The following is a 70499-nucleotide window of genomic DNA, read 5'->3' as shown; positions in this document are numbered from 1 at the left end:
TCCTCTTTGTTTCGCCTCAAGTTTTAGGTTTATGATAGATTAATTTCTCCAGACCTCCTTCATTAACAACGAGAGGTCCACACCGCGATTAATTTTAATTGCGATTGCGACCGGTTTATATCTCGATTAGACAATGCTGCTTAGAACTAGGTAAAATAGACCTTAGGAGATGTCTTTTTTGCATAGATACTAAGCAACCCTTTTAACTTAATTTTGGAAAAACAAGATTTTAAAGTGGTGGGTTGGTTTCTGGTTTCTGGACCAGGTCAATGGAGATTATTACACATATTCCCTGTCTGCTTGGGTAATGTCTTTGCGGAATGTCGTAAATGCCCTTCCGTCGACAAGGACACCTCCTCCCTCTGTGTTTCTAGGACAATCAGTTTTGCTGTGTGGTCTTCCGTGACGGGCTGTCCACGTGATTGACAATTTCAGAATTGCTGACAGCTGACTTCACAAATCCGATCCATTTTTCCCTATTTTTTATTTTTTGTTTTTATTTTCTGTGATGGGAAATGAAATTCATATTATATAGAAAAAGTGACGTGAGGAACTCCAAAAGCCCTTGGGGCGTTCTTAAACCAGTGTCACAAGAAACTTGGGTCGGCAAATATTTCCTTATCTTTATGATAATTTAGTTTCTTCTCCTTTTTCCTGTTTCTGGCATGTCAAATTGGCTCAATTATGCACAAGCAATACTCATAATCAAAGGGTTTTTAATATTATTAATGCCGTCCTTTGTCTACCTGATGTCCACTTGGCGCCATCTCATGGGTATGCGGCCTATCTTCAAATCTGTCTAGCCTATGATATCATCCTCCATGTCTCCATGTTTCTAAAGGACAACAACCAACCTCGTGTAGTTTTCCATCTCAATTTATTATGTAATAGTGAATTAAGACATCATGTTTCTTTCTTTCACTCTGATAATCTATTACGTTGTTAACTCCATTGTTTTTCTTTTAGTCTAAATCATCAAATATATATATTTTTTTTTCAAACTTTTAAGAGAAAGCGGCACATATAAGGTTCTTTTGAATTATTTAGTTAAAAACAAATTTATAACTGCTTTTGTTAGACTCTTCAAACCCGCATAGAGAAGGATCAAGTAATGTTGCAAACACTAACATTTATATTTATATAACAGTTAATAATTGCTGTTTTATTGTCACTACCATAATGATATGGCACGTACTTTTGTGTTTTATGGCTTTGATAAGATATTAGTTACTAATGATAATGATAATGGTTGAGTCAACTATTGCAGGCTCGTGGTTCTTGCACGTCTGACACGGCTGCAAAATTGGGCGAAATTATTAATTTGGATAAGTCGGAACTAGGAAGTAAGTAATGGGAAAAGTATTTTACATTATGAGCATGAAGTGCTAGCATCTCTGTTTTTTTCATATTCATTCCAGTCAATGTTGCAGAGGACTTAGGAAGATAGTGGGAGGTATGATCCCTCGTCTAATCTGGGCTTTGTTAATTAACAAAACCCAGATCAGGGATTATAATAGATAATGTTCTATAGCAGGTCGTTTACTTTTATTAAGAAACATAAAACACACAATGCCATGATTAGCATCTTTGACAAAATGTGTTGCAGAGTTTTTTAAATTCTTCTTCTGGATTATGAGGTACCGTTTACGTAAACTCGCAGGAATGTGCAAGAAATCATATACTTTTGGGAATTTAAGGTCATGGATCAGTTTTCAAACTTGGGTCCCTTGCCTCATTTTATTTTCAATAATCGCAGCTGTCCCTGTTAACAATCCACTGTGTTTTTTTAATTCGATCTTAGTCACCAACTGGTCTTGAAGATTCAAACTTTTAGTTAACCCTGTTTCTCCTGCACCATCATACCCATCTTTATTTGTCCTCTGGTTTCTTGTATGACACTGAAACGCTGAGGAGGAATATTGCAGTTGAGCGTTTATTGTGGAAAATTATGCTAGAATCAGAATGTCTGTTTATCAGAATAAGATTCTGTGTTCGATTTTTCAATGATGCAGATTTGAGTTGGAGTGGTCTTAGTCCGTTTGAAAACAATGTTGAGGAATTGGGTTCCTTTTGGGTGATTATCTTGCCTTTTCCACAAAGGGATTACGGAACCTCGCACGAAGGTGATGATTGATCTTTTAAGATTATATTCGATTCTTCCACAATCTGAGGATTGTTATTGGCTTCTAAATCATATGCCTTTCTATACAAGAATGTGAATAAAGTGTGCTATGAGAAATTTAGAAAACTTGGGGATTTGATTTACTCTTTACATAAACCATCTGCTAACATCCATTGCTCAATTTGTTCTTTCATAACAACCCCGACTACAAGTTAATTTTTCAACGCCGATTTCTATCTTGAATCACAGACAAGGCGGCGGTTCTAAAACTTAAGGGACCCAAGACTGACTTTACTGGATTGATTTTCTAGATGGTTATTCTGACAAATTAAGCAACAAGAAGCTAGCCCAATTACTGGTTCAGAAGGAGACTTTACTGTTTTCTTCTAAAAAAAGGAAGACTATTGCAGCTACTGCTCTCTTCGTGCTCCTCTGTCTCGGTAGAAACGACATCTGTGACTCCACTTGAACCTGAGGATGAAGAACAAGGCGCAAGGCTCAAATTGGTCCTGTCCTTGGTCATGAAATCGTAGAAAACAGGCCGAGTAATCCTTGGATTTTTCGCCACTCGGTCAACATTGCAGGCCTGCACTTGAACTAGTTCTTCCTCGTTTTTACCACTGCCTCTTTTCTTCAAAAATATGCGGCAAAGAACCCAATTGTTCACCGGAACAGGGCTCTGCAACAACAGATGAAAACAACTATTAGCAAACATTAACAACAGTGTTTGAAATGGGATTTTGCTCGAATTTGGTATGCCGTAAAATTTTGCACTCACTTGGGTGGTGGAGTTATTTTTATCTTCAGCTAAAACGAGGCGATACTCGTGCATAATCCAATCGGTCCTACTCCCATGTGGAGGTTTTCCTCTGTAAAAAACCAAAGTCTTCTTCATCCCAACAACTTGGTTACCCCTGGAAGCCACAATTTGCTTGTCCAAACCAGTTGCCTTCCAATACCCAGAACCTGTTGCTCTGTTTGATCTGTTCCCATTTGGGTACTTGGCCTCCCTAGTGCTGAAGAAGTACCTCTCTTGCTCTAAATCACCTAAACCCACAAACCCAATCTCCATTAGAACCAACTAATTCTCATGGCATTGTAGCTTTATCACAGTACATATGAAAACCCACTTCAATAAATTGAAGTTTGAGATGAGTGTGGAGATTAAACTCTAAAAAAAAAAAAAAACCAACCTGGCAAATCCCAAGGATCAGACTTGCAGACTTCAACCTCAGGGATGATGGAAGCAGGCAAAGGACACGAGTAGACCTTGCGCTTCAAGTACTGAAGAACAAGCTCTTCGTCGGTAGGATGGAACCGAAAACCAGGAGGCAATCTCAGCTCTCCATTCCTCACAAAACTGAGCTTCTCCATCTAAATCTCGAGTCGCAACAACAACTCAAGATGAAAATTTGAATTTGAAACCCCAATTTACAAAAGGCCCTTTTAGCTTAGTTCAAGGCTTAAAAGGCTTAGTCCAGTTCAACTTCAGATGCCAAATATTTTAGAGTTCCATTAGGGTCTAAAATGAAACATGATGTAACAAACAACAAGAACAAGAGGGAGGGAACAAGAACAAGGAGAAAAGGGAAAAAGTTGGAGGAGAAGGTGGAGATCAATTGTGGTGGGTATGATAGTGAGAAAGTATGGCTTCTTTTATAGTAATGGGTGTAAGAGAGAGACGACCCATTTGGCGTAAACCAGACTCAATCTCCTTTCCTTTGACGCTATTTTAACAAAACGTCCAGGGCTCTGCGAAAAGGTTAAACCTTTCCATACGAACCAAACCCCCTTGGAAATAACCGATCCCGTTAATGTGTTAACCTAAACCCAGTCTTTCATCGTTTACCTAAATTCCCCCTTTTGTCCTTGGACGCTTCGAAACGTCTCGACTCTGGCAGGAGGGTGGCATTTCGGTCCTCTCGCGGAAGAAGGTAAACTCAATCATCCCAGCCGGGAAGGGTATTGTCGTCTTTTCGCGACAGTCTGGGTAGTTAGCAAAGGGTGGTACGCCTTTACGGAGATCCGTAATGGATGAAGTAAGCTTATGTCACGCTGACAGCTGTAGATCATCCAGCAAAAGCCCCTTAAAGGCGTTGTGGGGCGAAATTACGGTTGCGGCCCTCACGGGGTTCCCGTCAGCAAATAGTACTGTGCGCTCCTGGCTGGCAAGCAAAACTGTTGGGTGCTCACCAACGTGAAAGTACGGACTACTACGGAAAAAATTATTAATTTTTCGTCCAAATTTTATTTTTGTCCGGAGAAGAGGAAATTAAATTTGATTTTTTCATTTTCTTTCGAGTGAAGCTCTCTTTCTTTCTAAGTCATTTCTATCCGTACGACAAAAACAAGAAGACAGTAACTCTTTTCTTTGCGTGGACAAGTTCAGTTTGTTAACAATTTATTGGACTTATTATGTGAGGAGAGACTATTAGATACAAACTAGGGGATTTGACAACTCAAAGAGTCAAGATTCCTTCCTAATATGTCTTTGCATCATAAACTAAACCTACGCAAACTGATGTCAACTTCTTGCTAACAGTAAGAACAAAAATCCTGCCTATTTTGTAATTTTAAAATGGAGATTTCAATGGGAAAAAATAAATTTTATAGTTGGTATGTTGGAAGTATTAGTTACATCAGTAACTCGAGTTTTGATTCTATCGAACTTTGTTATAGTGTGTAATATTCTCTCAAACAAAAACAAAGATAATGTAGATCAATCGGAATGCAGAACCAACATCACAAGGAAACGCTTGTGTCTAAAACTTCTAATGAATAATCCAAATTCAATAAAAAAAAGAATACAAAAGAACACAATGCAACTCATTTTATTTGTTGACCTAACAAGTTAAAAATAGACATAACAATAGAAAATCATTAATTAAGTATCACATAATCAATGAAATGTTCTCATACTTAAAAAATATACTCACCTCCTAAATTAGCTCTCAATTATTCAATTACTAGCCTACGATAGCTTTTCCCAATATGAAATCAAATTGTAGTAATGATAGTGGCAAAAAAATGTTTGAAACCATCCCACACACATCACTGATCCACAGAAAAAAGAAATCAGAGCTTGATGAGGTCATAATAGGACATGCCAACCAAATATCACAACATTGACACTTCCCTATAGTTATTTTGAGCTACATTTAATTTTGAAATTGCAAAATGCAGTGAATCGATGGTGTAACAAGAGAACTAGCAAAATAAAACTTTCAGAGCGATCCATAATTCATTGAGGTCATAGTTCAACCTGATTACAAGCATCCTTTCAAAAGTGATACTAGAACAATCGTGATATCGATCTTAAGACCTAACTATCTAATCGAGTTCATAAGAAAATGAACCATTTTGTCCTAAACTTCACATAAGAACTCACCACGACGTCCGTGACCATTGCTAGTGAAGAATGAGAGGAAATATGTATAGGCAATTAAAATGAATATATAAGACATTTTCTCGTTTACTCCAAATAATTGGAGGCTCATAACAAAAGATCGGCGAGAAAACTAGTTGTCACAAAGTGTTCTATAAGGATCAAATAATCTGACGGCTAGAAATGTTGATAAAAAACTCGTCGTATGTAATCTTAGGAAAAAAAATAAAAAATAAAACTCTCTTTTAAAGTTTATTTATTTTTTTCATTAAAAGTTTTTTTTTTTTATGACCCATTAATTATTTTTTATTTTTTATAACTTTTTAGTCACGAAGGGAACCAAAACTTGTGTTTGATGCACCAAATTTTGGTCTCAAATTTAATGAGATGGACCTTATATATGGGGTACACGCATAGGGATGCGTGTTGAACTATGTTGAATATTTCGTATCAAACATATCATGCAGAAGAAAGAAAGATACTGCTTGCGTTGCGTTTCGTATCATCACCATTGCCCATTGGTCCATTGGCATCTTTTTTTCTCTTCTGTTTTTTTTTTCACAATTTTTTTCTTGGTTGGAAATTTAAAAGAAAAATCCGTTGGAAATTAGAGAAGGGCATTTTGGTAATTGGGGGGAGTAATGGCTCGTGGGGGTGGGTGAGGGAATAAAGGTCAGGGACCTACATGCCTCCAAAATGACGGGCACCCACGTCGGATTTAGGCTAAGTGACAAAGATGCCACCTTCAGGCGATACCCCATTTCAAGATTTCCTCAATCTTCTTGTCTCACTATTTCGGATCAGATGCAAATTTTAGAAGAGAACGTCTCACGAATCTCCTTTCCCCGAAATGACGCTCCTGCCCTTTTTACACTAACCAAATTTTAACCAACACAATTACCACCTTTTTTTTTTTTTTTTTTTCATGGTAACAAAAAGACATACGTACCGCCCCGTTCACAATTATCATTGAGAAAATTGTATTTTAGTATCTCTGTGTTTTGGTGAGAATGTAATTTTTGCCGTGATATTCTACTTTAGCCTATTGCGATCCTTGCAACATGGGTATGTTTTTCTACTATTGGGGTTCAAAATCAAACGTGTTCCCCTTACATTCTAGTTAGATTTTTCGAATCTAATTATCTAAAGGTGGACTAGACGTTGGAGTTATGAAAATAATCACGTAATCAACTATTTACTCACACAAGTGTGATATCAAAACGGAAGATGACAAAAAAATTAAGATTGTCAAACACAGAGAATAAAAATTGTAACATTTAAACACATTAGTACAATTACAATCTAAATAAAACACAGAGAATAACATAGTCAATTTATCACACACACAGTAAAATCAGAGAAACTCTTCAAAGTTCTCCCACAATTATGATTTTGATTGTTTTATCTATCAGTCCGGTCATTGTTCTTCATAGTACGCCATGCTATCAAATATCAATGTTGTACAAAATAAATACCAGAGTCATTCACCCTGCCAAGCAACAAAAGTACTATAAAAAAAAAATTTAAGAGCTTGGAGCACTCATCCAACATAAGCAAGAACCATTATTAGAGTGACTGCTGCACTGAATGCACTTAAAAAAGAAACCACCGAGATATTTTCAGTTGAAAATTAATTAACTACATTAATTAAAGGCAGGCGGCCGGCCGGAATGGCAGTGGCAGTCGTCGTAGTACATCTGACCCAGCAGGGGTAGTTGGGGCATAATGAAAAAGTCGAAGTGGACGTAACGTGGGACGGTTGAGAGGTCTCGTTAAACCGGAGCCTCAAACATTGACAAATCCAGAAAAGCTTGACTACGTATGGAGGTGGGCAACCCTTTTTCATTTTTTCTCCTCATATAAATTCAAATTTGATTATTAAAACTCTATCGAGATCAAATTAGTTTGTGAAATTTCTCACCATAATTGTGAATGAATAATTGTTTGAGTTTTCTGAAACGTAATTATAAATGAAGAATCGTTTGAGTTATCTCTTTCTAAACACATAATTATGAATGAAAAACAGTTTAAATTATTTCTCTCTAAAAACGTAATTGTAAAAAAAAAAAACAGTTCAAATTCTCTCTACCTAGAAACCCAAAAACAAGTATTAGAGATCCGCACAAGCAACGTGGGAAAAAGCCAACTTGAGTAAATAAGTGAAAGAAAAGGAAGGAAGAATAGTTTGAGTTGGGGTTTCGTAAGCAAATTGCGGCTGTGATTTTTTTGTTTTTGGCTTGAGGGTTTTGTTTGGTTTTGGTTTTTGGGGTTTTCTTATTGAAATGAAGAAGATGGAGGGGTCAAAGGAGGTTGCGTGTGGGTGTTGAAGAGGGTTTTAAGTAGTAAGAAAGAAACGTCAAAGGCTGCAATTATTGTGTTTCGAGTAAAATATGTTGCTCACTGGAAAACCCTTTTCTGCTTCCTCCTCCTCCTCTAAACCTAGCTACCTATACTCTCATTCTTTTCTGTGCTTATAAATCAGAAAAGAAAAACCTTTTATGTTTTTAAAAAATTTTGGGGTTGTGGGGTTGGCTTGGGTTTACTTCTTCTTCTTCCTCTTCTTCCTGGGTCTTTTTACTTTTGTGGGAATTCATCTCTTTAGGGTTTTCTTTCGTTGCAAGCATCCTAATGTGTACACCAATGCCGTTTTGACTAATGAATTGGCCATAAAGCTTACAAGTTCACATGAATGGAGAAGAGAAAGTTTGAAACTTGGTTTTGGAGAACCCAATAAAAAGGGATTACTTTGAAGGAAACGCAAAGCATTAGAAGAATTTAGGGTTTTTCCTTTGTTGGGTTCATAATAGATTGATCAGTTTATTTAAATCCAAGTTGCTGCAAGTTTTACTTGTCCTAAACAACTTCACCCGTTGGGTCACTAGGTCAGATACCATTCATTGCTTTTTTATGTTTATTTCCACCCTCTGGATCAGTTTCGTGACCTACAAACTGATCCAGAGTGATCCAGGTCAGTTTGGAAACTGTGCCAGTAACCCAGAGAGTGGAAATAAATATAAAAAAGTAGTGAATAGTAACTAATCCAAAAGTTGCTAATAAGCGCCGTGAGTATGCAAGAATAATCTTCTTAATTTTACCGTCTTCAATGTGCCACTTAAGTGTTAAAATAAAGCAAAGCATTGGAAGTAGTTTTTGTACTTAATTACTAGCCGGAAAGAGTAGTTCAAAAGGGAAATTTGATGTGGAAGAAGAAAATAATGCTTGCTCCTCCCCTTTATGTCAATCATTTTAGTATTATGTGTGCTCTTTTCTTTATAGGCCATCATTTCCCATTTTCTAATTAGTGCTGTCTCAGTACAGCGACAGAGTGAATTTTTATATACATGAAAAGTGCCCCTATTATATATGCAAGATTAGGGTTTCATGTTGTCCAATGAGGAGCACGATATTAAAAAAAAAAACTCAATTTCTCCCAGAAGAAAAATAGATGAGTGATCTCATTTCACGATACTAAAAAAATACGCAGCAAGCAATCGCTTGTAATATAGGCAAGTGACATACACATATGTTTCATAAATGAATATAAACCAATATATGAATTTCTAGAACAAAGGGTGAAGACTTGAGAGTCTAATTTTCTTAATTATATTTCAAGGAGTCGCCATAGATTGATTTCAAAGTTGACCCAGCTATTGTTTAATAGTGCAAATTGGCTTACGGAGATCATTTGGTTACTTCCTTCATATGAATTCCTGCATAATATATTTTAGAGTTTGATTGAGACGGATCATTTTCCTTCATTTTAAAGCTAACCCAAATTGTTAACCAGCCTGAAGCAAGTTATTTCGTATCGGCCATGAGATCAATTAGGTTTTACAATTAAGGATATATGTAAGCTGGCTGCTAGCATCAAACAGAAGAATCTATAGCTGTTTTTCTTCACTTATCAGCAAGCAATTTTAAGTGCAAGGTTTTGGGACTTGACCAACATGATTAAAACAACACCCCAAATACCTTCAAATAGATAGATTCTTAGGTTACAAGTAGCAGTCATATAATTGCTATATCTTGAATGAATATATATGACAAGCTATATCTTAATCATGTGGCTAAGCTATATATACTGATAAGTATATACTATTATAATATTTAAGGATGAAGAACAAAAGATATTTATATTGATCAGTACGGTAGAAGGTTCGATAGTATAGTGTTGTGCGTATATAAATATTCAAAAAGTTAAATAAAGTGAGTTTTTAGATATGTATGGACAAATATAATGTATGCATGTCCGATGACATGTAGTTTCGAATGTCGTGATTTCCTAATTAAAACTAGCAAATAATGGTGTTAAACTCTTTAACTCCATTGTATAACGACTTGTCCACTTGCATTCACGACAATCTTGTATGTATGTGTATATCGTACATGATAGGGGGATTGAGACGTACGTACCTTTCTTGCTTTGAGCTGCCAAGTTGGAATCGAATCGTAAAGCTTTGTGTGGAACAATGAAACTTCCTCAAAAGGCTCATCCATTGAAATGGCAGCAAAGATGGGTGTCTTTTTTGGGCATGTGAAACCAATTTGGCCCACTTGATAATATCACCCTGATCACTCCATGTAAAGATACGTACGTACGTCTATAGTCCTCATTCTACGAAACTTTCAAGGTATATATTCTCCTTCCAGAAGCAAACTCACATCGTCTTCCTGCTTTTAACTTTATTCCAGGTTTCCATGAGCTCTAGGATAACCACTTTTATTAGTTAAAACACGGAAAATTTAGTGCCAAGTTACTATTTTTAACCTCTAAAGTGATGCACTTTGGGGGCCGGGTTTGAAATGTAGACGGGCTCCCGCCTGGACAAAAGGCCCAAGCACAAACAATGAGGCCCAACCCAAGCACAAACAATAACCGAAATATGGCCTCGAGCACAAGGCAGTGAGTGGATTACGGCTCAATGCAGTTGTGCATGAGGCTTGCAGTCCAGCACACATTTGGGCCTGTGCACCGCCTAGGATAAGCACTTTTCTACTGGAACTTGAAATAGGGAAAAACTACTGCACATATTGAATGGGTGGAATTTGTGAGCTTAGTTGCTAGGAGTATGAGGCCTACTTGATTTTCCTTTGGTTTGAAGCCTACTTGGTTAGGAGAACAGATTGCATATACATTCCAAGTTCCAAGTTACTAGGTTTAACCTTCAATAGTCTGAAAACGATAATACTGCATACTCTTTTCATTTCTTAATGTGGATTGAGCATACAAAATGCTGCATTCATCAATGGTTTAGACTTGAGAATAACATCACCTCTACTCGAACAGAAATTGAAACTAGTCATTCAATTCTGAACTTCTGTAATCCATGTTGATCAATTGATCTCAGTACAGTACTCATCTTGTGCATCTCTCTATACATGCACAGGACAGGATATAGTTTCTACTTGTCAATTTGGGCTGCTTGTATGACTGTATGGCCTAATTCAATGTTGCCCTAAATCTGGTATAACCTCTAGGCTCTAGCTAGTAAAGAGAAAGTTTCGGTTCTACTGTGAGAATTCATGTACTACTCAGTCACAAACTGCCTCTGTGATCTCTTGAACAAGGTCAACAATCACTCCGTCTACACCCATCTGAAGTTGCATGTACACAGCATTTACAATATTACTGCAAGTGCACAGGCATATAATTCATTGTCAGATCAATGAGTTCTTGGGAAATTCTTGCATACAACGTGTATACAAGCACTTACTCACATCTGATGACCAACGTATAACTGGTTGTCAAGAGGCATAGTATGCACTATGCAACCATTATATGAAAAAATTATTCGGAATTATGATCACAGAAATTCAGGAAAGAAACATGAGCTTACTTTAGTTGGCCGTAAGTTAACAGGTGGAGTTTTTTCCCTTGAATCCTGGTTACAGCTTCTGGATTTCCCAAGATAGCACTCACTTCTGAAACAATGCCTTGCAAACCACCTGCCAAGCACACCTTAACTGCTTCTTCCAAAGAGTTCTTTCTAGCATCAGCATACCTTTGAGACCCTCCTTCAGTGAGAAAATATACCTGGAGATAATAAGTATATAGAATAACAAGCCAGTCACTGCGAAATCGTTCTATCTATTCAAAACACCAAGTTTGCATGAAAGGTGATCTACTTACAGGGTATCTGCTCTGCATTTTTCTTATCAAAAGAGCAGCATCAGGCTGAAAGGTTGAAAAGAAGATTGGTCTGCCCTTTGCATACTCATTTACCACCTGTTTCAAACAATTTTCAGTAAAATTAAATTACCACCTTTATGTTCAACATTGTATAACAAAGAGGTTGAAAATCCAGTTTCAATTTCAATCCATTTTAACAATTTAGTGAAATCACCTATATGTATTGAAGTATTGAACATTGCAGAAGAAAGAGGTTGAAATACCCAATTTCGATTTGTGTTCTTCCAATAAGTGAACCTTAAGACAACAACTGTTACACATATAGACTATATATAGAGTAAAAAACAAGCATTGTTACCTGCAAGATTACTTGAAGAACATGCTTAAGCTGTCTCTCTGTGTAGACTATGTGATCATCAAACTTCAATTCCATATTAAATCCCAGCGAATGCTCGACTTTCTCAAACGCCTCTTGCAATGTGCATAGGGGGGCATCCTTTTCCACCTTCCACTCAAAAAATGTTCCATCTTTCATTTTTCTGAACAGAGGCATTTTCACCTGAAAATTCATCGAATTATATTAGTCTACAGAACATCCACGGATACAAAAATAATCAATACGAAAACGAACAAATCGACATTGATGATGACCTCTCCAAGCTGTTTCTGGGGTCCATAGGAAAGAAATTCTGGTAGCTTAAGGTCTGTAACTCTCTTCTCAATGAAAACACCCTGAAACCAAATTCCACACAACATATCACATACGTTCAGATTTGATATTACACTAATGAAAATAAGCAGATTAAATCAAGAACTTATGGGTTTAGAGAGATCGACCAAGAACCAACTAACATTGTCCTCACTGACGATAAAGTTGTCATGAAAAATTACTGGACAGTCATCTTCCGTCACCTACAAAAGTAAATTCTGCTTACAGTAAAAGCAATACTACTAAGAAAAAAAACTGTGATCAAATGCATGAAGGTGCATCATGATTCTTGATTTTGTTTAGAAATTGGGGACCCAAAAGAAGTACAAAGATTATGCTTACCTGAACGTCAAACTCAACAAAATCAATTGGGAATTGAGCAGCAGTATTGAAGGAGAGGATTGAGTTCTCTCTGATTCCTCTCATTCTGATATCAGAGGACTGCAGCATGTTCATTCCATTTCCTCTGTGTCCTATCAATACCAACTTCGGCCATTTGTGTCTGCATTTTCTTTCTTCACCTTCATCATTCTCACCTATTCACAAAACCCCAAAACCCAGAATCAAAATCTTTCTTGAAAATTAGAAGAAGAATGCAGAGAGTGTAATGGATCACTAGGATTCTGACCTTCAGTCATCAATGGCGAGCAGAAGAAGGGTAATGTGGGATATTCTTGGACTTGGAGAAGCTTGGGAAACAAGCAGAGCTGAAGCGCCTTGAGAGCCATTTGTGATTTCGTATTTGTAAAAACGTAAATTGCAAGCTTTGGAATTCAAGAAATGAATTTGGCTGAGAAAACAAACTGGGACATAATTGCTTGGGCTAGGGGTAAAGGGTTTTTATAAGGCGGTTCACGGTTCACTAAACTGAAATAACGGAAATAACAAACACATCCCAGAGAATTGTTTTTTTTTTTTTCCCCCTTCTTTTTTAGAAATTTTCCCAGTCTCCAAATTTACATCTTTTTTTTATTTTTTTTTAAAAGAGGATCAAAGGGCCAAATTTACATCTTCTGTTAACAAGTTAGGAGATCGATCATCTGTTTTGCGAACTAAAATTGAACTCGGAACTCGGTTTCCTAAAAGGAAACCATTTTAATACAACTAAATTTTGACGTAAGATTAATGCTACTATATAATACACAAGTTTGCTCCTCTAGGATTGGCAATGTTGCATCAACTCTGGTATCAGCCCCCAACAGAACAAAAGTTCGAGTTCAAGTTCATGCATCTGCCCTCAATTCCTAGATCAGTTGTTTGGATCAGAAACTGCCTGGGTGATCTCTCCTACCAGATCAACAATCACTCCCTCAACACCCATCAGATGTTGCATGTAAACTTTCTCTGGCACATTACTGCAAAGTCCACATGAATCCCATTATTAATCGGACAAGTTCTTTACCGGAAAAATGAAAAACTCTAAAGAAAGCAGTTAGAGCTTACTTTAATTGGCCATAGGTTAGAAGGGAAAGGTTGGAGTCTTTAATCCTGGTTACTGCATTCGGATCTCTCAAGATAGCTCTCGCTTCTGACACAACTCCTTGCAAACCGCCAGCCATACACACCTTAATTGCCTCTTCCAAAGAGTTCCTTCTAACATCTTTGTATATTTCGGACCCTCCATTGGTGAGGAAATATACCTGGAGAAATGACAGTTTTGACAAAGTGAATTCGAACACCGATGAAAATGGCTCGTTCAATCTTTGCGCAGATTTTTTAATTTTTTTTTCCACCTAAGAGGGCATATGGAATAGAAGGTGATCTTACTGGATAGGTGCTCTGCATTTTTCTGATCAACAGCACTATATCAGGCTGAAAGCTCGAAAACATGATTGGTCTATCCTTCGCATACTTGTTTATTACCTGCTCAAAAAGTTATAGAAGTTATTCTTACTGTCTGTCTGTATAATAGGTCAAATTATTCTAATGCATACAAGGACAAGGCTATACTGGATGAACAATTAAAAAGAGACTCAAATACACAAACTTTCATGTTTTACCCCAACAGATGAACATTGAGAAATTGTGCTGTAAAACAAGCCAAGTTTCTTATCGGACTAAATGGATACCTGCAAGACTACTTCAAGAACATGTTGGTGTTGTTTCTCATTGTACACAAACTGATCATCAAACTTCAGTTCTATATTGAAACCCATAGAGTGGTCGACTTTCTCAAACACATCTTGCAACGTGCATAGGGGGTCATCCTTCTCCACCTTCCACTCAAAAATTGTCCCCTCTTTGGTTTTTCTAAACATAGGGATTCCTGCCTGGACAAATATTGATCACAATGTACTACTTCTGTTAATAGAACATCAACATAAGCAAAGATTGGCAATTTGAAAATGAAAATATCAACATTGATGATTACCTTTCCAAGTTCTTTCTGGGGTCCATATGAAAGAAATTCTGGCAAAGTAATGTCTGTAACTCTTTTCTCAACTAGAACACCCTGAAATCAAATTACAATTCAGGTAAACATTCTCACTGCACAGTCACAGTCCCGCAAACCGAAAACAAAGATATGTAGGATTTATAGAACTAACATTCTCCTCGGTAGCGATAAAGTTGTCATGAAAAATGACTGGACAGTCATCTTTGGTCACCTACACAGAAGGGTTTTTCGCTCAACCAACATGAAGAGCAAGAAAGCAGAACAGAAATGATGAAAATGAAGAGACACAATAATTAGTACTTGAACATCAAATTCAATGTAATCGATAGGGAATTTAGCGGCAGAGTTGAAGGAGCGAATTGAGTTCTCTTTGATGGATTTCATTCTGTCATCAGATGATTGCAACATGTTCATTCCGCTGCCTCTGTGTCCCATCACCACAAACTTTGGCCATTTGAATCCGCATTTAGTTTCTACGCCTTCATCATGACCATTCACACCTACTCACAAAAACCGAAAAATAATTCATTTCTACACAATTAGCAACCTCCAGCTAAAAAGGATGTATTTGATCCATTCAAATTTTTGACCTTGCGCTGACCATGGAGCTTTGATTAGGGCCAATGCAGCATTAATTTCCGAGACTTGGTCGACATTGGGAACGTCTGAGACATAAACAGCCTTGAGGGCCGTGGCCATTTTTGTCTTGCAAATTTGCAGATTTGCAAACTGCAAGTTTTGGAATTCAAAAGAAATGAGTGGAAATTAGGACACAGAAAGCTTGAGGAATCCATGGATAGTGATAATGGGTATTTAAAGTCTTAAATCCAACACGTAGAATGCCATTGCCAACTAATTTGATCAAGAAACAATGATCAAAAGACTATCAAGATAGAATGTTCTATTTCAATGAGGCTTAATTTGGTTCTTGAATTTGCGGAGCTCTAAGCATGTCTCCCTTTCTTTTTGTTTCAATCCCCTAAATTTTTGGGCTACTTGCGGTTTCGGGTTTTTCCACAGGAATATGCGAGAAATTTTTAGATAGGGCGGCCGTGCCACGTGTCTGGTGCAACTGTTCAAAACTCATAAACTAGCTTGTGAAATTTTGAAACTACCCTTCATTTATTAAGTGAAATATCCAAAACATCCTGCATGTGCACTGATTGGTCAGCTCTACAAATACGTGCCACGGGTCTCCTACGTAAGAATCTCTCGGAATATGCTTATGAATATCTACTAGCCATTGCCAAGTCAATCATACGTGTCCATTCCAATCCTTTTTTTTTTTTGGTTCCTTGAATAAACATTAATCTGGTAGTGACATTGATCCAGAAATAAGCAAGTAAACTATCAAAAGAGGGAAGAACTTTCCGTGGTATGTTCCTATGCAGAATCAAATCTAATTGAGAGCAAGTTCACCCGTAGTCAAGAAAAGCCAAAGTCGAGAAGTCAAGAATTCGACCAGTTAAGTTACTATTCACTGCCACTGGACATAGGTTTGCACCTGTTTTTTTTCTTGCCCGGTCAATATTGTTCACTTTTTTCACTGTTCACTACTTTTCAATGTTCACAAGTGGGTTTTACTGTTTAGATGCACTGTTCATTATTTTATTTTTTAACTGTTCATTAAAAACCCCAGCAGCTCCTCCAGTACTAGCGACACCTGCAGCACCATCCTCCATTCCAACCTCTCCCTCCAGACGCTGTCATCTGTCCCTTCCCTTCAGAAGCTCATCTCCCAACTCGACGCCCCAAACCTCTCCGTCTCTCACCTCTGTTTCATCTCCCAACAATCGGTGCTTTTAAGTTCCAGACCTTGAAGATTTGGCGGGACTCCAACCTCCGCTGCGTGGAGTCCGTCAAGGCGCACGAGGACGCCGTGAGCGCGGTGGTGGTGGCGAAGGAGGGGACCGTCTACACCGGGTCGGCAGACCGTCGGAGCCGGGTGTGGGCGAGACTGCAAGACCAGAAGCGCCACGTGTTGGTGGCGACGCTGGAGAAGCACAAGTCGGCTGTCGTCCTTCGCGTCTCTCTCTGGCCGTCAGTGGCTGACGTCAGCCATGTGGGGAGCTCGGGCCGAGCTGGCAGCAAACTTGACTGGGTAGGAAAATAGTCATGCACTTGATTATTTTCTTGGCTGTAGTCAAGAAGGGGTGGGTTTTGCCCAGTCAAGCTTCCACCAGTGGAAGGGAAGATTTTGCAAAGAAAGTCACCACATCAGCTTTTTCATGACTATGACCAGTCAAGAGCAAACCAGTGGACTTACTCTGAAAAGCAAGGTTCGACTTCGACTTAGTGGGTATAAAGGTTCACTTATGTAGGCCATGTTCGGCTATGTATGTCCAAGCACACAAACAACGAAGTCAGGTGGTGATCTGGTAAGGTTTCAAAAAGCAAAGCGCTACGCCAGGATTTCACTCTAGGAATAAGGTAATGATCTTCTGGTATGGAGTTTTTTATGTTGTTACAACAGGCTGAGAGCAGTGTCTGTTCCTTTGTGTTTGAGGGAGTTGGTGCGGCAGTCGAAGTTCAAGTGGCTTTGGTACTGGCTAGAGGAAAGAGACAGTATAACAACATTCAATAGCTTATGTCGATAAGAGGTTAGGCTTGCTTCTCAAAGGTAGAATTCTAGGCCCGTGAAAGGAAAAAAAAAAGAAAAAAGAAGAAGATAAATTGGGCCATGTTTCTCGAGAGAGGCCGCCTTCCCTCTCAGGCGAGCAATTGACTAGAAGTAGAAGACCGCTCTATGACGGGCTTCCCTATTTCCTGGACTCTACCCGCTAGTCTACGCTCCGACCTTATAATTGAAAAACGATGTTTCCAGCGGATTTAAAACTTGTAGTAAAAAAAAAAAGGCAATCAATTTGAATAAAAAATAATAATTTAATAGTGAATCAAGATCTAGATAGATTCCTATCTTTATTTCTACCTGCGAAGCAAAGTAAGGCGGTGCAAGAGCAGGACATCTTTGACACTGTAGTTAAAGTCCTTTTCATAGCGAGTCCCATGTGGTTAGATTTGTAAATGGATCGGATTTGGAGCTGATCGACCTAAATCCGAATCTGTTTAGTAATAAAAATTTTCAACCCGACCCGCTCCGTTAATTCGGCAGATCGTTGATAGCTCAATCCAAATCCATATTCACTTGATTAACGGATACCCGATCCGTTTATAATTACAAATATTTTCTAACTTTATATAGTAATATTAAATTTTTATCATGATACCTCATAAAACATGAATAAAATATTAAAACAACATGAAGAGTATCGCCAAAAGTTGAATCACATTATCAAAATATTCACTAGAATGATAAACTAAGGTAACTAATATACTAAATTTCCAAAGTATTCTTAATCTTTTATATTTTCTATTTTTAAAAAATAATAACATATTAATAAAAAATAATAATTTATTATTATGAGAACGGATAAGATCATTAACGGATCGGATCAACCTAAATTTGTTTTGATCCGTTAATAATCGGGATTAAGGGAACCAGATCATTAACGGATCAATGAATCAAATTTTCAATCCAAACACATCCAATAACCACGGATCTAGAGTGGATCTAGATCAAAATCTGGTCCATTTACAAGTTCATTTGTGGTGGCTTTTCTTAAAGGGAGAAGAGGAGTGGTGAGGCGGGCGCCTTCACTTAAGCTAATTTTTTTCTAGCGGAAGATACCAAGATAGATTAGAACATTTTTCATGGTCTGGCCCAATTGGTGCGCTCATTCCACCCAGAAGGGCACGGGAGAAGAACGAATCCAATACCAATCCTCCTAAAAAATGGTTTTAGACACTCTAGAATGCAGCAAAGGCATTCCAAAGTCTTTCTCTAAGTTGTCAATTAAAGGAAAACCTCAAATAACACTAATCTCTCTAGGGCGGTTGGCCTACTACGGGCACCTGTAGGGATTAGTGCGTGAGACCGCGATCCACAAAATAACACATGGGACTCACCAAATGTCACACCCCAAACCCGAGACCAATATTATATTGAAATATGGTACCCGAATTCGTGATGTGGGTTGTTTCAAACAAAACTTCCTCAAAGAATAAATTAAAGTAAGAGAATTTGTAAATAAGTCTGAATAGTGCTTTTATTAGGAATTGAAATTATTATTTTTACAATACTGAAGTTGAACAAAAATATATTACATTATTTCTCTTGAAATAGTAGTAGAAAATAAAACATTCATTTATTTAGAGAATCACCCCACTTTCCCCAAGCGTCTACTCGTTACCTGAAAACAAGAAGGTGTAGCATCATGAGCAACACAAGCCCAGTAAGTACACAACTTACATTCTTATATTAATGTGTCTTATAAGAAATCAAACTTGGACAACCAAGTTAAAATGTACCAAGAACCATTTATAAGTTAATACGAATTCTTAAATATGTATATGTATACACACAATACACACACACATATATACAAATATATTCATTCGTGTGAATGGTTTATGAGACTGGTAATAAATCACTTAATCACATCTCCTTATTGAACCAACAAATATTGCAGCATTAATATGTGAAATAAACTTTAAGCAATACATGCTTGATTCTCTTTTCACTTAGCATCATAACATATTGATAAAATATATCGCAGACAGATATTTGATCAAAATAATATAAGTACACTTCTCTTCTTAGTGAATTTTCGGATTAACTGGTAACAAAACACAAATCTACGTGTTAGGGTCCGACGTACTATACCCAAAACACGGGAAAACCAGGTTGACTGGTATCAAATCATAAATCCACGTACTAGGGACCGACGTACTATTCCCAAAGTACGGGTAAGCCGCAGCATATCAAGGACACAACCAAGGCATGTATACTCAAAGTAAGCACCCTTCCTAAGAGTATAATAGTGCACTATCTGTAGGGACTAGGGCCCAAAGCTAACTTCCACATAACACCAAAACACGTTTACCAGTAATTCACTTAAGCACGGGGTAGTACTAATCACCCGGCTTCACAATTGTACTTCTCAAACATAATCAAATTCACAAAATACAATCTTTATGAATTATATATCGTAATATATATGTATATGTACGCACACATATAGATACATATATTTAGCAATAATCTCATATGAAAACATATGTAACATAATTGTATAACACAAATAAGTAAATTCACTTGCAAGCAACATATAGAATAAAATAAATAATCTTATACATAATTGAAATCAAGTAAAATAATAAAGCACAAACATTAAATGAGTAACTATACACAATTAATAAGCTTGTAAATAACTGAAATAAAGTAAAATAATAAAGTGCAAGCATTAAATAAGTATACACAATTTAACAAAATTATATTATAGTTAGTATTTCAGTTCTTATGTCCAAATCCATTGAAGTTCATCAACCATGTTCATGATTCTCCGATTAGAGTCATCAAACTTCAAAATGTGTTATATTGTCCATCACAAGTCCGAATTAGTCAAATGAGTACACCATTTCAAAGGATTTTTCACAAGGAATTCAGTGGAATAAGTCATGTAGTCCAGATCAGAGGGATATAGTCCAGAAAGGGTGAAGAACCATAACAGTACAGAAACCGATATTTTTGATACTGACCTTTGATGTTTAAGTCTTTACGTACGGTGTATTTTACCATTAATTCTCAAACTTTCCAGATCACAAGTAGAGGTCCTAAGCTTCAAATTGATATAAAGTTTGTAGAAAACGGATAAGAAATGAGGGAGATATGAATTTTTGAAGTTGTGATGGCTGTATGAGATTTCCAGCGAGTTTAAAAGTTGAAAACTTTGATTAGCCATAACTTCTTCATTTCTTAACCTTTTTGAGTGATTCAAAAGCCTAAATTAAAGAACTTTTGATGAGGAATTTAATACTGTAATTATTTTTGATAAAACAGAATTTGTTATATACGAAAATACGAGTTTGCAGCAAAGCAGATCCTTTTCCATTTTATCATTGATTATGCAATTTGATAAATCTTAAAGACAAAAGAATATAGGAAGGTATTCATGTACTTACTTAAGGAACTCAGAAGGTGAGGTGAAGATTTTGGTCTTGAAATCAAGCTTGGACTTCTTTGACAAAAAGGGAATTTCTTAAGAGAAAAAGAGTGAAGGATTTGTGTGAGAATCTTGAGTTTTCTCTTCAACTAAGGAGGCTTCAAATCAGTTTTGCACTTGATTGTTAAGCTTGTAGGAAAATATGATAGAGATCATGTGTTTATATAGGCTAGAAATAAGCATAAAATAAGTAAGTGACTAATTATTGTAAGGTGAATGGCTAATCCACTAAGGTGAGTGTCTAATTAGGATAAATGAGAAAAATAAAATTAAAAAGATAATAAAAGAAAGAAAGCATAAATCAGCTTGCTATATATATATATATGTATATATATATATATATATATGTATGTATGTATGTACACACATATCCATATGCACATTTACCCAATTAATAAGTAAAGAACTTTAGTGCTTTCTTAAGGTAAAAAAAATAGCAATAATTAGTACTAAAATAACATGCATCACAAAAATAACATAGATAATAGTCTTGGGTTTGAAAACAAATATCGAGTGTACACAAGTAATACGAACTAACGTATTTTAGAAAGTTTACTAGAACTCTAAAAATTTACCTATATAACTTGTAAGTATAGCATGTGGTATCATTGGTTTCTAAAAAAAAAGTGCTTAGAAGATACTTGGATTACTTCTAAGTTTAAGGTATCTTAGAGTGCTCTACAGTGATACTAAGTTTCGGGTTATTACAGTAGGACGAATTTTACGTACCTTGTTCTATGAACAATTGCGGATGTTTCTTTCTCATTTCTGATTCTAGTTCCCTAAGCACTTGTAAGGTAGTCTCCAAGTGTTGTGTATGATCCGCTTCATTTTTAGAATAAATCAAAATATCATCAATGAAGACGATAATGAATTTATCCAGAAATGGACTGAACACTCGGTTCATCAAATCCATGAATATGGCTGGTGCATTGGTTAATCAAAGGACATCACCAACCACTCATAATGTCCATACCGTGTGTTAAAGGCGGTTTTATGGATATCATCCTCCTTGACCAGAAGTTGATGGTACCCAGAGCGCAAGTCGATCTTTGAAAATATTCGAGCTCCTCGTAGTTGATCAAACAAATCATCGATTCGCGGCAATGGATACTTATTTTTGATAGTCACCTTGTTTAGTTGCCGATAGTCGATGCATAGTTGGAGAGATCCGTCTTTCTTCTTCACGAACAAAACAGGTGCTCCCCAACTAGAAGCACTAGGCCGGATAAATCCCATATCGAGCAATCCCTTGATTTGCGTCTGCAACTCTTTTAATTCTTTTGGTGCCATTCTATAGGGAGTAACAGAAATTGGTCTGGCTTCAGGTATAAGGTCAATGCTGAATTCAATATCTCGGCTTGGAGGTAAATGAGTGATTTCTTGGAAAACGTCTTTAAATGGGTTTACCATAGAGATTTGGTCTATTAAAGGTTTTGAACTCTTTAATTCGACATTGGCAAGAATTTTGGAAGGTATGAATTTTTTTTTTTTTGGGCGAGTCACACTGAATTTTTCGAATGGGTTGGCCAGGAATAGTGAAGGTGATGGTTTTCTCACGACAGCCTATAAAGGCATGATATTTGCTTAGCCAATCAAATCCTAGAATTATGTCAAATCGCCTCAAATTTATGACTATGAGGTCCATGGGAAATTCTGTATCTAGAACATGTATAGGACATGATTTGCACACTTTGGTTAAAGTGGTAGATTTTTCTAATGGTGTTGAGACTGTTAAAATTTCATCATGCTCAGTTGGTGTCAGTCCCAAGGTTGTGACAAATGTAGCAGATATAAGCGAATCGGATGCGCCAGTATCAAATAGTATATGAGCATGAGTACTATATGCTATTAGCGTACCTTCCATCACGATGTTCTCACGAGCTATGGCATTTAGCTGGACAGGACGAGGTGGTGGGTTATTTTTTTGCCTTGGTGCATCGCACTGATTTGAGAAATGTCCCACCTTCCCACAATTGAAACAAGATCCTGGAATGCGACGTCGCTTTGGACAAGCATTAGACATGTGTCCCGTTTCCCCACAGTTGTAACACTGAATTGGCCCTCTTGCCACTTCCTTTCCCTTTTCAGTTGATGATGTCGGCTTCCGAAATGAGTCCCTCCCTTTTTGCTGCTTCCATGGTTGTCCGCTTTTCTGGTTAGACATTGGATGACTTCTCTTTCCTCGGAAGCCATTCTCTCGCTCCTTCTCTATGCGGTATTTTTGATTTTCTTCCTCTTGAGTTAGGGCCTTGTCCACAGCTTCCTCGTACGTGATTCCACGTTGAGTGACCATTCTTCGAATATTGGAATTCAGTCCTCCAATGAATCGTCTTGCCTTTTTATCGTCGGTATCTACCATGTGTGGAGCAAAACGAGAAAGTTTAGTGAACTTGGTCTCGTACTCAATCACAGTCATCTTTCCTTGGGTAAGTTGAATAAACTCTAATTCTTTCTTGTCTCTCTCAACTTGTGGAAAATATTTTTCCAGAAATTTCTCTTTGAAGACAGCCCATTCCATGAGTTCCATTGTTGCAGGGAGTGTGACACGTTTGACTGTGTCCCACCAGAAACGAGCATCTCCTTCTAAAAGACAAGTAGCCACTCTTTGTAGCTCTACTTGGGTACAATCCATCATTTCAAAGTGGATTTCCAGATTGTAAATCCATTCTTCAGCCTCGTGAGGTTTCCCTCCAGTAAATTTCGTTGCTCCTAGACTCCTTATGTGTGTTACTAGTCGTCCTAGCCTCCCACCGACTTGATTTGCCTCCATCCTTCTTGCGAAGGCTTCGACGAAATCATCTGCGTCGACAGGTGGATTTCTTCTATCGGCCATGGTCCTATTTAAAGAAAATGATCTACATGGTTATACTCTAAACCAAAATATTCTTAAATCAAATATTTTATATTAAACATATTACACATAGGTCAGAAAAGGCTTCTAAGAGCTATTTTCTAACATCAACTTGACTACAAGCATTATTGAAACACAACGATCTTTTCATGAAATGAAAATACAAACAACAAATTTCTAGGGTCTCCCCTTATTTTAAGAACTACCCTTCTCCAGAACCACATTAGGACTAGAGGTATCTGTTTCCTCCATTCCGTCATTTAAACCAGGAGTAGGCATAAAACCAAAAGGAATAGACACATGGGGGCGAACACTCATGTATGGCTTTGATCTAATATGTGTATGAACATGAGAAGATGATGGTGCAGCAACATCTTTGACATGTTTAACACTAGGAGATTCTACTGACTCTTCAGATTGAGCTATTTGTTGGTAATTGGGTGGTCCCCAATCTTTCATCCTAAGCATCCCATTTGCAATGGCCTCATCATGTAGAATCATCGTGTTTTCGGGATTACTTAAAATCCATCTAGCTTCCATGTATAGATTAATTCCTTCATTAACATACAAAGTTGCCATGTAGTACTTATCATCAAGGTTGATGCCAGGGTTGTTTTGGGAGATGTCAATACACATGTTATATGCTAGTTGCCTAGCCTTGGCATGTAGTTCCGAATACTCATTCCCATATTGGACATCACTTCGCAAAGCTTCTACGTATCGATAATCCATACTGTTAAGTGATCATTGATAAATAGATACATAAGTAACAAAATTCAAACTAAAACATTAATGATATTAATATGATTCAAACACAAAACTTCAAGATGCAACAAACTATATATAAATAAGAATTTATACACAACTTTTACGTGCTGAACGATACACATAAATATAACCCTCCCCGTTCTTGTTAAGTTTTCCAAAACTAAAGTTAAATTTTTTTTTTTTTTGTTGGCAAAACTTAAGAGAACGAAAGCTCTGATACCAATCTGTCACACCCCAAACCCGAGACCAATATTATATTGAAATATGGTACCCGAATTCGTGATGTGGGTTGTTTCAAACAAAACTTCCTCAAAGAATAAATTAAAGTAAGAGAATTTGTAAATAAGTCTGAATAGTGCTTTTATTAGGAATTGAAATTATTATTTTTACAATACTGAAGTTGAACAAAAATATATTACATTATTTCTCTTGAAATAGTAGTAGAAAATAAAACATTCATTTATTTAGAGAATCACCCCACTTTCCCCAAGCGTCTACTCGTTACCTGAAAACAAGAAGGTGTAGCATCATGAGCAACACAAGCCCAGTAAGTACACAACTTACATTCTTATATTAATGTGTCTTATAAGAAATCAAACTTGGACAACCAAGTTCCAAGAACCATTTATAAGTTAATACGAATTCTTAAATATGTATATGTATACACACAATACACACACACATATATACAAATATATTCATTCGTGTGAATGGTTTATGAGACTGGTAATAAATCACTTAATCACATCTCCTTATTGAACCAACAAATATTGCAGCATTAATATGTGAAATAAACTTTAAGCAATACATGCTTGATTCTCTTTTCACTTAGCATCATAACATATTGATAAAATATATCGCAGACAGATATTTGATCAAAATAATATAAGTACTGTAATACCCCGGAAAATCCAAATTAAATTCCATGGTTTTTTAGAAATGATTTCACGATAGTAGGAGCGAGTACGAAGCTTGGAAAAGTTGTGGAATTAGTTCGAACGATTTTATTTTCGAAAACGAACGTTTTTAGGGGGTCAACAAAGTTGACTTTTTATACGTTCAAAATTTTGGAAAACTTCCTTCATGAAAGTTGTAGAGCTCGTCGATACGAGTTCGTGGACATGTGGAACGCAATATTCGGAGTTCGTATGATTAAGTTATGAATATTTGAAAATTGGGAATTTTCTATAAATAGGAAAAATATCAGATTTATTCATTAAGGACGAAAAAATGCAAATTTTGCATTTTGGCCCCCGGTTTCCTCCGTTCTCTCTCCTCCCTACGCAGCCGACCCGACTGACCCGACCCGGACCCATCTCCCTCCTCCGGCGTCCTCCGGCCACGACCCGGCCCTCTCCGGACTCGCCGTGCCACGCCCAGCCGCCTGGTGGCCTCCCCTTGCACCGCCGCTGCCCCCAGACGTGGATCGAAGCCCCCCAGAGCCTAGCATTCGACCCGACCGGATCTTGGCCGTGCCGGCGTTGCACGGGCCGATCCTCCCCATTTTCGTGATCTCCTCCTCCCCCTGATCATCCCCATATAGGCCTTGCTTGACGATTTGGAGTGTGGAGTGAAAGATCACGAGTTGAAGATTTCGACGTCCCTGATTCAATCTGGAATCTGATCAGACGCACGAGATTAATCCAACTTCAACGCTTGATTTAGGACGATCTAGGCCGAACCAGGCTTAGCTCCAGGTATGAAAGTCGACCACCCTTTCATTTTGAACCAGTTTGTAGTTGGTCACTTTGCCATCTGAGGTGGTTGACCGGCGTTGACCGCCGCGTTGACCGCCCACTGACCACCGCTTGTGGCGGCGCATCAGACCATATTTCGAGTTTTCATTATCTAGGCGATGATCTATGCATCCATACGAGCGTTTTGATATATAACATGGTCATGTTAAAAAAAGTTGATAAATAGTGGATTTTCGTTTTGACGTTACTATTTAACGTTTTTACGTTTATCTTCGGTTTACGATCTGTGAAGATCTGACCATCGGTTTTGCTTCAATTTTGGATATGTTGATCGTATGACTGTCCCGGTGACTTTGTGAGGTCACGGGCGAAGATCCGACCGTTGGATCTTCGTATAATTGAGAAATAGTGATTCGGAAGGCGATTCGTGAGAATCTGACCGTCGGATTTTCATATAATTTTATGGAGATGTTTGTTAGAGTGATTCAAGAAGATCTGAGTCTTTAATGATAATTTTGGAGGATGATCCTAAGGGCGATCCGTGAGGATCCGACCGTTGGATCATCGTATAAATTCGATCTGACCGTTGGATCATCATTAAATTAGAATCCGACCGTTGGATTTCCGTATATGTGTGCTTTTGAGTTGTTGGCTAAGTTAAGATCATTATTGGATTAGGTGATCGATGGATTTATTTGGCGGACGATTCGTGAGATTGTTAATGGAGCTGTTAAGAAGACGCAGCTGGATTAGAGGTGAGTAAACCTCACGTGGTTCATATTACGAACCCAATATATTTAATTGCTTTATTTTGCAATTATATGAACTATTGTTGGTGTATTAGACATTCCTGTGTGAATGTCTGTATATATATTATTACGTGAAATAATATGTATTGTTGGAGTTGTGTTGAGTTTATTGTTGAGAAACAATATATTGTGAGAGGTATTGAGTTTATTGTTGAGAAACAATATATTGTGAGAGGTGTTGAGTTTTATTGTTGAGGAACAATAAATTGTTGTGATCTGTGGAGATCACTAGGTCACGAGGTGACCATGGCATCTATTAGTGAATCACGCTCTCGTACCGGGCTGGTGGTTATTAATAGTATTAAATCGTAATCACGTCTGTGGCCGGACGAGTGGTTACGTTCAGTTAGAGCTCTAGTCTGTCTGCCAAATGTGGAGTGACCTTATGAGTGAAATTGAGAGTAACTCATAAGTGTCAATATATATATGGTAACCTTATGAGGGAAATTGAGAGTAACTCATAAGGGTCTATATATATATATGAGTCTGTCTACCAAATGTTGGGAAATCTTATGAGCTAAATTGAGAGTAACTCATAAGTGTCTACATATATATATGAGAGTGAGTGATCTTATGAGCTAAATTGAGAGTAACTCATAAGTGTCTATATATATATATGAGAGTGAGAAAGTAACGTGGGTTTGTGGTAGTCTTGAAATCTAATAAATCAACAGTTCTTTCTTGTTTACTCATACTGGCTGTAAAAAGCTTACCGGGTTTTGTGTTGTTGCAACTCCCGGTACACTATTCAAATTGTGTAGCGGGTAATCCTACAGGACAGGAGAACCAGGACGGTGATCGTGCGGTTAGAGCAATTGTTAGAGTTTTACAACAATTGTAAGTTGTGAGGTGTGTTATGCTCATTTGAGCTTTATAATATATTGTGAGAGTGAATTGTAATAATGAACTCGAAGTTTCGAGATTTGTTTTTTTTGTAATTGTAATTATTCAGGTTTCGGATTTGAATTTATCATTCAAAATCCGGGGCGTGACAAGTACACTTCTCTTCTTAGTGAATTTTCGGATTAACTGGTAACAAAACACAAATCTACGTGTTAGGGTCCGACGTACTATACCCAAAACACGGGAAAACCAGGTTGACTGGTATCAAATCATAAATCCACGTACTAGGGACCGACGTACTATTCCCAAAGTACGGGTAAGCCGCAGCATACCAAGGACACAACCAAGGCATGTATACTCAAAGTAAGCACCCTTCCTAAGAGTATAATAGTGCACTATCTGTAGGGACTAGGGCCCAAAGCTAACTTCCACATAACACCAAAACACGTTTACCAGTAATTCACTTAAGCACGGGGTAGTACTAATCACCCGGCTTCACAATTGTACTTCTCAAACATAATCAAATTCACAAAATACAATCTTTATGAATTATATATCGTAATATATATGTATATGTACGCACACATATAGATACATATATTTAGCAATAATCTCATATGAAAACATATGTAACATAATTGTATAACACAAATAAGTAAATTCACTTGCAAGCAACATATAGAATAAAATAAATAATCTTATACATAATTGAAATCAAGTAAAATAATAAAGCACAAACATTAAATGAGTAACTATACACAATTAATAAGCTTGTAAATAACTGAAATAAAGTAAAATAATAAAGTGCAAGCATTAAATAAGTATACACAATTTAACAAAATTATATTATAGTTAGTATTTCAGTTCTTATGTCCAAATCCATTGAAGTTCATCAACCATGTTCATGATTCTCCGATTAGAGTCATCAAACTTCAAAATGTGTTATATTGTCCATCACAAGTCCGAATTAGTCAAATGAGTACACCATTTCAAAGGATTTTTCACAAGGAATTCAGTGGAATAAGTCATGTAGTCCAGATCAGAGGGATATAGTCCAGAAAGGGTGAAGAACCATAACAGTACAGAAACCGATATTTTTGATACTGACCTTTGATGTTTAAGTCTTTACGTACGGTGTATTTTACCATTAATTCTCAAACTTTCCAGATCACAAGTAGAGGTCCTAAGCTTCAAATTGATATAAAGTTTGTAGAAAACGGATAAGAAATGAGGGAGATATGAATTTTTGAAGTTGTGATGGCTGTATGAGATTTCCAGCGAGTTTAAAAGTTGAAAACTTTGATTAGCCATAACTTCTTCATTTCTTAACCTTTTTGAGTGATTCAAAAGCCTAAATTAAAGAACTTTTGATGAGGAATTTAATACTGTAATTAGTTTTGATAAAACAGAATTTGTTATATACGAAAATACGAGTTTGCAGCAAAGCAGATCCTTTTCCATTTTATCATTGATTATGCAATTTGATAAATCTTAAAGACAAAAGAATATAGGAAGGTATTCATGTACTTACTTAAGGAACTCAGAAGGTGAGGTGAAGATTTTGGTCTTGAAATCAAGCTTGGACTTCTTTGACAAAAAGGGAATTTCTTAAGAGAAAAAGAGTGAAGGATTTGTGTGAGAATCTTGAGTTTTCTCTTCAACTAAGGAGGCTTCAAATCAGTTTTGCACTTGATTGTTAAGCTTGTAGGAAAATATGATAGAGATCATGTGTTTATATAGGCTAGAAATAAGCATAAAATAAGTAAGTGACTAATTATTGTAAGGTGAATGGCTAATCCACTAAGGTGAGTGTCTAATTAGGATAAATGAGAAAAATAAAATTAAAAAGATAATAAAAGAAAGAAAGCATAAATCAGCTTGCTATATATATATATATATATATATATATATATATATATATATATATATATATATATGTATGTATGTATGTACACACATATCCATATGCACATTTACCCAATTAATAAGTAAAGAACTTTAGTGCTTTCTTAAGGTAAAAAAAATAGCAATAATTAGTACTAAAATAACATGCATCACAAAAATAACATAGATAATAGTCTTGGGTTTGAAAACAAATATCGAGTGTACACAAGTAATACGAACTAACGTATTTTAGAAAGTTTACTAGAACTCTAAAAATTTACCTATATAACTTGTAAGTATAGCATGTGGTATCATTGGTTTCTAAAAAAAAAGTGCTTAGAAGATACTTGGATTACTTCTAAGTTTAAGGTATCTTAGAGTGCTCTACAGTGATACTAAGTTTCGGGTTATTACACCAAAAATGAAGAGGGAAAACATAGCATGTCACAAGAGCGAGGCGAGGTTTGGAACCCTATTACGAGAGGGACGTCTCGCAAGCCAAGCTTCTAGAGATGAGGCCTTTTGGCAAAGCCAAGTTAATCTCGGGCCACCAAACCCTGTACCTGATGAGAAGGCCCTCTGGAGTAAAGGGAAGCGTGTACGTTGTCACACTCCCAGCCTTCCAAAGGTGCCTAAAGGACGGGCCAAACGCAGCAGAGCGATGATCCGGGAGTAGATTCCCCGCTAAATCGATCGCTTCCTTTCTTTTTGTCTAAGAGGCTCAGGGAAGGAGGGCTCAAGTCTTAAGTGCTTGATGCCTTGATCTTTGCAGGCATAGTTAGTCTGTGTTTGTTTCCTTGATTAGTCTCTCTTCTTCGTTCCATCCCTCGTTTAGTACTAATAAAAAGGAGGGTGCTTGGGTGCCCTAAGTGGGGAATCCTCCCTTGACACTTTTTATCTTTTTCAAGTTGCGAATGAATAAGTCGGGATTCTCCGCTTCTTTCTCATCCCGCTTTGGATCGTTATCGTTCCATCTGGACCAAAAGCCTTGATCTAGAGGAATGAAAGAGAACAAGCAAACTAGGCCCTACAATGTCCTCTCCCTTAACAAGCTAGACAGAGATCCCAGGGTTAAAGAAATTTTTTACTTATGATGGATCACGAATAAGACGGGCCATTCTCCGTATTCTTCTTCCTAGAAGGGGGATCCAAAGCATTGATCCCGAAGAGTTGAGAACATTATAGAGAATATTCTGTGGTGAGTCACAGAATGTGAAATGGGGAGTGTCATTCACAGAACTGATTGAAGCGATGCAGAGAAGTGTAGATAACTAACGAAAAAGACATAGGTTCAATCATTCTTTCTCATTCAAGGTAGCTGCTTAGGGGGGTGTATTCAATTCAGATTTTAAAAGATTTTGTTTGAGTTTTTATAATCCATGGATTTATTTAATCCACGGATTGTTTAAATTCTATATGGACTCTGATTGATTCTAATGGATTGATTTACTAGTATTTGTTTAGATTTTACAAGTTCTTATGATGTTTTTGGTAGGTTATTTTTTTTCTTCTTCTTTAAAAGCAATGGATGTATGGATCCAACTATAATGCTAGATCAGTGACAAAAAAGTGCGTGTGTGTCTATATATATATATATATATATATATATATATATATATATATATATATATATGGCAATCTACCATTCTTTATGTTGTGTATAATGATATATGAATAATAAGAGAAAACTAATCAACCAAAATGTTACACAAAAAATAAAGTAGTAAACTAATGACATAATTTATTTCATATCTAATTTACAAAAGAAACGTGTGTGTATGTAACGGCCTATTCTGATTTTAGATGAATATATGTATATATATCGGCACCCGGCTTCGGGTTTGATTGAAAAAAAAAAGAAACATGTGTGTATGTATCATCTTAACAATACCATTGAAAGTGAGCTTAATTAGCTAGAAGGATTAAGGCTTCCAGAGCTATAGTGATAAAAATAAAAATAAATTATTAGATGAGAGCAGAGGCACAGGCATAGGAGGATAGTGGGAAGATAGGTTTAAGACAAAATAGATGAGTGTCACCTATTGAGAGCTGCTTCTTGTTCTTGTTCTTCTTTTTCTTCTTCTTCTTTTTTTGTTTTTTTTTTTTTTTGGTGAAGAGCTTCTTCATTTTTTGAGTGAGAAAGAATCCATCAAAATCTCTTGGAAAATGGTTGGATTGTTTTTGAGTTTTGATAAGTATAAAAAGCACTATAAAATCCTTCAAAATCCAGCATTTAATGAAATCCTTAAAAATCCGTATACTTTTGAATATTTGCAGATTTGAATGGATAATTTTAAATCTTAATTGAATACATCAAGATTTTAAAGAATTGTTTAAAATCTCAATTGAATACCCATAGATTTTCAAAATACAAAAAAATCTTGTAGACTCTTAAATGAATACACCCCCCTTAGTCTCTCGTTAAGCCTATTCTATCAAATAATACCCCAAAATTCCTGTCATTTAAGGTTAATGGTTAATATCTAGACATGTAACAAGATCAATGTAGTATTAGCAAAACATTTTTGGCCAATGAAGTCTTTGCAATCAAGCACAATATAAGGAATTGGGCTCGATTAGAGGTTCATTTCTCTTAATGTGGAAAACAAAATTAAGTAAATTACGCTATTAATAGGCATAATTATTCTATGGTCCCAAATACCCGCGTGACATTGTCACACTGGTCCGAAAGCAACCATAAATTTATTACAAGAATAGGTACACAAAGTCACAGACCCTCATGAATCTGGTACTAATGAGGAACATGCGTGGCATTCAATTGCAATTTCAGAGCTTAGCAAACACCGGCTTCCTTTTCTGCATGTGAGCCGAAACCGCCTCCGTCAAATCGTCGGATAACAGCATTGCCGAATTCCACGTGGCGACGTAATCCAATCCCTGCTCCACACTCATCTCCCTGCTCCTCTGCAGCACCGCTTTCGTCCCCGTCACCGCCAGCGGCGACTTTGCAGCCATTCCTGCAACCATGAACCACCATTGGTCCTTAATTAATTAAGTTAATTAGCATTGGTACTTAAGCTAAGTTGAAATGACCGACTTACCCTCGGCGACGAGTCGTACGCTGCCCTCTAGCTCCTGCTTCGACCCGAACACTCCAGAGACCAGGCCCAGCTCCTTGGCCTCCTGACCCGAGAACCGCCGACCCGTTAACGCCAACTCAAGCGCGTGGCCGTACCCGACTATGCTGGGCAGCCGCTGAAGCGTTCCGAGGTCGGCCGTGATCGCCAGGTCGACCTCTTTGACCGAGAAGAACGCGTCCTTGCTGCAGTACCGTATGTCACAGGCGGTGACGATATCGATCCCGCCGCCGATGCACGCGCCTTGGATGGCGGCTATCACCGGCTTCCGGCACCGCTCGATCGCGGTGATGGCGTCCTGCATGAGCTTGATCGCTCGCCGGAGCCTCTCTCCGTCGCGGCCCCGGTCTCCGGAGACGGAACTCCCGGCGATCGAGGATAGGTTGTTGAGGTCGATTCCGGCGCAGAAGTGGTCTCCGGCGCCGGTGAGGACGATGACGTTGACGTTGGGGTTTTGGTCGAGAGAGGAGAGGGCTTTGGGGAATTCGGTGAAGAAGTCACGTGATAGGGCGTTGCGGTGCTTTGGGCAATTCAGGTAGAGGTAGAAGACTGGGGAGTTTGGGTTTTTCTGATCAATTTCTAGGGTTTGGTACTTCTCCATTTTTGGAGTCAGTAGCTCAAGTCTGAAGATTGGAGAAGGAAATGAAAGATAACAGTACAGAAAATTACCAAGTTACCCAACAGTAAAGTTATAAATTAAAAAAAGTAAAAAAATAATTCCCATAAAGGTCCTACCGGGAGTCGAACCCAGGTCGCTGGATTCAAAGTCCAGAGTGCTAACCACTACACCATAGAACCATGTTGTTACCTTTTACGCTTTTGTAAATATCATTTATCATCGTCATCATCATCATCATCTTCTCTCTATCAGAAAGTCCAGCATTTCAAATTTCAATGATTGGCAATCAAAGAGGAAGTATTTCAATGATTGGCAAAGAGAGTTGTGTACGAAATTGAGAATTAATTAAAGTGCTTCAGGTTGAAGTGTGATATATATATGGTACTGCTTTTCTGAATTTCTAGGGTTATAGCATACCTAGGTTGAAACCAAGGAGAATAATTAATGTGTGCCATTATGCACGTAATTACTTGTATTGAATTACGGCGCAATTAAGGAAGAGATTCTTCTTGCAATGCAATGCATGCACGTAATTTTGCATCATCATTAGCTAAGCTAGCTAGCTACTCGCAACTCGCAAAGAATATACAGCTAGAGAGCCTTAATTTTCTGATTAATTAACTAGAACTAATATCGATCACAATGTTAATCTTGTGGCACAATCAAATTAATTTGACACCAGCATTATCAAAAAGCCACCTAGCTCAAATAGATTGGCTTCTCCTATTTCTGGATCGGAGATATCTAGATCAACATGATCGTCATCCTCTACTATTGCCTTATCTCGCTTTGCTTTGCTTTGCTGTGACATGGTGAACTGACTCCAACCAATTGTAGGAAAAGAGATGGCAAACTGGCAACTCCATCACCACAAACATATCTGAGCTTTCTTTCGATCTGCATCCCAAATCGATCTGAAATGAAATGTTGTAAACGCGGAATGATGATGTAAGAGAGCATTGCCCCGGCCCTTTGTGTCCGACTAATTAAAGTGCTTAGTTAAATCTTTGATCCTTGTACATTTCAATGAACTGACTTGATCAATCAGCACCATCTTAACCTGTATCGTAATTACTAGCGCGCCAACAATAAGTCAATGCAAAGTTTATAATTTTGTATATATATATATAGATAGCTATTCGATCTACTTCAGCTAACTTATACCTTATATGGATTTAACTATCTAGCTAGCTACTTTAGTTCAACAAAGCCAAATACAGAACTTCTTTTTCGTTTGATTTGGTGACAAATCCTCTTCTTAATTAGTTATTAAAGAGAGACTGTATTAGTGTGGCTGGGAAATGGTACAATAAATGCTACAATGTGTGTTATTAGTTAAGCCTTATAGATTGGCTTAACTAATAACAATGCGTTAAGCTAGTAAGCCTTATATTAGCTCCTTTCTTTATTTTGGCCATTGGCCCTCGTTTATATCAAAGACAAAAAAAAAAAAAAAAAATTGTAATCAAGCACGTACTATACCTATATCAAAAATTTACTATACATACATGTATGTCGTGCAGAGAATTCTAACACATGTATGATGAGAGATGAAGATTACTTATAGTTTATATACAGTCAAATTTTGTCTGTATGTCATACATGTGTGTATAATAGAAGTTTCCTATCTACGTTGCTCTTTTATAGTTATTCTCTTTTTAGTTTAGAAATTCGTAGCTATAACTCAGCATTTTTCGAACTCAATAATTTTGTTTAGCAATAATTTTTGTTACACATTGTGCATATGACTGAGGATCGATGACTATTCATATGACGACTATTACAATATTCAACTTTCTGTTGTTAAATATCCTCCACGATTTACAAATGCTAGCCGCCATCGTCATTAATTACCATAAGATAAATGCATGCTAATACAGGCTTTAGTAGAATCTATATTACATGATAAACATTTTTTACTCACGATTAACAAATGCGAGCCACCAACCTTATTAGAGAGAAATTATATTAGTGTGGCTGGGAAATGGTAATACAGGCTTTAATTGAATCTCGCATGTCTTTAAGTTCTGCATAGCAAAGTTTGACTTGATTATATGTGGGATGATATAACATGGCAATATTATTGATGTTTCCAATAAGCATGTACTGACCTTTCTTTTTGAGAGACAATGGGAGAGCTTTTTGTTGATGATCAGATAACAAACATTTCAAATCATTCATGAATCATATACAGTGTTTAATGAATGATTTATATATATATAGGGAGAGAGAGAGATGAATCAGATTTGTTATATATGTAAAGAGATCTTACTTTAAATTGGTTTTTCGAAAAATCCTTATTACATCTCTTTACATTAGATATTTTCTTTTCTTATCAACAATAAATGCTACAATGGGTGTTATTAGTTAAGCCTTATAGATTGGCTTAACTAATAACAATGCGTCAAGTAAGCCTTGGTTCCTTAATTTCTTTATTTTGGCCATTGGCCCTCGTTTATACCAAAGACCAAAAAAAAAAAATATCAAAAATATTGTAAACAAGCACGTACTATATCTATATCAAAAATTTACTATATACAATATTCAACTTTCTGTTGTTAAATATCCTCCACGATTTACAAATGCTAGCCGCCATCCTCATTAATTACCATAAGATAAATGCATGCTAATACAGGCTTTAGTAGAATGAGTGTTTCTATTAAGACCTCCAAATCTGCTCACTTGACCTCACTCTATTATCAATTATTAAATGACATATATAACCTACAATAAAATGACTATTAAGGACAATAATTATACCAAAAAAATATTATATTTATTTTATGTAGACTTTCCAATTCAATAATATTATATTGTATTCTTTATTATTTTTCTTATCTATTTTCATTTTCCAATTTCACTACATACTCATTAAAGCTTTCATATATATATTTATTAAGAATTAAAAATATGAGTAAGATCATGTGATAGAAAAATGTATGATATATATGTTAAATGCATATTGGTGAGGGAAAACAAAATAAATCCTATTATGATTTTTGACCTAAATCTAAGTTTATCCATTATATTTGCAAAAAAAAAAGAGCTAGCAATTAAAAAAAAAACTAAAAAATATTTAAATAATTAATCATGAGGTACAAAAAAAAGAGAACAAAAATAAACATTAAAAAAATGATTTCTTCAAATTTTTTTTGCACTGCTAAAATAGAAAAAAAAATTATTAAAAAAAAACATAGAATAGTTCATGTTATTTTCTTATGAATTAGAAATTAATTCTTGAAACTCAATACCTTGTGTTTGATTTTTGTTTTTTATTGGAATTTATGTTGTTTGAATAAGAAATGTATATGTAGTTAAGATTTATAGAGTAATTAAATCATTGAAATGACTAAGTTTTTTGTTTTAAAGATAATAATTTGTTTGTAAATTATATGAGTGAGGTTATTTGAGGAACTTTAGTGAGGTTTAGTGAGTAAATTTAGTATTTGGAAATTTGATAAGAGGTGTAAAAAGCATAGAGGTCAAGTGAGTAAATTTAGAGGTTCTAATAGCAAAACTCTAGTAGAATCTATATTACATGATAAACATTTTTTACTCACGATTAACAAATGCGGGCCACCAACCTTATTGGAGAGAAATTATAATAGTGTGGCTGGGAAGTGGTAATACAGGTTAATGTCTTTAAGTTCTGCATAGCAAAGTTTGACTTGATTATATGTGGGATGATATAACATGGCAATATTATTGATGTTTCCAATAAGCATGTACGTCAACCTTTCTTTTTGAGAGACAATGGGAGAGCTTTTTGTTGGTGATCAGATAACAAACATTTCGAATCATTCATGAATCATATACACTATTTGAGGAATGATTACATATGTGTTAACGGTGTAAAATATATATATATATATATATATATATATATATATATATATATATATATAGGATTTTTCTCAGGTAAGGATGTCCTTAGTTTTTCTTATGGAACGGATTTACTGTTTTCACCCACTTTCCGATCACATTTTCACATCTTAACCGTTCAGTTTTTAGATCCTAATGTATGGATCACCTCTGCAAAATTTCAGCCAATTTGGTGATCGTTAAGGCGTCCAAAACTGCAATTTACACGAACGAACCGAATCTGTCGAACCGGAACCGTTCGTTTACATTGTTGTAATTTGCAGTTTTGGATGCCTTAATGATCACCAATTTAGCTGAAATTTTTCAGAGGTGATCTATACATTAGGACCTAAAAACTGAACGGTTAAGATGTAAAAATTTGATCAGAAAGTGGGTGAAAACAGGAAATCCGTACCTAAGAAAAACTAAGGACGATATATATATATATATATATATATAGTTGGATGAATCATATTTGTTAATATATGCAAAGATATCTTACTTTAAATTGGTTTTTCCAAAAATCCTTATTACATCTATTTACATATATAGATATTTTCTTATCAATTCAATGCTACAATGTGTTATTAGTTAAGCCTTATGGATTGCCTAAACTAAAAACAATGTGTTAAGTAAGCCTTAGCGCCATTGGCCCTCGGTACAAAAGAAAAATTGTAATCAAGCACGTATTATATTTATATCAAAAATTTACTATACACACATGTATGTCATGCACAGAATTCTAACGGGTCAATGATGAGAGAGGAAGACTACTTATAGCTTATACACTGTCAAATTTTGTCTGTATGTCATACGTGTGTGTATGATAGAAATTTTCTGTCTACATAGCTATTTTGTTGTTATTCTCTTTTTAGTTTCGTAATTCGTAGCTGTAACTTACATTTTTCGGACTTACTAACTTTTTTCAGCAATAATTTTTGTTACACATTGTGCATACTATTGAGGATCAATGATTAATCGTATGATGACTCTTTTCAATAGACAACTTTCTGTTGTTAAATATCCTCCACGATTAACAAATGCTGGCCACCAACCTAGCTCATAATTAGCATGGGATAAATGATGCCAACATCACAAATTCAAGATTAAATTGCCATCCCTGATATTGCCCTAGCCTTAGGCTTTATCATCTTTATTTATCTCCTATATATAAGGTGTGAGCTAGTTATCTAGCTTAGCCACTAAAACGAAAAACGTTGTCATATTTGATTGAAATTTCAATAACTCCTATGTTGGTGAGTAATGGTGGCAAATGGCAAAATTGAATGAATGTGTCTAAATCAATGAATTATTGGCCTCTCTCCATCCCCCTCCCTCTCTCTCTCTCTCTCTCAATCTTCCTGCAATCATCGACCTGATAAAAAGTCCATATCATTTCAAGTATACTCATATTACGTCACCAAAATTAAAGCAATGTACACATATTCGCCCAAATATGTAGCTTTTCCAAGCAAAAGCTAACCCTAAAACCATTTATACTACGAAAAGAAAACAAACGCCCATCAAATCACTTAATCACACATGAAAAGAGATGGCTCCTTGTAACCATAAAAAGAAAGCCATATCTCCTTCTCTCCATCCAATGGCACCACCTAGCATTCTCAAAACCCAACCAAAATATACAATAACGCCAGATATGAATAACAGCATGATTGTTCTTTGTCTCTAAGCTCATAACCGCAAAAAAAAAAAAAAAAAAAAAAACCTGGGGCTTCATTTTTCGAACTTGATCACGAAAAAGAAAAAAAAGGCCATGAGCCTAGTGAGATCCCCGACGCACACGAAACCTCAAGATATTGCATAACACTGAATTGGCTAGCTGCCCTAGCTTAGCTAGCACTATGCCACTACCAAACAAATCCTAACAGAATCGAATCAAAAGCTTTCTCTCATTCTCCAAAAAAAACTTGTGTGAGAAAGTAGGGCTGACGCGGGGAGGCGTGTTTTGTTAACAGAAACGGCTGGAAACGAAGGCTGTGTTTGGCGGAGCCCTATATCACGTGAATGGGGCTCTACTGGTCTGGACGGACACCTTTGCGGTCTGTGTGAGTAACGTAAAAAATCTCATTTCGTATACTCTAACTCCAAGAGCGTGAAATCCATGCCCTTAATTAATTAATAATTAGTTTTGAAACTGTTTTGTAATTGAGATTAATTAATAGTGATCATGATGAGTCGGGGGTTATCTTTGGTTTCATATCGCATTACTGTGGTGAGTGCTATGAGCTTTTTCACGCGCGGTGGTGGGGCTTGTGGGGGTTTAATTAATTGTGGTTTTGAGGGGAGAAAGGAGTTTGTGGTATACTACCTACTAAACTTCCATGTGTCATGCGACTAGAATGAGTTTTATACGCACATATAATTCCTTTATTTGATCACACCTTTTTGTGTGTATATAAAGGGAGCCAGCTGCGTAAACTTGTGAACCATCCAAGCATTTCATTTTTCTCTGCATGATAAATACAGTTCTTTCTCAGCACTGAAACCCTTATATAGTTTTTGTTACATTAAACCGAGTTTGATCACCCTTTCGAGTGTTTTTCGCTGTAATACCAGATATGGGGGCAGTAGCAGACAGTCAACATCCTTGGGCATTTGCATTTGGCATCCTAGGTAAATGCATATATATGTCATATTTTTCGAACACACAGCTCTATACGGTCGATCAGTTGGCCCGTATTATTTGTTATCTTATGGTGGTCATCATATCGGCCACATTCGGCTTCTCATCTTCTGAATTCTATCTTTCAACTTTCCAAAAACTATAGACCAAACCATACATCTCGCAAAATATTGAATTTTAGACCAAGTTGTTTTGTTGTCCTAATCTCTGTCTTGATATATATCTAGTTGATTTAGGAGTAAAGCTTATGTTTACTTATCAATTGTTGACGCAATCACATGATCAACCTTCCTCATGCCCGCTATAATACTAATGAGTAGTTATGATCTTGGTAGTTTAGGAATTCCATTTGAATGAGTTCCTTGATTTCTAATACAGTTTCGTTTTGCATGGCAGGTAATCTAATTTCCTTCATGGTTTACTTAGCCCCAGTGTAAGTAATTAAACAACGAACCTTTTCTCTCCATGTACATGCAATATATATATATATATATATATATATATATATATATATATATATATATATATATATATATTGTGTGTGTGTTTTACATAGTAGGCAAAAATTTAATTAACTTTAATTTTGTTTAATTGCAGGCCAACGTTTTACCGGATTTACAGAAAGAGATCGACTGAGGGTTTCCAATCGGTGCCGTATCTGGTAGCACTGTTTAGTGCCACGCTTTGGCTCTACTATGCCATGCTGAAGCAAAATGCTGTGCTTCTGATCACAATCAACACCCTCGGAAGTGTAATAGAGACTCTGTACATCGCCATGTATATTGTTTATGCAACAAAGGCTTCAAGGGTACGTGTGTTGCTTAAATTACGTAAAATATAGGCGTATCAAGTATCAAGATTTGAAAAGCTTCCTTTGTTAATCATTTTCTAATAACTGATCTACTATTGTTGAATTTGGTCGAGTGCAGAAATTCACTATCAAGTTACTAGGGTTTATGAACTTCGGACTCTTCTCCTTGATCCTTGTCGTTTTACACTATGCATTTCATAGTCAATACCGTGCCCCGGTTCTCGGATGGATCAACGTTGCCATTTCCGTTTGTGTTTTTGCAGCGCCCTTGAGTATTGTGGTAAGTTGCCTCGTATATTGATAATGTTTCCAAATTTATATTAAGCAATAATACAACATGTGTGGCAAGAAACTTTTTTCCTATATATAAAATGAATTTCTCTCTCTTAATTACCTAATTATAACTTTTTTGTCCTTTTTGTAAATGTAGGCGCAGGTGATCCGCACAAAAAGTGTTGAATTTATGCCATTCAGCTTATCATTCTTCCTTACTTTGAGTGCCGTGATGTGGTTTGCCTATGGACTGTTCCTCAAGGACATTTGCATAGCAGTAAGTAGTAATTATTTCCCAAAAATTACATATACACCACAATAATTAACTACTTCCACACTAACTAGTTTTCTCTTTTCATATAGCTTCCAAACGTGTTAGGTTTTGTCTTGGGTCTCCTTCAGATGCTGCTCTACGCCATATACAGAAACCGCAAGCAGGTCATAGTTGATCCGGAGAAGAAGCTTCCGGCATCCGAGCATGTGAAAAACATAGTGATTCTGAGCACTATCGCAACATCCGAAGTTCATCCAGTGGATGCTAAGCCGTGCGATGGCAATGACGTCGAAGACGTGGACGGCAAAGATGAAAATAAGGATGTTGATGGTGATGAACATGAGAAGTGAGTGGTGGTGGTGGTGGATGTCGATGCATCGGATGAGCTTCAACTGAAATCTGAAGAACCATGTGCAGTGTGAGGTTCAACCACTGAGTGTAACTGTTACGACATGTCAGACTTGATTTCTAGCGCGAGAGTAGCTTCTTCTGGCTTCAAGTATCTCGATCTGCTCCTTGTTTTTGTGCTACAGCTATAAGTAAGAGTGGAAAAAGAAAGCTACAGCTATGGTGATTTCGCTTGTATAATCATTAACTTAGTATTTTTGTATGCATTTTGCGTTTGTCTTTTTCGTTTCATGTAGAACCATTATGTGTCCAAGTGTTAACAAAGATAGATTATATCAATTTGGGTCCCTGCATTAGTAGTTGTGCGTCTCCATCTTTCTCTTAATTATCCAGATTTTTGTGAATTTGTGAATTTGTGAATGTTGATGTATTATTGGCTTACATCCTCATATGATACCCGAACTATCACGTAATATATCAGTTTAATAAAGATCGATTATATCAGTTTGGGCCCCTGCACATTAGTGGTGAATTAGTTGTGTGTCTTCATCTTTCTCTTAACTATCCAGAATTTTGTGTATAGTTGATGTATTATTGGCTTATATCCTCATATGTTACCCGAATTATCACAAAATGCACTTTTTGGTACTTACAAATTTTTAGGAAGTCTAGTGGTACCTGTACTATCCATCCGTTAGCTCCTATAATACTTCCGTCCATTATTCAGTTAAAAATGCCTATGTGGCAGTCATGTGACATCCATATAAGTAAAATATCAAGGATAAAATAGTTTTTTCATTCATGTTTGAAATTATAGTATTTAATATATTGAACATCTATAATTAAAAAGTACTTTGACACATAAAAAAATAAAAACAATATCTAATTCCTTTCTTCGCTGTTCTCAGGATTCTTAGAGAAATTAATTTAAGTACTTTTGTTTGAGTTTGATTTTTTTTTAATGAAAATTTAATATATATTAATTTGAGTCAACTAATGAGATAATTTTTTTTCTCGAAAAATTAATAGGATTGGTCATTAGAGGCGGTAGGTGAATGTAGATATTCACTAAAATGCAATTCTAGCTCTTTCTTTTTGCAACCTAGTTTTTTTTTTTTTTTTTGAACAAACCCAAATAGGGCGACTATCATTCATCTAAAGCCAGAAAGGGCCATTACATATCCTCCCGCTACCATCATGGGGTAGACAAAGAGTTTGTGGTAGTAGCACAGTGATACATAGATTAGGTCCAATCATTTGACGGTTCCATGCTAAAAAAGGAAGCCTATAGACTATTGACTACTACATAGTAAATAGGCAGAGTAAACTAGACTCGATGACACTACTAAAAAAGAAGCATAGCTCCCTAACCAAGTAGGGAATTATTTTAATCAATAGACTAAACTAACAAGCTAAAGGCCCAAACCCCTAGCCCAACTGAAAGGCCCACTGGGGAAGCTCAAGGAGAAAGCCCAAACCCCAAGGCCCAAATAGGAGTTGGAGTAGGCCCAAAACTGCATCTCCTCGCGCATCCGTGCAGCGCCGTCCGCTCCCACATCTGTCTCTCGGATCTTGCCGCGCCGACCACACGTAACCAAGCCGCTCCGGCCTGACCCAGCATACAAGCGCCCACCGCTTGACCTCGCCGCGCACTCCTTCAGAATCTCAAGCCGCCTGGATGCTCGGATCCTCCAGATCCATCACCGCCGCACAGTTCCACAGAACTTCGCCGCCGCTCAAAACCCTCAGACCCACGCCACCGCCCGAATCTCAGAGCCCACGCCGGACTTCCCATCCCTGCACAACGCGAACACACCCAGAGATGTCATCTGGAACCTCACCCAATCCCGCCCATGCCACCACCTTGAGCCCGACGCCTCTCCCTCTGACCTCCCGAGCAAATAGCGTTCATCACCCTAGTTTAATTTCTTTTAAGTTAGTTTAATAAAAATTTTGTAAAAAAAGATTTTTTACGATTTTGTCTCTACTTTAACGGAAGTACTAAAAGAGTTAACAGAATGATAATACAGATACAATTAGATTCTCTGAAAATTTATATGCATTTCGTGATAGTTCAGATGATGGTTCCTAAGTGGCAAGGTACGTAATTACTACTTGATTACTTCAGGCACCAAGATTAGTCTTAAGATTAGAACATAAAAGTAGATGATTATGTTATTTGTTTAATCTAATACGTTATATGGTTAATCCTCGGTTTCTCAAGAGTCAAGACAGAGGGTACCGTGATAAAAATTTGGTCAAAAAAAGAGAAGAGAAAACAAAAAATCACCAGAGACGGAGGCATGGAGCAGACAAATTTTTTTTCTTTCCTTTTTTTGGTCCAAGAACACTACAGGTACAAACTACAAAGAGAGTCGACAACAGAAGAATAATACAGCATTATCCAGACGTGTTTACTCTCAAAATTTTTCAAAACGTCCTGTCCTTCTGTTCTCACTCTCCTAGAAGATAATTACACTTTCCTTTTATGGTTTCTTCTTCTTCTTCTTCTTCTTCTTCATGTTTGGATCAAAGGCAAAAGAAAAGGAAAGGGTTAAATTAGAAAACATGTGTCGGCATGCACCAGCTCCCTTGCACTGAGCAGCCAGAAGAAAACAACAACAACAACAACAACAAGACAGCTTCTCACATCTTAGGAGGGAGGAAAGGAATCAAGGTAGACAAGGCATGGTATATTGTACTCAATGGCACTACAAATTAGTACCATCAAAACTGCCCTGTGCACTCTGTCGTCTCTTCTCTCGCCAATTCTCACCCCACATCTTGGCCTCAGCAACAGCTCGTTCTCTATCCAAATCCCGGTTTAACATCCTTGCAGTTTCCTTTGGGGAATCATCCTTCTCAGACCCACCATCTAAATCCGGCCATTTGCGTCCAGATCCTCCTCCTTCCTCATTCCTCAATATCCTTCCACCTCTCTCATCTCTTCGTCTCTCATCCTTTTCTCCAGAACTTCTATGGCCATGCCCTGATGCGGCGGTAGGGTCGTATGCCTGGTTGGCTAGATAAGATAGAGCAGTAACCACATCCCCAATCAGAGGACGTGTGGCGGCTTGTTCCTGAATGCACATGGATGCCACAGCAAGAGCTTGGTAGAGGCCCCTCATTGGATACCGGCCCTGCAGCCTCGGATCTGCCAATTTTGAAAACTTCCTGCGATCATTGAACAAGGGGCGTGCCTGTAAACACACATACACATAAAAACACATTACTTTGCAAACACAACTTTGTCAGAACCACAAACTTCGCAGAACAAGAAGATAGGTTATAGGCAAATGTGCTACAAATAAACAAAGTGAAAAAAAATTACCCAAGTGACAAGGTTCTGTTCCCCATGGGGTCTAGTGCTATCAATGGCTTTACGGCCAGTAATCAGCTCCAGAAACACCACCCCAAAACTGTAGACATCCGACTTCACTGTCAATTGTCCAGTCATTGCATACTCTGGAGCACAATAACCATAAGTACCCATAACCCTGGTAGAAACATGTGACTTGTCTCCAGTAGGACCAAGCTTTGCGAGCCCAAAATCTGAAAGCTTAGGGTGAAATCCTTCTTCCAGTAATATGTTGGATGATTTGAAGTCCCTGTAAATAACTGGAGGGTTTGCCTTGTCATGTAGGTATTCCAATCCTTTGGCTGCACCAGCAGCTATTTTCATTCTTGTGTTCCAATCCAATACTTCTTTATCCAGAGGAACATCTGCAGAATGATCAACTCATCAAAATAATATTATGGATAAATTCAATTTTATCCTGTATATAACTCCTGTACATAAATTATACAATTTTATTTGCAAAAGGTTCAATATAATTCAGCAAGACTCTTAATCACCACGAGGGGCAACATATGGTACAATAACATGGAAAACAGATTTATGTGCATTGTCTACAAGTCACCAAACTTTATGTTAGATATGATGGCCCTGCCCCAAACCTGCCAGCCCCTCCCCCTACTGCATTTTCTTGTCATTGTTGAAACTAGTTATGAGGTGTGGTAGGTGTTTTCAGCTGTATTTCTTGCTCTTGTTTACTGCTGTTTATAGCAGTTTAATGTAAGTTTTTCATTTGTCCAAAAAATAAATAAATGATGCCACCAAAAACACGTGAGATTTTATTTTCTGTATTTTACCAAGACATTTGACAAGACTAATTCTCAAACAGCAGTTCGACCTTGCAAGCGAAGATGTTCAACTTGTCACGTAATTCAACACTATATTTCACTAGTTATTAATGAAACAAAATTTAGACAGGAATAAATTTCAAATCAGAGAAACAGACGATAAGCCAAAAGACAAAGGAGAATTAAAGAAAAAAGTTACCATGAAGGTGATCTTCCAATGATCCTAAGGGCATAAACTCATAAACAAGAAGCCTTTGATCTCCATCCGCACAGTATCCAATCAGGTTCACAAGGTTAGTATGATGTAGAAGACTTAGCATGAGTACCTCAACTAGAAACTCTCTATTACCCTGAAGTCCATTCCTATCCAATTGCTTAACAGCAACAATCTATGAAAGCCACAAAACAATTGTTAAGAATGCAGAATCACCTCTAAAGGTTTCAAGTCGATTAGTGAAATCATGGTAGATAATTCTTTAGAGGAAAAAGGTTTTTATTTCTTTAGCAGTTTTACCTTCTTTTGCCCTTGCATTGATAGGCCAACCATGTGTTAAGTACTAATTTGCAGCCTCAAAAATATATAAGCTATATTGATTAGTATATAGTCTTGACCTGGAATCCATCTCCTACTATTTTACTTCAGATACTTATCGAACGCGCTTACTTATATTTGATATCTAACTAATATTTTTTGCAACAATTGCCTAATTTGCCTGTTTAATCAATTCATCTGTTCATTATAGATAAATGAAAGATCATGGATCAGAAAGAAATTTACTTGACCGGTGCTCTCGAGTCGCCCCTTGTAGACACGCCCAAAACCCCCTTCTCCTATGAAAGATTCTGGCCTAAAATTTTTGGTTGCAGCGACAAGCTCACGAAAAGTGAAAGTTTGGGCAGCAATTTGACCCCCAGGTACTACATCCTTGGGATCAGGCATTTTGGACCCTACATCCACCCTTCTTGACCCCCCATTGCTTCTTGACCTTAGTCTGTCAACTCCTGCATAACAATCACAAACAATTCAGTGAAGAACCATACGTATCGCAACCTTTCAACTTAAAACTTCACCAAAACGTTGAACAATCCAGTACATTTGCGAGAAATGAAAGTCAAAGCCGCAATTCCAATCAAATGTGGAATATACACATGATGAACTAAATTTGACATGTCTAAAATTAGGCATACTATCTGATATTCATCCCGTCTCTTCATATATGGAAATTAACAATATCTTTGGGCAACACCAAATGAGAATCAGATCAACCTCAGCAATCAAAATCATCGTGAGATCCAATTTTCCCAGAGAAAGCATCACCCTTTACAAACTACGTCAAAATCTAGTGGGGTCTACCTAAACTCCCTCAAATTCAGAGCTCACATACCTAAGCAATCTAGTCCAACTATACATCCTCAAATAATTGAAACAAACAAGGCATCACTATGATCATCCAACATATTACGAATGATCAGAAACACCCAGATCAGATCGAGCAATAACAACACACTGAAACTACCAGATTACAAACAATTGATAAAACTAGCCGGAAAAGTTGAAGAACTAACCGGAAGGCAATCTCGTAATGTTAGAAGACACCGTCGGTTGACCCTGCTTCCGATCATCGCTTTCTTTCTCCGGATTCAGCTTCTCCTCCTCTTTGGAATCAAAACACGGAAAACACCCCATCTAACCCAAAATCAAATTCACCTCCTCTCTTTCTTCAATCCAAAAAAAAAGATCAAAACTTGAAGTCTTCCAATCCAAAAAAGATCAAAACTTTGGTTTTGCAATCCAAGTAATCACAACAAGAACAAGAACAACAACAACATGGCAGGCCTATCCAAAATTCTGGGCCTTTGTGTTTGTTTAAGCGAACAGGGAGATGCAGAAACGACAAGGCAACGAATCCAACTTCTCTCAGAAACACCCAAAAACGATAACAAAGAGAAAGTGAAAACTAAAATGCTTTTAGGGGTCGTACGTAGATAATCTGAAAAACAAAAAAGAGCCGGCTTTGTCTTCCACTTCGTTCACAACCCACTGAACCCGCACAACAGTATAAACACTCGCTCTCTCTAACTCCTTCCCTCTATCTTTGACCAAAAAAATAAAAATAAAAATGGCAACTCTGTATCTCGCTCTAGATATTCTCAAAAAGCCTATTTTTAACCGAGAAGGGTAAATCCTACCATATTGTTCTGTGCAGACAAACACAAAGAGTTAAACTTAAATGGGAAAATTTGACCGTCTCGAACCCAAACGAGTGGTTGTGAATTGTGCGGCCATAAATTACGATATTTTCCTTCTTCCTTTTGCTATTTGATTGAGAGCAAATCAACGTGTCGAACTGCACGATTGGCGGATTGCACAAAGTCACTGTAGCAACAACTGTGACAAATGAATATTGACCGTTCAATATTTCAACGGTGGATGATCGTTGTTGGACCCACCTGCATGAAAACGATGCGTATTGTCTTCTCCGGTGAGTAATAATCGGCTTGAGATTTGTTTTTGTTGGAATTTTGGACCAACTTAGAGAGAAGGTATTGACGTTCATGTAAAAGCATCCTAAGTTGTGTGTGGTGAGGTTGATGAGGATTTGAAAGGTGGAATTCGACTTGCAAGTGATTACGTAATGAGAAAATGAAAGTCCAATTAAAATTTGATTTGGACGTAGAATTCTTATGTTAGAATGATGAGATGGGATTGAAAATTCTAGTTCTATGTAGATTTTTGTACGTCAAATTAGTAAGATTACTGTAAAGTTAACTCGTAAACTTTTATACGTTCACATAGATTGTCACTCAAACATGTTTTGATAGAAAGTGACTCGAACCTCATCATAGATTGTGTTAATGACATTTGCGGCACTCATTTGAGATTGAAGTCAGTTATTCGCAGAGACTGAAAAATCGATAATATCCTCAAAATTTTAGCGATATTTTCGTTTTTTTAGGGTCTCGATATATCTTTGATATCTTTGACTTACCAAGAGAATATCGGGAGAAATATTCGAAATTTTTGCAATATTTCTAAAAATATTCAAAATTTTCGTGAAATTCCTGATATTCTCTCAAAATTATGAGATTATCGTCAGTTCTCGCGATATGTAGCTCGTGAAAACTAGCCATTATCCTTATCCAATTCGACTACACTGAATAACATTTAAAGAGGAAAACTTTAAAAATTTATATGACCTATATCGCTCTTTGAGTCTTTTCCTTTCATGCTTATATATCTTTTAATTATCTAATCTGCTAGCTAGTAAACATTTGGCTCTATTAAAAAAAAAAAAAAAAAACTTTTTTCTATATATTTATGTGGACCATTTTCTCATTTTTTTTGTTATGTTTATTTGAAGACCGATGTTTTCTTTACCATATCTATTTAATTGTAAAATATTATTATAATTAATACCTAATCTCCTATTTAAATCATTTTTGAGATTTTTCATGTAGAATTTCATATCTTTGTCATGTCAATACTCTGTAAAAAATCAATCGAATCAGAAATCGTTTAATTATCTAATTGAATCAAACAAATGGATGGTTCTAACAACACTTACCACTATTATGATGAACCGTCCATGTATTTCATAGAAATGAATAACTGAAAGGTCTTCAATTTGATTGATTTTTTACAAAGCTAATCCTTGTATTACGTTATATAAAATGAATGGTTGGATTAGAAAATTATAAAGTTATTATGCGTTAATCGACAATGGGGGTGAATATGCTCATTCACCCTAGGGGTGAACCTAAGAATTGTTCATCTTATTATACTCCAAATTACTACAATCATTATACAATTAAGTTTATCAAACATTTTTTTTTTGAAATACTATAGGTAACTGATCATGTAAACATATTATGAAAATTCATTAATGATTTTCATGTTACTTTCTAAACTTCCATCATTTTTTTCAAAAATTTACTTAGATTGAAATTTCCCCGATATTTCCATCAAAATTTCTATTTTTTAGACTATCGATATTTTCTCGATATTCGATATTTTAGTCCTTAATTGTTTGAGATATACTCCACCCTAAATTCTTATACAAGCAAATTTCACATCAAATGCTCTCGCAAAATTTAGTTATTCAGTAGCTGAATTTGAATGACGAGGATGTGGTCTCCCTTTAAATATAGTGTCAGTTTTTAATTTTAATCAATTTAGTGATGGTTATCTCATTGACTTTAACTCGTAATTTGTTTTTGTTATGGTAATAAAAATGACAATAATCATCTATCTAGGTAATAGTATTGTTGAATAAACAATCATGGGCCACCATCTAATGTATGGAAATCCAAGTCAGCTGCCACATTTATTCAACATAATGGATGAACCGATGAACTTTATGTCTCCAACTAATATAGCAAGTCACACAGAAGCACACAGTCCCCCCATTCTAAATGGAGCAACGAAGAAACTTAAAAACTCCTTAATACAAGTTAACTCGTTATGTATAAGAAAATGGTCCAAAATTTCTCCCACTCCTTGAAGACAATGGTCCGAAATGAAGATGCCACACGTCTGGCCCTTAAGATTTTGGACTTGTTCATGAAGATTGAAATTTGATCGAAAAATTGAAATCCAGAAATAGTGCAGCACCGACAATATTCCAAAAGCGATATCAGGGAAAATGGGGATTCTGGGTTTTGACATAAGTCAATAATTTTGTCAAAGTCTACCGGGAAGGTTCTCATTTCTTTCATAAGTTTGGGAAAATTTACTTTTGAGATTCAGACGCTGACATTAGCGTGTCTTCTTCTTTTGGTTTAATTCATGAGCTTCTGGATTTTTTTCGTTTATGACATTGGCTGGTATTGCTTTACCAGCTGGAGTAAACAAGTTTATAGCCCCACACGTACGTCCGGTTCCAGCTGAGTTTTTTTTTCTGTTATACTTAATGTTATTGAATGGTAACCGTTGTAAAGTATGGTATCAATTAATTTGGAATGGTGTTAGAATCTCTTATGCGTGTCCTCCATTCTCTTCATTTAGAACGACATGAAATGGTGAAAACAGGAATTTTGGGGAGAACCAATGAATCCAAGAGAGCAAAACTTAAAGCAATGATGATAACACATTAGTCATATTATTCGGCCCTTGGATTGAGAATAAAAATATTGTTTAAAGATTATATTGTATGAAACAAATAAACAATACGATTTATGATAAAATTGTGTTTAGTTTAAGTGTAGCGTATTCGGATGGTTAAATAATTTTCAACTTAATTAATTTGTAGTATTGCGTCTTCAAGCTTGTGTTCAAGTAGGTTTCCGATCATCATCCTTGATCTTATAAATGGGCTGGTTCATGATTTACGTGAGGATGAAGAAAACATGTCTATGGAGGGTGCTGTTATAGAAGAAGTGAAAACGATTTTCAACTTCTTATCTTCGGTTATATGTACTTATACCCCCTAGAAAATGTAATTAAGTAGGGCATGTTTTGACTAAGAAAACACTTTTCTCTCCTGCATTTTAGCCTTGCATAGGGAATGGACCTTATTGGCTATCCAAAATACTTATACTCGATGTAGATATCTCAATTGCTTAGTAAATGCAATTTCTTTTTCTTCAAAAAAAAAAAAATAAAAAGGAAAAAGGAGACTTACAGTAAAACCCCTATATATTAATATTGATGAGACTGTTCAAGTAAATCCAGAATATGTGTCTGGCCCAAACTTTAGGTTACTTGACCTAGTTGTAATAGGATTTTGAATTAGAGATATTCTCGGAGATATTCATAGATATCCGATTAATTGTACGATTATTTATCCTTGTACAAGTCTGATTTTATGTCTTCTAATCCTCTATATAAAGAGGCCCCTATTCTCAATGAAAGCACGACTCAATTCTCTTCAAATTCAGTTTTCCTTAACACGTTATCAGCACTAAGCCCTAACCCTGAAACCCTAAATTCGTAGCCTTCAAATCCCAGAAACCTCCACCACCCACCTTAAAGCTCTCAACTCCAGGAGTCTAGAACCGGCGGTGCCACCCCAAGAACCGGCCGGAAAAACACTGAACCGGCCACTAGAAGAAGCAGAAAATCCCATGTCCGGTTCGCACCCTTCCAGTCCACCTTTGACCACCATATTTTGTCACCACCAGAGCCTTGATTCCAGATTTCGGGAACCGGAACCGACCAAAAGACACCCGAACCGCCCACCAGAAGCTGCACCTTGAACCGCCACCTGCTATTCCAGTTTTATTCCTTCTCTGTTCCAGCCGAGCCCAGAAAAAAAAAAAAAAAAAAAAAATAGAGAACGAAGCCCAGCCCAGAAGAGAAGGAAGGAAGCTTTCGGCCCAGAAGAAAGAAAAGGACAGAAGCCCAGAGGCCCAGAGACTCGCCTCGGCCCACTGAAGCACCTACCACATCTGCAACAGCTAGTGCCACATCATCAGCCGGTGCCACATCAGCAGTCGGTGCCATGTCAGTTCCGGTGACTTTTTCCGGCCACCGCCAGTGACTTTTCCGGACAGTTTCCAGCGACTTTTCCGGCCAAATTTCCGGCGACCTATTTCAAGGTATTTTTTACTAAAAGTTCCCTTTTTTTTTTAGTTTTTATTCCATTTCTCTTCTTTTTCTAGGGGACTTGCAAACTCCCTTCTTCTACCCCCCTTTCTTCATCATAGCGGAGACCTAATTAAGCCTAACTGTGGGGGTTCGTGCTCACTCCAAGCTTAGAGCTTGTTGAGATCTCAAAACTTAGAGTTTGTAGAGAATTTATGATCGACCACTTACGTCATTGTTTCGATCTAATCCAATACCTCTTGGAATTGAATTTCTTGGAAGCGATTATGCTCATAAATTTTAGGGCTAAATACTGTTTAGTACCCTGTGGTTTGTGCCTAACATCAATTCAGTCCCTCGACTTTCAATTTCATCAAAAACACCCTTGCATTATCAAATCTCGTCAAATAGGTCCTTCTGTCATTCCTCTGTCAGCTGCAGCTGTTAACTCGCTGCCATGTCAGCTCCTGTAGGCCCCATCTCTAACAAAAATTTCCCAAATTATCCATGCCCTCGTTTCTAATGTCTTCAAAAGTTGAATCGGGAACAAAGCCTTGCTGCAAAGAAAAGCCAATGCCAGGGCATTGCCACTGGTGGCTGCGAGCTCCGCCGTTTGATTCTTCTTCCTCTCCTCAACCACAGCCGTGGATGACCACCCATTTTCGGAGGTGGGTTTATCTTCATGAGAGGTTACTCCATACTCATGTTTATCCAACCAACAAACCAACATGAACATCAATGGCTCAGTAATATCCAGAAAACCCAAGACATCTGCAACCTAACTTTGCATATCCAATTCTACAACTTCAACGATTCCAGATACATCAAATCATCAATTTTTGCTCACTGTTCGAATTCACCAAGTTCCACCCAGCTTAGTGAACTACGAACAGAGGCGACCCAGCAAATTCGAATTCACCAAGTTCCACCCACTCGATGAATTGAGCGCAAGTGAGCAACCAGGTCTCGAGTCATGCTCCATGATGTCAGTGCTGAGCCCAGAAGCACCAGAATCGCCGTCATTGACAGTAGCTCCGTCAAAGCCGAGACCACCCAAAACAAAATCGTTGAAAACTTAGTCGATTTCAAAAGACAAATCATAGCACGACGTAGAGCTCGACGCAAGGATGGATTTTCCTACCTCATGCATGCAGATCATTCCATCGCCAGAATTCGTTGAAGAACAGCCGGAAAACACGAAGCTTCCCAGCCTCGATTCTCTTCCCAGCGCTGCCGGCTGAATGATCTGACCCTAGAAAGACGTCGGTGACGAGGAGAGGAAGCTATTGGTGTCGGTGCGCCGTCGTGAGGTGGCCGGACGGAGATTTTCCCCGGGTCATCTTCTCAGGTTGTCGGGTCGTCAACCGGGTCAAAGAGCCTTGAAGCTTCTGAAGCAATTTGAGATTTTGAGGCATTCGATCTTGATCTGGCCTATTTATAGCCTTCCTTAATTGAATTTTAATGGCTGAGATCAAGTAGTGATAAAATTTGACGATCCAGATTGAACCGCAATAATTTCTGTTTATTTAAAAGGAATAAACAGAAATTTGAAGACATTAGAAATTTTGAAGACAATAGAGACGAGGGCATGGACAATTTGGGAATTTTGTGTTAGAGATGGGGCCCATAGGAGCTGACGTGGCATGCCATGTCAGCGAGTTAACGGCTGCAGTTGACGGAGGAATAACAGAAGGACCTATTTGATGAGATTTGATAATGCATTGGTGTTTTTGATGAAATTGAAAGTCGAGGGACTAAATTGATGTTGGGCACAAACCACAGGGTGCTAAACAGTATTTAGCCCTAAATTTTATATGTTTTCGTGGTAGTTTTTTCCGCTCCGAAACTAACCTTTTTTCTTGTTCTCTTTCAGGATGAGTAAGCTGAACAAATTAGACTTTGCTCCATTGGGAACAACTGGCTCTGGATATCACAGGTGGGTTCGTGATGTCCGCCAGCATCTCAAGGCCGATGGAATCCTGGATACGATTATCGAGCCTAGCCAGGACGTGCTAACTGTTGAGCAAACTCAAGCTTTGGAAGCAAATAGAGTAGCCTTAGAGGCAAATAAAGCAAAAGTCATCATCCTAATGACTCGTCAAATGGATAATTCGCTCCAGTATGAGTGTATGAATGAAAAAGACCCCAGAAAGTTGTGGGTCTCGCTCGAAGAAAGATTTGGCAACGTCCGTGACTCCCTGCTTCCTGACCTAGAAGTGAGATGGCATAGCCTCCGCTTCTGTGATTTCAAGTCAATTCTTGACTATAACTAGGAAGCACTTCGCATTAAATCCTTAATGGAATTCTGTGGTAAAGAGATCATAGATGCGATATTGATTGAGAAGTCTCTGTCTACCTTCCCCATCTCTGCATTGATGGTTGCTAAGAACTATCGAATCGATGTTACTACAGGACGGATCACAAGGTTTCATAAGCTCATTGGAGCTATAAATGTCGCTGAAAAACATGACAACATCCTTGTGAAGAACTATAATTCAAGATCCTTGGAAACAGAGCATATTCCGGAATCCAATTATAATTGCGCCCCTAAGAGAGGGCGCCAAGAGCGAAACTCTAATCTTAGAGATACTTTTGGACGTTCTGGTCCATATAATCGCTTTACTTGGGAAGGTAACCGCCAAAATAGGCGAACACGGAACCGAAGAGGTCAACGTGGAAAGAGAGAGGGAGGCAACGCCTGTGGCCATGCTGGTGGCGCCATCAATACTAAGAGCCATCTAAATGACGCTTTCAAAGTGCCTTAATCAATGGAGTCTGAGCAAAGAGATGTATGTTCTCGATGTAGAGTATCCGGTCATTGGACACACTTCTGTATAGCTCGTGAAGAAATTGCCACCGCCTACAAAACATATTGTGAAGCAAGAGAAGTTCACTATGTGGAACAAGAAGATCAAGAAGATGATCTAGAGTGAAGGGTTGAAGACTACAAATCTGGCTGGGATCAATAGATTGCCAATTCTGTTTAAGTCTTTATTTTTCCAAGAGATGTAACAAGCAATTGCCATATATGTTGTAGTAAATGCCATTGGATTAGTTTTTCTTCACATAGGCTCTTCCAAAATGAGTATGTTGTCTAGGAAGGTTTTGAGATAAGTGGTACTTAAGCGAACTTCGCTCCACTGATATCTCTCTACTCACCTGGTCATATTAATTTTGGAGTTACCGAAAGAAGTCAAACGATTACCTTTGTTTTGCATTAACTCGCATTTGGATTAGATTCTCCTAATGGTTAATAGACAATGATGTACTCCGTTGGCTTATAAATAAAATTTCGAGTTATTTTCATTATGACTCCATTTTGATTCTGAGCATATTACTTTGTGACTACGATGGCTGGGCCATCAATATTAATTCAAGGACATGGAATAGCCCAAGTTCCCCTTGCCAAATGACACCTTGATTACTGTCACAGAAACTCTCTACGCTCCTAGAGCAAATTGCACCTATGAATAGCCAACGGATTCTATGCGAAAAAACATGTAGAGAACGGAAATGAGTTCCTTTACAATATCTCTAACGATTACGAACAAAGGCGCATCTTTGAGAAGTTTAAGTGTCTCTCTAGTGGACTCTATGTCACTATTCGAGCTATTAAATCCAATAAAGTTATGAGAGAAGATCTCTTGGATTTAGACACATATTGGCTTTGTCACTACAGGATAGGTCATCCTAGTCATGATATGATGATCCGCCTACTAAAGACTTCACATGGACATCCTTTCTCTTGAGCGAAACGAAGCATGAATCAAAAGTTGATTCCTGGACTAAGTGTGACCGCCGCCGTTGCCTCTGGCACCGCCGCCGTCCACCACCGGCCTAGGGCTGGCACAGTCCCTATCCAAGACTTCATGGATGGCGTCCATCATGGTGATGGCTCCCTAGGTGATGCTGCAATCACTGATTTTGCTTCAAATCGCGTTTCATATGCTCATGCCTAACCAAAATCCTCATTGCTTGCTTCTAAAGTCTTTCGCTCGTTTAAAAAGCTTGTTCCATAGGGAATTAGGACTGAGACCGTCCTATGATGCAAAGGATATGAAAATACTCATTCTGTTCTTACATAAAATCTATGGGGATTTTGTGGACTGATTCAACCAACCTGCGGACATTTAAATATCTCATGATGTTGGTTGACACGCAAACACGCTGGTCACGTGTTGTGCCATTGTCCACCTGTAAATGCTGCTTATACTACACTCCTAGCACATATCATATGACAATGGGCTCACTCCCCGGATCATCCTATTCAGTCAATTGGACTTGACAATACTAGGGAGTTTACATCGAAGACTTTCGATGGTTATTGCAATGGGACTGATGTTGGACATCATATTCCTATGTACACACCTAAATGGTCTCGCGGAAACGACTACGATGGTAGTCCAGACATTGGTAATGCGCACCAATCTCCTTATATCCGCTTGGGGTGATGCAATATCGCATGCAGCTATGCTAATTCGTCTACGACTCACCGCCACTCAATTTACCTCTGGGTTACAGCTAGTGACTGGGTACTAGTATTGTACTTACGCATATTTGAGTGTGTCATTTATGTGCCAATTGCGCTGCCACAGCGCACTATGATGGGTCCTTACAGACAAATGGACAACTACGTTGGATTTGAGATTTAAACAATCATCCACCACTTAATGCCCTTGCTAGGCGATCTCTTTACTGCATATCTTGCTGATTGTCACTTTGATGAGACAGTCTTCCCGTCGTTAGGGGGAGATAAGAAAACAAATGTTCAGCAGGAACGACAAGAATTGTCGTGGTCTGTCCCCACTATGTCTCATCTCGATCCTTGTTAAAGTGACGAGATCACACATCTGCTGCAAATATGCCTGCAAGGAAGGACGTCCCTACGAGAGGACGTAGCGCCACTCTGCACGGAGGTAGGCATGGCGCCAACGCCAAAGAAAGTGGCACTCTGGCGTTATAGGCCATGGCCCTAGCTAGGATGAGTGGGAGGCGCGTGGGTTCGAAAGATACTTTAGCACATTCCAATCCTTTGATCATCAACACACAAAATCCGTCTCATGAGAATCTTCAAGAATATGGTTATCGTTGGGGGACACCTCAACGTCAGAACCTATTCCTGATAATATAGAGCTCTATGAAAATTACACTAGTGTACATGAGACGTGGGATAGAAATTCCATCATAATTGATGATGTAGTTGCACATTTAGTTGCGCATGAGATTGTTGAGTCCGATGATATCGAACCACACTCCGTTGATGAATAAATGCCAACGTAGAGAAATTTAGCCTAAATGGAAAGATACGATTCAGGATAAGATGGATTCTCTAACAAAGAGGAAGGTTTTTGAGCTAGTGATGCCAACACCTCCTAACATAAAACCCCTATTGACTAATGGATCTTCGTTAGAAAGCGTGGTGAGAAAAAGATATGGTAATCTCGCCTTATGGAGCTAGGCTTCTCACAAAACGCCCTGGAATCGATTACGATGAGACATATTCTCTCGTAATGGATGTCACCACACTCTACTACCCTGTCAGTTTGGTAGTTTTCGAATAACTGATCATGCAGCTTACGAATGTGGTCACTACGTATCTCTATGGGGATCTAGATACGGAATATACATGAAGGTTCATGGTGGACTTTATTTACCCAACTCAAGTGGCTTTAGACCATGGAGCGCGTTTGCAATAAGTTGAAACGCTCACTAACTTGATTAGGAAGTAAATATGCACGCGCGTTTCCATAACAAGTTTCGGATTCTATCGCGGTTCATGTTAGACATGATCTTCATTGGAAGCCCTTAAAGAGTTAAGGAAAACCGCTGAACACTTGAAATCTGATTTTGAGATGAACTATTTCGGGAGAACACGATTATGTCTCAGTTTGGAACTTGAGCATTGTGTCGATAGATGCTTAGGCATTTTGACAAGGTCAAACCTTCAAGCACCCCCATGATCGTCTGTAGTCTTGATCCTGAAAATGATCCTCTTCGTCTGAAGGATGATGACGAAGATGTGCTAGAGGCAGAAGTGCCTTACTTGAGTACAATAGGCGCATTATTGCACTTAGCTTAATGCACAAGACCGGGCATCTCATTTTCCATGAACTTGTTAGCTAGATATAGCTTTGCGCCAATGCGACCCCATTGGATTGGTGTAAAAGATATCTTTCTGTACTTGAGATGTACGATTGATATGGGTTTGTTCTATCCCTACAGAGAGACGATGGATTCAGACCCATTACATACCAGGAATGCCACCAACACTGGCCTGCGTCCTCTATCCCCATCCCAAAATGACATGTGTTTTGGATGGTTTTACTGATGTTGGGTATCTCTCTGACCTACACAAACGTCATTCCCAAACTAGTTAAGTGTTCACCATGGGTGAGGCCGCGATATCTTGGAGGTCTACAAAATAGACCATAGTCGCTATATCTTCGAGCAATGCAGAGATTATTGCTCTTCACGAAGTGGTTCGTGAATGTATATGGATTGGATCCATAGTTACGCATGTTCGAACAATTGTAGTTTGAAGTCTACCACAGATGAGCCTACGAGCGTATAGGATAATGCTGCTTGTTTTGAACAAATGAAGCAAGGCTACATCAAAAGCGACAACACCATGCATAATCAGCAAAAACAAACTCTCCTCAATATCAAAGTGAACTAGGTTCAATCTGAGGACAGTGTGGCAGCCTTGTTCACTAAGTCATTGCCTAAATTCCACTTTCGAGAAACATGTTGGTAGTATCGTTTGCAGAAGTTATCCGAACTCCTATGACCGTTGTCATCAGGGGGAGATGCAGACATCAAGAGGAGATGTCTACATGTATAGTATCGAAACGTGAAGGGTGTGTTCTGCTCTTTTTCCCCTTCGACATAGGTTATTTTTGTACCATTGGATTTTTGTTACTCAACAAGTTTTTTAATGAGGCAACGAGAGAAGCACCACGTTTAGGCGACACAAGGGGGAGTGTTCAAGTAAATCCAGAATATGTGTCTGGCCCAAACTCTAGGTTACTTGACCTAGTTGTAATAGGGTTTTGAATTAGAGATATTCTCGGAGTTATTCATAGATATCCGATTAATTGTACGATTATCTTTCCTTCTACAACTCTGATTCTATGTCTTGTAATCTTCTATATAAAGATGCCCCTATTATAAATGAAAGCAAGACTCAGTTCTCTCCCAATTCAGCTTTCCTTAAACAGAGACTATGAAAAATTATTATTTTAGTGGGATTATTATTATATCGATAAATGAATAATTTATTAATTTATCTCTAAATGAATATTTGTTATATAAAAAGAGTTTTATATTGTAGGTAGTTGAATTACATAACCTAGTCTTGTTTGATTTGGTTTTCTATTCCTAGTTGGGTTATGTTTCTAATGAAGAGATCATTGCAGGGATATTGAATACATTTACCGAAAATGATTAAGGTCTAGATGATAGTTGTGTTATACCAACTGTTTCTCCAAAAGAGTTCTTTCAAGTAGTAGTAACCTTGAATAACATTTGGTACAATAATAAAAAATAAAAAAAATTATTACATCTGGTGTATGCATTACAGAAAGCCAGAAAGTTAAGGATGAAATTCAATTTGGTTTAGATAGAAGGAAAAACCAAAGCACTATAAAAACATATTTTGAAAAATATATAGCTTCTTCATTTTTGAGAAAAAGATAGAAATAGCTAAATTGAGAAAATAAAAATTGTTAAATTTTTTTTGATATGTATGGTAGATTTTTATGTGCTATTTTTTTATGCATTTCATTAATTATTAATATCTTATATCGTAAATATTTTATGTATTTCATCGATTATTAATTTATAGATTTGCTGAGTGACTGATGTTAGGAATTTGACCTAAAATTCCTCTTGCGGAAGCAGACAAGTGCAAAACAATATAGATAAACGATCGAGAAAACAAACACGAACTTGTTAACGAGGTTCAGCAAAGAACTTTGCCTACGTCCCCGGGCTGCTTGGGTTTCACTCTAGAAGAAGAAGAATACACGAACAAGAATACAAGGATCTCTCACAAGAAGTTCTCACCAACTCTCAATACCTCACTTGCTCTCTCTGTTTAATGCTTCAAAGACTTGATCTACTACTACAACCTATGCCCCTATTTATAGATATCTAACTAGACCCTATAAGACATTGGAAACCTATTCCCAATAGACATAGAAACCATTACCAAGTAGGATTATGTAAGCAGATAGGAAACAATCAAAACTCCTCTTTGATCAAGGATTAACAAATCCTTATCCTATGTGGAATCGGATCCACACACCCAACAATCTTCCACTTGGAGCCGATTACGCTAGTAGCTAACATTCTTCAATACTCTTCAATCATAGCCAACATAAAACCCATTATCACAGCCAACATCTCCTTCTTCAAACTTGGAGACCAACTGAAGCTAAGCACAGCTTCAGTTTACTTATTGACACAGACTTAGTCAACATATCAGCAGGATTCTCACTTCCTTGAATCTTCAACAATTGCAGCACTTCATTCTCCACGAGTTCTCGTATGTAGTGATACTTCATAGGAATGTGTTTAGTCCTTGAATGAAAAGCAGGGTTCTTTGCCAAGTGAATTGCACTTTGACTATCACTGTACAATGCACAATTCTCTTGCTTTTTACCCAATTCCTCCAACAGACCCTTTAGCCACACCATCTCCTTACCAGCCTTTGAGACTGCTACATACTCAGACTCCGTTGTAGACAGGGCCACTTGCCCTTGCAAATTTGAGACCCAAGATACTGCAGCACCACCCACAGTGTACACATAACCAGTAGTACTCCGACAAGTATCATGATCTCCTACCAAGTATGCATCAACATATCCTTGTAGTTCAGCACTACCTCTCTTGAAACAAAGAGACATATCAGTAGTACCCCGAAGATACCTCATGATCCACTTCACAGCCTCCCAATGTTGCTTTCCTGGATTACTCGTGTACCTACTCACAACTCCAACTGCATGAGCAATATCGGGTCTAGTACACACCATAGCATACATTAAGCATCCAACTGCCGATGCATAAGGTACATTCTTCATATATTCTTTCTCTTTTTCGCTCTTGGGTGATTGTTCCTTGGACGATTTAAAGTGAGCCGCCAACGGTGTTCCTACAGCCTTTGATTCATCCATATTTAATCGCTTAAGCACCTTCTCAACATACTCCGCTTGTGAAAGCTTCAGAGTACCAACCACTTTATCACGGATAATCTTTATACCTAAGATTTTCTTCGCCTCACCCAAATCCTTCATCGCGAACTGGTTTGACATCTCTCTCTTCAACTTCTCAATCTCATTGAAGTCTTCCCCAGCTATCAACATATCATCCACATACAGTAAAAGAATGATATAAGATTTGTCAAACCTCTTGAAGTAACAACAGTGATCGGATTGACATCTTGTGTAGCCACTCCCACACATGAAAGCATCAAACTTCTTATACCACTGTCTTGGGGCTTGTTTCAAGCCATAAAGGCTCTTTTGCAGTTTGCATACCAAGTCCTCCTTACCAGGTGCTATAAAACCTTGTGGTTACTTCATGTATATGACCTCCTTCAAATCACCATGAAGAAAAGCAGTCTTGACGTCTAGCTGCTCCAAATACAGACCTTCAGCTTCCACTAAACCAAGCACCACCAGGATTGTGGTATGTTTCACAATCGGCGAAAAGATCTCATCAAAATCAATTCCCTCCCTTTGCTGAAAACCTTTCACAACCAACCTTGCCTTGTAACGTTTGCTCCCATCAACTTCTTGCTTAATTTTGTAAATCCACTTGTTATGCAATGCTTTCTTATCTGTTGGTAACTTAGCTAACTCCCAAGTATTGTTGGACATGAGAGAGTCCATCTCATCTTGCATGGCACCCTTCCACTTAGCAGAATCTTTATGTTGCATAGCCTCATCATAACTCACGGGTTCACCACAGTCAGTTAACAGCAAATAGTTAGCACAAGGCGAGTATTTATCAGCTGGTATTCCTTTAGTACTTCTTGACGATACTCTTGGCACAAAAGGAGGTGTCACTGACTCATCACTAGGAACTTGTTCTTCAGGTTGTGCAACCTCAGGAGCTTCTTGTTGTTGTCATTCCTCCCCATGATTTTCCCTTAGACATATCTTCATTGGACAATTCTTCCAACCTTGCAAACTGCCGATCTTTTCTTACAGGACTTTTAGGCTCTGCTGCTTGCCTATTCTTGTACATCACCTCTTCATTAAAGATGACATTCCTGCTCCTTACAACTTTCTTATTCTGCATATCCCAAAACCTATAGCCAAGCTCTTCACCGCCATAGCCTATGAATATGCACTTTTGAGACTTGGGATCCAACTTGCTTCTCTCACCGGACTCAATGTGAACATATGCCACGCAACCAAACACTCTTAAATGCGATAGACCTATCTCTTTTCCACTCCATTTTTCCTCAGGTATGAGATGATTCAATGGTACTGATGGTCCACGGTTAATTAAATAAGCAGCAGTATTAACCGCATCAGCCCAAAACATGTCTGGCAATCCTGCGTGTATCCTCATACTCCTTACGCGCTCATTCAGAGTCCTATTCATGCGTTCAGCCACTCCATTCTGCTGTGGAGTTCCGGGAATTGTCTTCTCCATCCTAATCTCATTCTCTGCACAATACTCTTTGAAATCATTACCACAGTATTCACCTCCATTATCCGACCTCAGACATTTGATCTTCGACCCGGTGTCATTCTCTACGATCGCCTTCCACTTCTTGAAAGTATCAAATACTTCCCATTTATTTTTCAAGAAATAAACCCATACTTTCCTTGTGGAGTCATCAATATAAGTCACATAGTACTTTGAGCCACCTAACGAAAGCTCTGGTGCAGGTCCCCACACGTCAGTATGAACCAACTCTAGTTTTGTATCTTTTGGTGCCTTGCCACCCTTTGAGAAACTAACAACCTTTTGCTTCCCAAATATGCAGTCTTCACAAAGCCCAATCTTCACTGAGTCCACACCATGTAGTTTACCCTTCGACTGAAGTACACCCATACCTTTCTCACTGATGTGCCCAAGTCTACGATGTCATAAGTATGCATCTTCATTTTTCTCAACGATCGCAGTGCCTTCATTGTTCTCAACAATAGCAACAATATTCAAGGTCGTATAAAGTGTTCCTGTCTTGATTCCACGAGCTAACACCATAGCTCATTTACACACCTTCCACGTACCTTTCTCAAAGGTAGTGCGACATCCTTCATCATCCAACTGACCCACAGAGATCAAATTCCTCTTCAACCGCGGTATGTGTCTAACATTGGTCAAGGTCCATGTTCCACCATTTGTCAGCAAAATCTTCACATCACCCCTTCCCACAATCTCCAAGGCTCCACCATCAGCAAGAAACACTTTGCCAAAATTACCACGTCGGTAATTCACCATGAGCTCTTGTTGTGAAGTTGAGTGAAATGACGCTCCAGAGTCTACAATCCATGACTCCAATGGTGTTTCAGTAATGCTTAGTACAAGTGCATCCGAATCACACTCAGTTGTGTTTGCCATCTTCATTGTCTCCTTCCACTGGTTACAGTCTCTCTTGACATGTCCAGATTTCCCACAATGCCAACACCCATCTGACCACTTTCCTAACTTGGACACGCTTCGGCCTTTTCCAGGTGCCCTAGACTTGGACCTTCCACGATTGTTGTTTGAGTTCTTGTTGAACGTTCTACCTCTATTTTCTATAGAGAGCGCAGAACTTGAAGGATCTTCAAGGTTATTTTGTCTTCGCGTCTCTTCATTCAGAAGAATGTCACGCACATCATTAAACTTCAGCTTCTTCATAGTCCCAGCTCCACTAGAAATCGAGTTCACAGTCACATCCCAATCTGAAGGCATGGAAGTCAACAACACCAAAGCTTTGATGTGTTCGTCAAATTTAACATCCACCGATGCTAGTTGCTCGATAATATCACCAACTATCCCAACTTGCTGGCGAACAGATATACCCTTACCCATCTTCAAAGTGAACAGCCGCCTCATCAAGTACAACTGTTGAACGACATTTGGCTTCTCATACATGTTGGAAAAACTATCCATCATCCCCTTCAACGTAGTCTCCTTGATAACAAATCGCCGTACATCATTTGAAAGCGATAGTCGAACGGCTCCAAGGGCCATCCTATCCATCTCGACAAATTCTTCCTCCTTCATATCTTTTGGGAGCTTGCCCTCTAAAGTCTTAGCAAGTTTCTTCATATTCAAGTAGTCCTCGATTAATAGGCTAAAGTCATTACCGTCGAACTTATCAACCCTCTTCTCAACGTCTTCTATGCTCATTGTTTCCACTCTAGAGCCTAAGCTCTGATACCACTTTGTTAGGAATTTGACCTAAAATTCCTTTTGCGGAAGCAGACAAGTGCAAAACAATATAGATAAACGATCGAGAAAACAAACACGAACTTGTTAACGAGGTTCAGCAAAGAACTTTGTCTACTTCCCCGGGCTGCTTAGGTTTCACTATAGAAGAAGAAGAATACAAGGATCTTTCACAAGAAGTTCTCACCAACTCTCAAGACCTCACTTGCTCTCTCTGTTTAATGCTTCAAAGACTTGATCTACTACTACAACCTATGCCCCTATTTATAGATATCTAACTAGACCCTATAAGACATTGGAAACCTATTCCCAATAGACATAGAAACCATTACCAAGTAGGATTATGTAAGCAGATAGGAAACAATCAAAACTCCTCTTTTATCAAGGATTAACAAATCCTTATCCTATGTGGAATCGGATCCACACACCCAACAACTGAGTCTTAAAGAAATTTTTGAAAAATTATTATCTTATACATTTAGTGAGGTTATTATTCTACTATACAGACTTCTAACTAGAAGAAATTATTATAGTACACTGACCCAATTTAGGTCCAAAAAAATTATTATTAAATTAAAATTATTAAATTATCAAACATTTGTTTATCGAGATTTTAGTGCAAATTGGGCCATCCCAATTAATACAATGGAGCAAGTCATACTTGGAGGATGTGTGAACTTGCCATTGATTGAACCAACAGTTCCTGGAATAAAGATGGGTAGCGTTGAGTTGGATGAAATCAGCTGTCCTCAATACACTTCTCTATTCTGTTCCTATGCATTCATTGGTCCACAAAGATTAAGAAAATATTTTATTAATCATTTATTTTATTTTTTATTCTTTTTAACCAATAAATGTATAGGGACAGAATATACTTAGTTGATTTCATTCCGCGTCGAGTAGACATATATCGAGCCCGAGTCTGCGTCATTTGTTCACCTAATGCAACCTGGCGGGAAGGAACTAGTCACCTGCATTTGCACGTGCCACCTACTATTATTTAGACTTTAGACTTGCTTTGGTAGATTCTCCAAAAAAAAAAAGAAGCCTTGCTTTGGTAGTAGTGTACCCGTACCATGCATTTTCGCAGATCTAGAACATAGTCAAATATTCCACTCGGATAAAACTATAATTCCATTAGGGTGTGACTTGTGAGCTCTAGACAGGTGGCCCGAAGTCCAATTACAGATCCAAAATTAAGATTTACATATTGGCCCAAGCCTGCATTATATACACAAGGATGAGATCATTTTCCCTTTTAAAAATCAATGGTCTTTCATGAAAAACGAATGAATAGTAATTCAATACCATTTGGTTTAGTGATATTATTTCTTTCTTTGTAAGTAGGCTGTTGTGAGTTTAACTCACCTATTATTAATTGTTGTATAAATTGTTAGTGTTTTAAAAAAAAAATTAATGACAAAAAACTGAAACAACTTTTAGCAAATAAAGCTCATTACAAATCATAATTGAGCTAACTTGTTAGAGTAAAACAAACAAAATGCGGCGGCAACATAGTAGGAAAGTTGTGCGTGTGGTAATTATGCTATGTTGTAATCGTGTTACATATCGAGTTATCTTTCTGTTATGTCACCGCTATTTCAAAGCAAATAGAGTCGCCAGTAGAGCGCTCTTTGCTTGTTGGTGCCTAGTTGAATACAGTTATTTGGTAGAGACTCCTGTTAGTATTTCAGGACGTATTCTAGGTGCTTATTGAAATCAGGGGTTTAGGCTCAATGTCTCCCCTGTATTCGACAGTTTCATTAATCAAGGCTTGAGGGCAGCCGCACCAGCCCTTTATTCAAAAAAAAAATAAAAAAAATGCTATGCCTTATGAGTTCTCATGCTATTATCTTGAAGGCAAAAAAGAAACACCAATAAAATTGCGACAATTCTAAATTCTTAATCGATGAATCATGAACCCGAAAAATAGACTAGAACATAAGACTAGTCGTCCATGATACTTTCCTAAGCCATGTCAATCGGACAATCTCCCACAAAAGCCGAAAACCCACTATGCCAATGAACCTCATAATAAGGCCCATATATAAGGAGAAGACCACAGCAAAAAACCCAAGCTATCTGGATGGCCTATGTCCATTTTGACCCGGATAATTGGGTGAACCTTTTTTTTTATCAAAGATAATTGGGTGAACTTGCTCATTCACCCATATTTTAATCATCCAATCAGGTCGAGACACCTATATTATTATTAAAAAAAATAAAAACGAAACTCCATGTTACGGTTCGCAGAATTCGTCTTTTGACAAGAATATGCAACTCTTCACTTGACCTCCCCATTTTTTAAACCCAAACTCCACGGCTGGGCAAATGGAGGAGTGGACTTGATTTGCTGAAATCCTAATTTCTATGAACTATCGATTATTACCATGTTACGATTCAGATTTGTGATTGGTTTGGGATGATGCTTTGGTCAGGGTCTAATGTTTGTAAAAGTAATTTTGTCTGGTCAGCTAAAACGTGGAATCCCAAAGCTTGAACGTTTAAACAAAGCTCTTAGTTTTCTTGAATTTCTCTCTTCTTTTTGCTTTTGTCGATTTCTTTATTGTTAATGATTGGTGCTGGAGATGCAGTACGCGCGTAAACTCTACTTGGGGCTTGACCAGTTGATTGCTATGATTTCAATGAATTTGAGAATCTGAGGGTTCTGGTGTTGAATTGGTATAGGTTTGGAATTGCTTGATATTTTTTTTTTTCCAATTACTTGTTGCTTTTGATTCCATGAATTAGATAGAGAATATGTTGTTGGCACATAGTGTTGTTTATAAATTGATGCAAGTGTCTGGGACTTAATGTTTATTAGGGCCATGGCAGAAAGAGTTTGGTTTGAGAAAAAGGGAGGTCAATGGAGAGTTGAAGGTTGTATTCAGAGTAAATAAAATTGGGCAAACGGCGTTTCATGCATGAGTCAAACACAAAAAAGCTCCAAATTCAGTTTTTTATTTATTTTTATTTATAATAATATAGGTGTCACGACCTTATTGGCTAGTTAGAAGAGGGGTGAATGAGTTGGTTCGCCTAGAGGTGAACCTAAGAATTGTTCTTTTAATCCAATCTCCCCGCACGGAACTCGTCTGCCTCCGGCAATCCACCCTATGAACAAATGAAACCGCTGCGAGGAAAGGAAGAAATCCCTTTTGAGTCCATCAACGAGAGTTGATCGATGAGAATGAGTGGTGACAATCGTTATGACTAATCGGAGATTCTAAAAGAACACCACCACTAGTCCTACTATATTCGATCAATTAATCCATGAGTTCGATGTCTGGATATATAAACAAAGGATTTTAAAACTCAATAGAGAAAGCCTGCAACAATAAACCTGTGGAGCTGTTCTGAGATCTGTAGTCTTCAAAAACGATAAGAAGGGCTGGCTGTTGTCGCTGCCGCTTACCTAGAAACTCTAGGAATGTAAGAGGGCTGGTAAATAAATAGATAATTAGAAACCCGGCCATGACCCCATATACGTAGAATTAATGGTTTGGTCAGTCGAAGTTTCTAGTAGTAGTGATATGACCAATCAGCTTCCATGTGGCCATAACACATAACAATTTAATTAGATAAGTTAATTAAATTACACAACGTGACCACGTCGTATCTAGAATTCTAAACTATTGTTTGTGCACAATGACAAACTATTGTTTTAGTACATAACTCCACACGAGTATGCATGATACGATTCCTAAGTGATTCATAATTTAGAGTTTCATGCACAAAGAGTGGAACAGTCGTGGGAAGCACCAAACCAACCCTACAAAGAGGTCAACGGTCAACAGACCAACTTCCACCTCCCCTAGAACTAACGGCCAAAATCACCATTAAAACACAAGATCAGAACATCTTCGATCTCCTAAAAATTAAACTCCACCCTATCCATACGTATTACACCTCCCTCAAATTCCTCCGAAAAACCCTCCTTCATTCATTTCCATTCTTTGTTGCGGATCCAGATTCTTGACTCTCTCCCAATTCCATTCCCATTTTGTTTCCGCTATCCAATTTGCTGAGATTTTTTTTTGCCAAAAAAAAAAACCAACAGTAAAGAAGAATTTTTCCGATAAATATAGTTGGCCGGAGAGTATCATCGATCGGACTTGATGGAGAAAAACGCACAGGCGCCTGAAAAGTCCGCGAGCTTCCCGAGACAACATTCCGGCAAGAAGAACATATTTTCAGGCCCCACCACACCAAAACACCGCTATGAAACAATCGACGAAGAAGAGACCGAAGAGAAAGAAAGTGGCGCCGATGAAGACCCTAATGTCCCTGACATGAGCTACGATGAAGTCCTTGAAGAGGTCGATTGCTTCTACGTGCTCTTGTCCGAATCCGTCGAAGAAAAAAGGGACCCGCCAAAGGTTCCCGGGTCGGTGGAGAGGCTCTGCAAATCCCTCGACTCCAAGATAAAAATATACGGCAAAGGCTTGGTGAGGTTCGGCGAAAACGAGGCCGAAGACTCGTCGTTCACGCAGGCGGTGGTTAGGGTTTCCAAGATCTCGATCAAGTTGGGGGATATCCCTTCCAACTCGGCAACTGCAGAGACGTTGAACCGGACCAGTGCGGTTCTGCAACGTGCCATGGCCGCATTGGACGAAGAGTTCCGCAGCCTTCTGAGTCAAGAAGAGAATAATAATAATAACAATAAAACGGACTCTAACCCTAGCTCTGAGCAGAGCCGGTCTCAGAAGCTAACTGCCAAGCTGTCCTCCTTCAACAATAACAATAACAATAACGATTCGGATCGGAAGCCAACGGAAGCAACCGAACCGGACCCATTGGAAGAGTTCCCGTCGTTTTCGCCGGAGAGCATAGTCGCCATGGAAAAAATAGCCAGCACAATGATCGCCTCGGGTTACGAGAACGAGTGCTGCATGATCTACAGCATTTCCCGGCGAATCGCATTCAAATCGGCGCTCAACGATCTAGGATACGAAAACATCAGCATTGACGATGTCCAGCGAATGCAGTGGGAGGCTCTCGAAGGAGAGATCGCCACGTGGATCACCGTCGTCAAGACGTGCTCCACCATTCTTTTCACCGGCGAGCGGAAGCTCTGCGACGCAGTCTTCGCCGGCCACCCATCCATATCTGACAACATGTTCTGCAACATGGCTCGCGGTGTCGTCATCCAGCTCTTTAACTTCGCTGACGCAGTCGTGCTGACGAAGCGGTCGGCGGAGAAGCTGTTCAAGATATTGGACATGTATGAGTGCCTCCGCGATCTTGTCCCACCTATTAAAAGCTCATATTCAGAGGAGGTTGCCAAGGACCTGATCTCGGAGGCCGAGGCGGCCATGAACCGTCTCGGCGAAGCAGCCGTGAGCATTTTCTGTGATCTAGAGAATTCTATCAAATCCGATAACGGAAGAACTCCGGTGCCAAGTGGCGCGGTTCACCCCTTGACACGTTACGTCATGAATTATGTGAAGTACGCCTGTGAGTACAAAGACTCACTGGAAGAGGTGTTTCAGCAAAACCAAGACACAAAAGGAAGCAGCGGAAATAACACCCCCGGAACGACGCCGTCCTGGTCTCCGTTTCAGTTGCAGTTAATTACCGTTATGGACATGTTGGACGCGAATTTGGACATGAAGTCCAAGCTGTATAGGGATTCCGCATTACGGTACATTTTCTTGATGAACAACGGTAGGTACATCATGCAGAAGGTGAAGGGTTCTAACGAGATTCACCAATTGATGGGCGACAAGTGGTGTAGAAAGCGGTCGACGGACTTGAGAGGGTACCATAAGAATTACCAGAGGGACACATGGAGCAAGGTGTTGCAGTGCCTGAACCATGAGGGTTTGCAAGTGAACGGGAAGGTGTCGAAGCC

At 38.0% G+C, this 70499-nt stretch overlaps 8 protein-coding genes, 1 long non-coding RNA gene and 1 other non-coding gene across 10 annotated transcripts in view; 3 read left to right on the top strand and 7 right to left on the bottom strand.

Annotated features, from left to right (window-relative positions):
* Positions 1–2502, top strand: part of LOC133709035 (uncharacterized) — a 2753-nt gene extending 251 nt beyond the window's left edge. The window contains exons 1-2 of the long non-coding RNA XR_009846136.1: positions 1–774; positions 1268–2502. The exon at positions 1–774 is cut by the window's left edge and continues 251 nt beyond it. This is a non-coding gene — a long non-coding RNA (uncharacterized LOC133709035). The remainder of the gene's footprint in view (positions 775–1267) is intronic.
* LOC133709033 (NAC domain-containing protein 83-like) lies at positions 2240–3899 on the bottom strand. The gene is made up of 3 exons (XM_062134633.1): positions 3316–3899; positions 2901–3169; positions 2240–2801 (listed from the first exon to the last, which is right to left on the bottom strand). Exons 1-3 carry the CDS (start codon positions 3494–3496, stop codon positions 2496–2498), a joined length of 756 nt encoding a protein of 251 aa, XP_061990617.1. The 5' UTR covers positions 3497–3899; the 3' UTR covers positions 2240–2495.
* Positions 3900–11340: 7441 nt separating this feature from the next.
* LOC133709034 (glycerophosphodiester phosphodiesterase GDPD3-like) lies at positions 11341–13177 on the bottom strand. Its single transcript, XM_062134634.1, has 7 exons — positions 12975–13177; positions 12689–12882; positions 12490–12549; positions 12289–12369; positions 11996–12196; positions 11638–11733; positions 11341–11541 (listed from the first exon to the last, which is right to left on the bottom strand). Exons 1-7 carry the CDS (start codon positions 13072–13074, stop codon positions 11341–11343), a joined length of 933 nt encoding a protein of 310 aa, XP_061990618.1. The 5' UTR covers positions 13075–13177.
* Positions 13178–13430: 253 nt separating this feature from the next.
* On the bottom strand, positions 13431–15552 carry LOC133709032 (glycerophosphodiester phosphodiesterase GDPD3-like). Its single transcript, XM_062134632.1, has 8 exons — positions 15332–15552; positions 15042–15241; positions 14893–14952; positions 14718–14798; positions 14416–14616; positions 14114–14209; positions 13790–13986; positions 13431–13701 (listed from the first exon to the last, which is right to left on the bottom strand). Exons 1-8 carry the CDS (start codon positions 15438–15440, stop codon positions 13596–13598), a joined length of 1050 nt encoding a protein of 349 aa, XP_061990616.1. The 5' UTR covers positions 15441–15552; the 3' UTR covers positions 13431–13595.
* A 6187-nt stretch (positions 15553–21739) lies between these two features.
* On the bottom strand, positions 21740–23639 carry LOC133711199 (uncharacterized). Its single transcript, XM_062137355.1, has 2 exons — positions 22310–23639; positions 21740–22227 (listed from the first exon to the last, which is right to left on the bottom strand). The coding sequence occupies exons 1-2, from the start codon at positions 23637–23639 to the stop codon at positions 21740–21742; spliced, it is 1818 nt and encodes a 605-aa protein (XP_061993339.1).
* Positions 23640–32196: 8557 nt separating this feature from the next.
* LOC133709764 (delta(3,5)-Delta(2,4)-dienoyl-CoA isomerase, peroxisomal) lies at positions 32197–33399 on the bottom strand. The gene is made up of 2 exons (XM_062135622.1): positions 32721–33399; positions 32197–32636 (listed from the first exon to the last, which is right to left on the bottom strand). Exons 1-2 carry the CDS (start codon positions 33355–33357, stop codon positions 32446–32448), a joined length of 828 nt encoding a protein of 275 aa, XP_061991606.1. The 5' UTR covers positions 33358–33399; the 3' UTR covers positions 32197–32445.
* An 83-nt stretch (positions 33400–33482) lies between these two features.
* TRNAQ-UUG (transfer RNA glutamine (anticodon UUG)) lies at positions 33483–33554 on the bottom strand. The gene has a single exon. It is a non-coding gene; the product is annotated as a tRNA-Gln (tRNA).
* Positions 33555–39684: 6130 nt separating this feature from the next.
* On the top strand, positions 39685–41942 carry LOC133710460 (bidirectional sugar transporter N3). The gene is made up of 6 exons (XM_062136528.1): positions 39685–39870; positions 40277–40313; positions 40478–40688; positions 40810–40971; positions 41122–41241; positions 41328–41942. The coding sequence occupies exons 1-6, from the start codon at positions 39816–39818 to the stop codon at positions 41586–41588; spliced, it is 846 nt and encodes a 281-aa protein (XP_061992512.1). The 5' UTR covers positions 39685–39815; the 3' UTR covers positions 41589–41942.
* A 1001-nt stretch (positions 41943–42943) lies between these two features.
* On the bottom strand, positions 42944–47904 carry LOC133708524 (serine/threonine-protein kinase PBS1). The gene is made up of 5 exons (XM_062133988.1): positions 47296–47904; positions 46508–46731; positions 45929–46118; positions 44918–45309; positions 42944–44786 (listed from the first exon to the last, which is right to left on the bottom strand). Exons 1-5 carry the CDS (start codon positions 47414–47416, stop codon positions 44298–44300), a joined length of 1416 nt encoding a protein of 471 aa, XP_061989972.1. The 5' UTR covers positions 47417–47904; the 3' UTR covers positions 42944–44297.
* Positions 47905–68572: 20668 nt separating this feature from the next.
* The window catches only part of LOC133708349 (exocyst complex component EXO70C1), a 2576-nt gene continuing 649 nt past the window's right edge, over positions 68573–70499 (top strand). Inside the window, exon 1 of the mRNA XM_062133808.1 lies at positions 68573–70499. This exon is cut by the window's right edge and continues 649 nt beyond it. Within this exon, the coding sequence (XP_061989792.1) occupies positions 68764–70499 (1736 nt within the window). The 5' untranslated portion in view covers positions 68573–68763.

The sequence above is a fragment of the Rosa rugosa genome, chromosome 5 (genome assembly GCF_958449725.1).
Source record: "Rosa rugosa chromosome 5, drRosRugo1.1, whole genome shotgun sequence".
Classification (NCBI taxonomy): Eukaryota; Viridiplantae; Streptophyta; class Magnoliopsida; order Rosales; family Rosaceae; genus Rosa; species Rosa rugosa.
This window is presented reverse-complemented; position numbering and strand designations above follow the sequence as displayed.

What these genes read in the sequence shown, in the direction of transcription:
- LOC133708524 (XM_062133988.1), bottom strand. Translation starts at nt 47,416, where the DNA reads ATGGGGTGTTTTCCGTGTTTTGATTCCAAAGAGGAGGAGAAGCTGAAT. An exon ending in GACTCGAGAGCACCGGTCAA is followed by an intron (nt 46,119 to 46,507) that starts GTAAATTTCTTT and finishes TGGCTTTCATAG; the next exon opens with ATTGTTGCTGTTAAGCAATT. An exon ending in ATTGGAAGATCACCTTCATG is followed by an intron (nt 45,310 to 45,928) that starts GTAACTTTTTTC and finishes ATCATTCTGCAG; the next exon opens with ATGTTCCTCTGGATAAAGAA.
- LOC133710460 (XM_062136528.1), top strand. Translation starts at nt 39,816, where the DNA reads ATGGGGGCAGTAGCAGACAGTCAACATCCTTGGGCATTTGCATTTGGC. An exon ending in ATTTGCATTTGGCATCCTAG is followed by an intron (nt 39,871 to 40,276) that starts GTAAATGCATAT and finishes TTTGCATGGCAG; the next exon opens with GTAATCTAATTTCCTTCATG. An exon ending in CAGCGCCCTTGAGTATTGTG is followed by an intron (nt 40,972 to 41,121) that starts GTAAGTTGCCTC and finishes TTGTAAATGTAG; the next exon opens with GCGCAGGTGATCCGCACAAA.
- LOC133711199 (XM_062137355.1), bottom strand. Translation starts at nt 23,639, where the DNA reads ATGGCCGATAGAAGAAATCCACCTGTCGACGCAGATGATTTCGTCGAA. An exon ending in ACCCATTCGAAAAATTCAGT is followed by an intron (nt 22,228 to 22,309) that starts GTGACTCGCCCA and finishes AACCTTTAATAG; the next exon opens with ACCAAATCTCTATGGTAAAC.
- LOC133709764 (XM_062135622.1), bottom strand. Translation starts at nt 33,357, where the DNA reads ATGGAGAAGTACCAAACCCTAGAAATTGATCAGAAAAACCCAAACTCC. An exon ending in CGTACGACTCGTCGCCGAGG is followed by an intron (nt 32,637 to 32,720) that starts GTAAGTCGGTCA and finishes TCATGGTTGCAG; the next exon opens with GAATGGCTGCAAAGTCGCCG.
- LOC133709034 (XM_062134634.1), bottom strand. Translation starts at nt 13,074, where the DNA reads ATGGCTCTCAAGGCGCTTCAGCTCTGCTTGTTTCCCAAGCTTCTCCAA. An exon ending in TTGTTGAGTTTGACGTTCAG is followed by an intron (nt 12,550 to 12,688) that starts GTAAGCATAATC and finishes TTACTTTTGTAG; the next exon opens with GTGACGGAAGATGACTGTCC. An exon ending in CCCAGAAACAGCTTGGAGAG is followed by an intron (nt 12,197 to 12,288) that starts GTCATCATCAAT and finishes ATGAATTTTCAG; the next exon opens with GTGAAAATGCCTCTGTTCAG.
- LOC133709032 (XM_062134632.1), bottom strand. Translation starts at nt 15,440, where the DNA reads ATGGCCACGGCCCTCAAGGCTGTTTATGTCTCAGACGTTCCCAATGTC. An exon ending in AGCTCCATGGTCAGCGCAAG is followed by an intron (nt 15,242 to 15,331) that starts GTCAAAAATTTG and finishes TTTTGTGAGTAG; the next exon opens with GTGTGAATGGTCATGATGAA. An exon ending in TTCTTGAAGTAGTCTTGCAG is followed by an intron (nt 14,210 to 14,415) that starts GTATCCATTTAG and finishes CTTTTTGAGCAG; the next exon opens with GTAATAAACAAGTATGCGAA.
- LOC133709033 (XM_062134633.1), bottom strand. Translation starts at nt 3,496, where the DNA reads ATGGAGAAGCTCAGTTTTGTGAGGAATGGAGAGCTGAGATTGCCTCCT. An exon ending in TGATCCTTGGGATTTGCCAG is followed by an intron (nt 3,170 to 3,315) that starts GTTGGTTTTTTT and finishes TTGTGGGTTTAG; the next exon opens with GTGATTTAGAGCAAGAGAGG. An exon ending in AAAATAACTCCACCACCCAA is followed by an intron (nt 2,802 to 2,900) that starts GTGAGTGCAAAA and finishes CTGTTGTTGCAG; the next exon opens with AGCCCTGTTCCGGTGAACAA.